This window comes from Pristis pectinata, chromosome 8 (assembly GCF_009764475.1).
Source record: "Pristis pectinata isolate sPriPec2 chromosome 8, sPriPec2.1.pri, whole genome shotgun sequence".
Taxonomy (NCBI): Eukaryota; Metazoa; Chordata; class Chondrichthyes; order Rhinopristiformes; family Pristidae; genus Pristis; species Pristis pectinata.
Window position 1 is genome coordinate 76,919,835 of NC_067412.1, and position 61,074 is coordinate 76,980,908.

Genomic DNA, 61,074 nt, shown 5'->3' on the forward strand with positions numbered 1-61,074 from the left:
AGATCCTCCTGTAAAACTGGCCGCAGTAGTTGATTTAGCAATGTTTACACAACAAATTCTCGGAACTTTACATGGACATGAATTTCTTACTATTATGAATGTTCTAGGAGAGAAATGAAACAGTAAAACTGGCCGCAGTAGTTGATTTAGCAATGTTTACACAACAAATTCTCAGAACTTTACATGGACATGAATTTCTTACTATTATGAATGTTCTAGGAGAGAAATGAAACAGGTAAAATAAGAATTCCCAGAAGCCAAGTACTTCAGGGTATGAGCACAGCTTTTGAGTTTCACAATATCAGAGGATGTCAAATAACACTTCATTTGCGTTTCCTTCTTTCTTGCTATGTCTTTCCTGCAGTTGCGGAACTGCAGGAAAAAAACATGCAGAAAAAAGGAACATTTTTTCTGTATGACTCACTGGATAAAGCAAGACAAAAAAAAAGTAGTGGATTAACAGGAAAGACAAATTTGGATGTTAAAACTCATTTAGGAGATGAGAAGATTGGGGTCAACTCAGAGGATGATAATAATAAAGGTCCTGTCTAATTTCAGACTTGTAGCAGAAACTTCTTCCATTTGTTATCCTGAAATCTATAGCCTTTTCTAACTGAGACATCACGGACACATAAAGTTCTAATTATAAGAGTCACAAATTCCAGTGGAATTTGTGCCAAAGGACTAGATCTGGCCTTTGATTAAGTGTTTATTGTGTTAGATGCAAATATTTAATTTTAAATGACAGAAATTTAGTGCAAGTAATCTCAAAGGCAAATAATTCATTAACACTAAGATACTTTGAAAAAATTGTCATTTTACTAGTTTCAGGAATATTGATGCACAAATACGGTATCAGAAAATCACGTTTGATACAAAGTACACTTCATACTTGATATTAAGTTTAGTATGGAACATTGTCATTCTCCTTATCATTTACCATATTATACATCTTATACTTGTATACTTGTAAAAACTCTCAGGTGATTTTTTTTCCCCATTGTTGGAAAGCATTGATCCTCATGATTCAGAGACTAGACACTATTTCACTGTCTCTGCACATGAAACTGTCAGAGCTCTTTTCCACTGATCTCTATTAGAAAATCTGCTGACACTGACTGCAAACAAGATTTAGTTTACTGGCAGCATAATTTGAGCACATGATGAAGCTCAACTGTTGACACTGTCTGAGAAGGAGATCAGGCTCAGTTGTATCCTTCCTACTGTTGATAAGCCCTACTGATTATCTATTCTCATAAATAAAGAATAGCTACTGGGAGGATGGCTGTACAATGTTAACACCAGGTGGTTTCTGCTCTTCTTACTACAATATTTAATTAGCTACGTGGAGTTACAAACCATGGCTCGGAATTTGAAGGCCACAAGTTAATCTCTGTAATTATTTTTATCAGCATGAGCTATTGAATGTGCAGTCTTGGCACGCAGTCTACCAAAATGGTGCTATAACCCCACTTTTGTACAGGCAAGTATATACTTGTGGCTACACATCCATTCTTGTGATACATAATGTCAAGGTGGATATAGGCATCAATGAACTCAGGAGAAAATATGTAGGTAGAGGGTGGGGTAAGAAGGCAAATATTCATGTGCATTTTTATTTCTCTGTAATTTGAAGTCACGTTGTGTTGCTATGCTTTCAGGAATGTAAACTAAATCAAGTCAGCACCACCTTAAACCTATAAAGCCAAAATAAAGCTGCAGACTGTTAATGATGTAGCTCAAACTCGAACCCGTGATAGCACAATCACAAGGTATTAATGGGTGTGGAGAACCAGCCAATCCACATTAGTCCCCCTATCCTGAAGCCGCCCTATGCCAAAATGAATTATATCTTAAATTCATCAAATCCACTCTATCCAAGAGATTTTGATCTCTTTCTATTAAAAGAAAAAGTAATCCTGAAGTTACATTTTGGGAGGTTAAATTTGTGTCTCCTTAACTAGCTTTCGCAGGTGGTTTACTGCTCCACGTAATTCACTGTTTTATACATCTTTCTAAGGTCACCTCTCAGATGTCCTCTTTCTAGGCTGGAGTTAGAAGTCAAATCAGTGCCAGGTAGGGTGGGGAGGGGGAAGCTGTGTTGAAGCCCACTTAGGGACTGGAGGAGTGTGTTGAGAGTCTGTATGTAGGCTGGTCAGAATTTCAATCAGGTCCGAGGCTCTCAGAAGTCCAATTGAGGCTGGCAGGGGTGTTGGGGGCTTGAATGCAAGAGCATCTCTCTAAGTGTGTATTTTCACAAATATATCCTTCCCTAGCCAAGGAGACCAGACTTATATACAATATTCTAAGCGTGGTTTCACGAGGGCTCTACATGCATTTAAACTCATGGCGCCTCTGTCTCCTGTGCTGTCCCTCAACCCACAGAAACTGTATGTCCCACACTGCCTTTAAATCCATGAGTTTTGGGACAGTGCCGGAAAGGGATGCTCCATGAGTTTAGGGTTATCGTATATACTGAATGATAGCACTGAGTGAGATGCTCCCACACGGTGCCCTGCCCCCACCCACCCCACACCACCACAGGATGAATCCACCTGCAGCAACTTTCCTGCAGACCAGCAGGAGACCATGTTCTGCCAACATAAGGAAGCACTGGACAAGTGGTTGAAAATTCTCCCAAGGTCTTCTGGCAGAGGTTAGGGGTCTCTGGGCTAACCCGTGGGCTCTGGTCACTGTGGCTGCTGGGACATGCCAGGAGGGACTCTGAAGAGGACAACAGCTTCAGTCTGGGAGAGTATCAGCAGCCAGCAGTTAGTGAGACCATGGTGGGAGTAGTGGGGTGGAGGGATGATAGAGAGCAGGATAATTGAAAGGGAAAGGAATGTGGAATGTGCCAGAGTGGGGGGAAGCTATGAGTAAGGGGACAGGGAGCTGAGAGGGAAGGATTGAGAATACAGTCAGTGGGAGGGGTATGCTTCAGAATTGGTGAGGGGTAGGGGCCAAGGAAGGGAATGTGGCAATATCGTGTGTGTGTGTGTGTGTGTGTGTGTGTGTGTTTCTGCATATAGATGTGCACTAACTCTGCAGCAGAGCCTGATCTCTGATTGTCTTGGACCTTCTTGCCAAAGGATCAAGACCTCACATTGTCAAGCCCATGAGATATAGCTGGTGTGCATATCACAAGTACTAGTGAAATACATGACTGGAAGTATCCAGCCTAATTTCCAGATTGAAGCATTAAAAGAATTAATGAACAGGCATCTTTTGCTCTTCAAAAATGGAAAGATTTTCTAAGTAGAGAACATATCATTGCAGTAAGTGATCTTTAACTCTTGTATTCAAATCCTCTTGCAATAAAGGCCGACACACTGTTGGCTTTCCTAATTATATTGTACCTTCACATTAACTTTAAAGTGATTGTGTAAACCACCAAGGTTGCTTTGAACACCAATATCTTTCAATTTCTCACCATTTAAAAATTCCTCTGCTTGTTTATTTAATCACTGTGGAGATGGAAGAGGGGCTGCATCAGGGGACGTTGTACGGTCAATGGCTGAATAGCGTGGAGTATGGAAGTCCCAAGGAGAGCCCGTAGGTAATTAAATTAAAAGGTTTAGATGAAAGATCTTCAAGCTGAAATCCTAATTTGTTTCTCTTTCCACAGATGCTACCTGACCTGCTGAGTGCTTCCAGCATTTTCTGTTTTTATTTCAGATTACCAGTATCTGCAGTTTATTGATTTTCAAGGATCTTTCCTTGTTGAGTTCCTAATATGGCTGGAGACTCTTCAACTCAGGATGTTGAAGAGGCAGCAGCCCTTTTACAGCACGATTGTTCCTGGGGTGATCAAACCTTGAAACAAAATTTACTTTATTCCTGGTCAACACTCTGAAGTTGCATTACATGGGAAAAGGTGTAGTTCTATTGCACATCTGACAAAGAAATCATATCATTGGTACAAATGAAATACAAGACTGGAATTTAACCCAGAAATACTTACAACCATGTTCTGCTCTGAAAATAACTGATTTTCATTTTCAAAGCACTGGAAGAACAGAATTTCTAGGCCATTGTTTTTTTCAAAGTTCCTGATATCTATCCTTTGACCATCCATACTGGAGTCCTACAATGTAAGTGGAAATGGGACTGTTACAATAAGGTTTTGGCAAACTCAGATGTGGACTTTGGAAAATGAACACAGATATTCAATCAAGGAAAAACTAACACTGAATCAGTACATAGAATTATTAGGAAATTCTTTGCAACTCCTCATCTTATTCATTTGATGGAAACATTAAATCAACAGAAAGAACAAATCACATATAAAAACAGTATTGGAAAACGAAGGATATTATAATTTGTCTCAAAATTTTTTCTTGTTCTGTGGTGGTTCATGCTGGAACAAAGCTGCTGATTGATTCCTGGAACCTCACACAAGTGGCAGTTTGCAACACTAGATACTCCTTTGACCCTGACAGAAAATCAAGTTTGACTTTGTCCTTAATCAGTGCTAAATAAGCACTAAATAGGCAACTCACAGTTTGAGGAGTGGACAGGAACAGATGAGTAAAGCTCCCAGAAACAATGGCTAGCTGGCTGAGTTTCATTTAGCTTTCTGGTATGGCATCAGTCCAGTACTGCTGAAAGTGTACAGCAGATCAGACCTGTAACATACCTGGCAGGAAGAATCAGAATCAGATTTATTATCACTGACTTATATGATGTGAAATGTGTTGTTTTGCGGTAGTACAGTGCAAAGACATAAAATTACTCTAAATTAACAAAAATAAATAAATAGTGCAGAAAAAAGGAATAATGAGATAAAGTTCATGGGTTCCTGGACCGTTTAGAGATCCGACAACTTTGATGCACTCCAGAAGGGGCAGCTCCAGAAGGCTTTTGGCAAAAGAGCTCACACATACGTGATGGAAGAGTTCTTGAAAATGGAGGTTGGGAAGGGAATCCTGAATGGACATCAGTTGTGCACTCAAAATGGAAAGCTGAGACAAAGTTCCCAGCTGTCTTGCTCGTGTGTTGTATCAAGCCTTCTAGTGAATCCATCAAGAAGGATGCAGGCATAAAAGGTCAAAACCTCCCATAACATTGCTATCATGTTTGGATCCACCATCAGTCAGCAGAATGATGAACATCTGTAACCAGTTTGAACTGGGCTCAGGAATCAGAATGAATAGCAGATATGCTCTGTTTTATCAGCTGGTCTCTAACCTATCCTTTGGTCTGATTACCTGAAAGTCCTGGGAATATGGTTTAGAGGAGCTGGAATATGTAGCAAGAACTGAATGGAAAATATAGTCATGATGAAACATGAACTGGGATTATGCAAGGTGTTCTTTGTGTTGCTGTATGTGGCACAGGTGTAGCCCACACCCAGCTCTTCTGCTGCAGAAGTCTGCTGAGCCACTTTCCACTTCATCTGGATATTAAAAATGAATCACGTCCACAGAGATGCAATGTATAAATTTCCACAGAGAAAGAAATGTACCCACAGGACCCTCAATCTTTGTGTGTAGCTGCAACAAACTGTACGTGGAATGTGGTGCCACTAGCTTCTGAGCTTCTATCTGTTGATGTCGCAATGGACAGGTCTGACTGTGCTGTCTTAGAACGTTTCATTCAGTTGGAATGTGTGGTACCACATGACCCTTTTGGAAACTTTTGTGTAGTAGAACACCTTTACCCATAAGTCAGTGGGGCATTGGTCTGCAGAGAATGCCCTCAGGGCCCTGTGAGAAAAGGAGGTGGTGGATCCTGTCAGATCATTCCCTGTCAAAATCATTTGAAAGAATGTCTCAGCACCAGAACTTTCAAACAAGCATCAACATTTTTCTTGCTTGGCTGATGGTGAGGAATGCCTTCTCCATCCAATCCTTCATGCACACTGAGTCTCAACATCACTGCCTCAAGGCAGCTGCAGTGGGATGAGACCATCATCTGTTTACTGCCAGGAAGATCTGGAAAGAGATGCAGTGGCCTTTATCAAGGTTCAAGACAGACAGCTGAAGGATACACTGAAGTTTGGTACAGCAGCTGCAAAGTTTCTATGGGGAAAGACCACATGTTAGGGCTCTCCTGCTATTGCACACTGAGTGACTGAATCCTGCACAAAATCCTCTTGGACCAATTGCTCAGGGAGCATATGTAAAAAGAACAACTGGAGCTGTGATATAATGTAAATCTTGCAAGCAAATGTAACACGATGTCTGCAGCTGAGAATGGCATTATATAAATGTACTGTATATTTGGAATTTTTAAAAATAAAGTAACATCTTTGGGTAAAAAAGATCAATGGAATTTTGAAGAATGGGAGGTGATCTCTATGAAGCTCAGCCTTATGAGAGGACCTGACAGTGACGTACTGAGAAGCTATTTCCCCTGACTGTAGAGAATGGAACCAGGGAGGACAGCGTCTGCAAAAAGGGCTGATGTGAAATCTTTGGAATACATTATCCTTTGAACTGTTCAGCCATTCAACATATTCTGGATAAAATGGATTGAATTTGGCTCTCTGAGGCATATAAGGTCAAGTGGAAAAATGAACAAGGCTGACATTGAATGGCAGAGCACACTTGAGGGACATTCTGGCCAAATCCTGCTTTCAATTCTTAAGTGATCCAGTAATAAAAACAAAAGGATTTATGTAGATACTAGCATAGACATGTCAGGGTGAGTACTAAATAATTTGTTTACCTCAATTACAATAATACAGACATGTTTGAACAAGGTAAGAAATTTAAAATTGAGCTGCACAGCTGCCAATAAGTCTGGATACTGGCCCAAAGATATTGAAAGAAATGCACATCCAGAGCACCTTTTTTATTCATTTCCACAATCTGTTTTTATTAAGCCTGCAGTGATGAATCATGTTGTCAACAGGCCAATTTATACCAGAAGCCAAAATGTTATTTCATTTCTTCCTAACATACAGTGAGTAATCACTGCAGACAATGGTAATTTCCTACTCTTGTTACATAGATACTTCCTGATTCCATTCATAATAAATGTCTGGAGCACCAAACAATCAGTTGGAGGAACTCAGCAGTTCGAGGAGCATCTGTGGGAAGAAAGGAATTGTCAACATTTCGGTTGAAACACTGAAACAGGGCTCCAGATTCCAGCCATCTGCAGTCTCTTGTGTCTCCATATTAAGTGCATGTGCAGTTCCTGCACACTTTGTTAACTATTGTGCTGAATGTTCCTCAATTGGATTAACATGGAATAATGAAAAAGAAATAAAAGAAACATTTGTATTCATGTAATGCCTTTCCATCCTCAGGATGTCTCAAAGTATCCTATAGCAATTAAGTATTTTTGAAGTGTCGTCAATGCTATAAGGTAATTAATGTGCAGCTTGTTCTATCAGAAGGCCATTTTACTGTTTTCAATTGTATCTGATGATCACAGACATTTGAAAATAACTGGAAAAATTAAATATAAAAATGTAGGTTATTGCAAAAAAATTCTTTGTAAATTATTTTAAACCACATTAAACTGTTAAAGCATAAAATACAACACAATAAAGAAAAATAAATTTAAAAATCAACGAATCTTTGAAATAAAACTTAGTAATCCCATTCAAGTAAATGTAAGTGAGCTGGATGTGGCAGTTATGGGTGGTGTGAAGCTGAGGGGTCAGATACATAACTTACAGAACACTCCTGGACTCAATGTCCATGACTGTAGCCAACCAACTGTTCTAAAAGGAACCATCAGCTAGTGCGTTCCAGCCCACTAATAATGTTGATTGAGGGAAAATTTTTGCCCCGGCCACTGTTGAGATCTTGCTGTTGTTCATTGAAAGTATGACATGGGATATTTTACTTCATCCTGAGATGATAGATAGTTTAACATCCCAAAGCACAAAATAACCAGGAACACCGTATGAAGAATTTGGTTGCCTTAACTCCAACAACAGAAATCCCTAGACACTGTGAATGCAGAATATTATATTCCCACCAACCACTCCATTCAGTGTTCCTTTTCTAGAGCCATACATGAGTGAGGCTTAAAACTATTGATGGTAATGTTTATTTGAGGCAACCTAAGGCATCCATGAAAGTAGCCAAAGACAGTCATATGATCATGTTAAACATTCTTCATAACATTGGCAATAATTCCTGTGACAGTATTTAATTTGGCCCCCAAGAGTTCATGTCAGTTTTGGATATTAGATGCAGTGTCAAGTTACTATAAGGTGCATTAAACCATGTTTATCTAATTATTGTCTGATTATTTGATGGGTTTACATTAGATAAAATGAAGCAGTTGTAAACTTCTTGAGATATAATATCAATAGTGATAACCATATTAGAGTATCTAATAGAACTAAACCTATTGGATACAAAATCAATATTGGATAATATTGGATAGTGATAACTCCAATAAGATATAATCAGTTTGTAATAAATCCTGTTCGATTGAGTGTGGCAATTATACCATATTCTACTGAATATTGGGAAAGTTTAAACAGTATAAACTGTGTTTCATTTTTACAAACTTAATTATGCATAGTGTCAGATAATGAGGAACTGATTAAATATATTAATTTCCAAACATTTCTTTTGATACAGTACAAAATAAAGATATTAACTAGATGTCGATCGAAGGTTTTACATTAAATTCATGTTAAGTTAATGTTAAGTCAATAACCAGGTTCTCCTTTTCTCCTTGTGAACTGGGCCTCTGCCAGGTAGTTCCCCCACTGCTAGATTTTCTTTAATATTAATTTTTTGGATTTTGGTCATCACTGGCAAGACCAGAGCTTATTGTCCATCCCTAATTGCCCTTGAGACACTGATAGTGAACCCCTTCTTGAAATGCAGCAGTCTGTCTGCTGAAGGTATTCTCATGGCACTCTTGGTCAGGGAGTTCCAGTATTTATATCCAGCGATGGTAAGGGACCAATGATTTATTTCCAAGTCAGATGCAGCATGATTTGGAGACAAGCATGTAGGTGGAGGTGTCCTCATGCACCTGCTTCCTTTGTCCTTCATGGTGGTAAAGGTCATACACTTGGAAGATGTCTAAGTAGGCAGGGTGAGTAACGCAGTACATTTTGTAATTGGTACTCCCTGTTACCAGTGGTGGAGGCAATAAATGTTTAGGGTAGTTGTTGGGATACCAGGCAAGTAGAGAGTTTTCCATCATGCTCCTGGTGTGCTTTGTAAATAATGGAAAGACCTTGGGATGTCAGGAATGAGTTGCTCACTGCAGGATAATCAACCTCTAACCAGCTCAGGTTACTGTATTTAAGTTGAGTTTTGGGTCAATGGACCTTTTGGATTATGGATACTGATAATGGTAATGCCTTTGAATGTCAAATGTTGGTAGTTAGACTCTCTTTGGTTGGAGATGGTCATTGCATGGCACTTTTGTGGTGTGAATGTTACATGCCACTTATCGAACACCTAGGTCTTGCTGCATGCAAACATAGGTTGCTTCATTTGCTGGGGAGCTGCAGGTAAAATTCAACATTATGCAATCATCAGTGAACATCTACACTTCTGTCTTATGTTGGAAGAGTGGTAATTGATCTATCACCAGAAGATGGTTAGTCCAAGCATCCTACAGTGACGTCCTGGGATGATTGACCTCTCATAAGCAACGTCCTTCTTGTGAGGTATGATTCTAACCACTGGAGTGTTTTCCCTTTGGTGCCTCAACATCAAGGCAACATTCACTCTCAACTCACTTCTGAAATATAGTTGTTTGGTCCATTTTTGGAACTCGGCTGCAATGAGGTCTGGAGCTGAGTGATCCTGGTGAAACCCAATCTGATTAATCAATGAGTAGGCTATTGGTGAGTAACTGCTACTTGATAGCACTGTCAGCAACAGCTTCCACTACTTTGTTGATGACTGAGGGTAGACTGATTGGGCAGTGGTTGTTAGCAGGATTGGATTTGTCTTGTGTGTTGTGAACAGGACACACCTGGGTAATTTTACAGAGTGTTAGTTGTTGTAACAGCTTGATTGGAGGTGCAGCCTGTTCTGGAGTACAGATCTTCAGTACTACAGCTGGGACGTTGTTGGATCCAACAGTCTTTGCTGTATCCTGTGCTCTCAGCCATTTCTTGCTCTCACATGGAATGAATCAAATAGGGTGGAGAATGGCTTTTGTGATGATGGAGATCTCAGGAGGAAGCCAAGATTGATCATCTATTTGGTGCTTCTGAATGAAAGTTGTTTCTTTAGCAGTCACATGTTGAGCACCACTTTTGTTGAGGATGGGGATGTTCTTGGAGCCTCCTACCCACCGATAGCTCCTTACCAATGCTCCTGCAATGAACTTTATCCACCCACAATTGTTGATCCCTCTTTGTGTACCCCATTTTTCCCATGTTAAGGAAATTCACTTGCTGCTGAAAAATGGAAGAAGTTGCTTGTGTCTGAAGGAAATAAATTATCTTAGCTCCAGAACATCTCTGCAAGGTTTCATCATAGTATCCTGGCACTAACATCATCTCTAAGGCATTCTATATATACATCAAGAGCAAGAGGATAACTAGGGAGAGGGTAGGACCACTCAAGGATAAAGGAGGGAACATATGCTTGGAAGCAGAGGATGTGGACGAGGTTCTAAACGAGTACTTTGCATCAGTATTTACCAAGGAGAAGGATGTGGAGGATAGTGAGATCAGTGTGGAGTGTGCTGATATGCTACGGCATTTTGAGATAAAATTTTGAGAAGGAGTTGTGTTCAGTCTCTTAAAGAACATTAAGGTGGATAAGTCCCCAGGTTATTGAGAGTCAAGCGATAAGATTGCTGGGGCCTTGACCAAGATCTTCATGTCCTGTCAAGCCACAGGCAAGGAGCTGGAGAACTGGCGAATAGCTAATGTTCCATTATTCAAGAAGGAAATTAGGGATAATCCTGGAAACTATAGTCTGGTGAGTCTCATATCTGTGGTAGGGAAGCTATTGTAGAGTATTCATAGGGATAGGATTTATGAGTATTTGGAAAACCATGGCCTAATTAGGGACAGTCAGCATGGCTTTTTGCAGTGCAAGTCATGTCTTACTAACTTGACAGAGTTTTTTTAGGGACGTGATGACGATCATTGATGAAGGAAGAGCTGTGCAGATTGTCTATGTGGATTTCAGTAAGGCGTTTGACAGCATCCCTCATGGGAGGCTCAGCATGAGATCCATGGTGACTTGGCCTTCTGGATTCAGAATTGGCTTGTCCATCAAAGACAGAGGGTGGTGGTTGATGAGAGTTATTCTGGCTGGAGGTCTGTGACGAGAGGTGTTTCGCAGAGATTCATACTGGGACCGCGGCTGTTTGTGATATATATATATATATATAAATTACCTGGATGAAAATGTAGTAAGTTCGCAGATGATACAAAGATTGATGGTGTTGTTGATAGTGTAGAAGATTGCCAAAGGACACAATGGGATATAAATCAATTGCAGCTATGGGCGGAGAAATGGCAGATGGAGTTTAATCTGGCTAAACGTGAGGTGTTGCACTTTGGGAGATCAAATGTAAATGGACAGGACACCATCCCTTAACAGTGTTGATGTACAGAAGGATCTAGGAGTCCAAATCCATAGCTTCCTTAAGGTGGCTGCACAGGTTGATAGGGTGGTAAAAAAAGGTGCAAGGCATGCTTGCCTTTATCGGTCAAGGTACTGAGTTCAAGAATCGAGAGCTATGTTGCAGCTTTATAAAACTCTAGTTCAGCCGCATCTGGAGTATTGCATTTATTTCTGGTCACCCCATTATAGGAAGGCCTTAGAGAGGGTGCAAAAGAGGTTTACCAGGATGCTGCCTGGATTAGAGGACATGTGCCATTAGGAGACGTTGGATAAACTTGAGTTGTTTTCTCTGGAGTGGCAGAGACTGGGGGAGACCTGATGGAGTTTTATAAGATTATGAGAGGCATAGATAGACAGCAGCTATCTTTTCCCCAGGTCGAAATGTCAAATACTCGAGAGTATGCATTTAAGGTAAGAGGGGTTAAGTTCAAAGGAGGTATACAGGGCAAGTTTTTTTTACGAAGAGAGTGATGGGTGAATGGAATGCGCTGCCAGGGGTGGTGGTGGAGGCAAATACGATAGAGGTGTTTCAGAGGATCTTAGATAGGCACATGAATATACAGAGAATGGCGGGATATGGACATTGTGTAGGCAGAAGGGATTAGTTTAGTTAGTAATTACTAGTTTGGTTTGGCACAACATCGTGGGCTGAAGGGCCCATCCTATGCTGTACTGTTCTATGTTCTTTCAACTACCATAGATCAGAAATGGGTAAGCTCAATGTTCAGTTCCATTTTAAACTCATCATATACTATGTTCAATTTTAAAAATTGTATCTTTGCTTAAAGATTCGCCCATCCTTCATTCATCCCCATCTCTGCCACCACAATGAACCTTTCGGCCTCTCCACTCCTCCAATTTTGGACCCTTGTGCTCCCCCCATTCCAATCCCAAGGACTGCCTGCGCCAAACCTGTGGAATTCTTTCCCCAAACCTCTCGGTCTCTATTGCCTTCTGGGCGTTCCTTAATACCTACTACTTTGAGCCGTTTTTGTTTGATCACCTGCCCGAATACATCTCCTTGTCTGACTTGCGACTAATTTTGTTTGATAGTGCCATCTCTACCCCACCACCAACCACAAGCATCTTGGGAAAATTTGCTCGCTGAAGATTCTGCATTAATGCTAGCAAACTGTGGGTGCTCGGCAGCCCAGTAAGTGTCAGATACAGAGAGAGAGAGAGAGAGAGAGAGAGAGAGACTCACAACCCATAGTTCTACCAGGCGGACCTCCCGTGGTATTCAGTGACGACTGTCTCCGTGACGTACAAGCCGGTGGTAATTGGCGGGCAGCCGCCGGCTTAGCTTCATTCAGGGGACACGCGGACGGGACTGTACTCCCTGGCTACTTCATCCGAGCAAAGCTAAACAGTGAGTTTATTCCTGTCTCAAGAAGTGGAATAATTGACTGGCGGGGTTGATTATTGTGCTCATTTTTATCCTAAAAATGTAGCGATAAAATGAGATTTCAAAGTGCATGGAGAGCAGAATTGAAACGCATTGAATCAATCGTTGTCCGGGCCGTGGCATGTACTAATGAATGGGTTTATTGTAATTAAATGTTTAAATCGGATATCGATTAAAATATTACGGATTCATCCGGTTATGAAAACACGTGAATGGTTCTGGATCAGATAATAGTGAGGTTTTCAGAGGTTATTGTGTGTTTGGCGCCTAAATGATACCAGGTGATTTATTCATACTTTATGATTATTTGCTGGTTTCGGATAAGTTAGCATTCAATTTGTACATACAAATGCATTGACTGTCCGGGAGAATTAGGAGTTTAAGCTAAAACGTGTTTTAATTAAAGTCGACGTCAGGATGTGAATGGAGCAAAAATTATTCCGGTCGTCTTCCAGTACTCGTACTTTACAGTGTAATTGAACCGTCGGGAAAAAAAAAGACACAACCTTATTTATTCACTGTTTCAAGGGAAAAACAAAGTAGTTTTACATTAAGGAGAAGCAGACTGACTGCTAGGCAGCTGTGTTGGCGGGATGTGTAGACACCGGCTGGTTGCATCAGCCTGTCTGTCGAAGTTGAAGACTCCTTTTCTGTTTTTGTCCATGCCCACGCTTACGATTTTCGGTTAGTATCAGCTACTTACAAGATCCAACTTAAAGCAAAAAGAGAAATCGAAGCGAGCCAGGATTTCCGTTTGCTTTGAGTTTCCATCTTCAGGGGAGGCAGCATCTGATGCAATAATTCAAACAAATGACCGCATTTAGGGCAGCGAATTCCGAGACATTTGCCCAGGCCAGCAAAAGGCGTGTTTCACTGAACGGAGCAACTAATGCTATATGTTTATCACAGCTTACACTGAAGCATAGGATCATTTTTTTAATCAAAATAAACTTTATTCATAATAAAAGACAAACTATATACAATTATAAAACAGGATCATTTCCTATACTAATTGAGCGCCTCACGAAGAGGAAGCAGTGCTTTTCTGACAGAGAGAACTCCCCCATGCGCTCTGAGATGAGGGGAAGGAAAAGGAAGCTGACGAGAAAGGGCAGGGGGTGCCCGGGTTTCTCGACTGTGCATCAAGACCCCGCCTAGGATTTGCTGACGCAGTAGGAAAATTACACAAATGTACATAAAAATGACAGCACGGAAACGAGTCAAAATCGCCTCACCTGGTCAGTGGTAGTCTTTGCAACAGGTTACACTGGAATTTCAGCATACTTCTGGAAGTACCAATTAGGAATTGGAGTAAAATCTCAGGCGTGTATCCCTCTTTATATCCCCTTTCACACATGAAAATTAAAGTTTGAAGCCCTCACATCCTTAAGTGTCCAAACTAAGCGCAAAAAGCCAATAAGTTATTTGATTTTTAATGCAAATCAATCGTGTTATAAAGAAGCATTCAAGAATACAGTATAGAAAAAAACATTTTAGTGAGAAATGGGGGGTAATAAGCTGATCATTCCATTGTTGCATGCATAGAGCAATAATAAGGAGTGGTAGAGTTTTGCTTCACATTTACTTCACAGGAATGCTCAAGCAAATTATAGTTGTAATGTAAAAGCAGGCATAAGGCACCAGTGTCTGATACTCCTCAAACTTTTGTATACAAACCTTACATTATAAGTATACAAGCAGTACGGATAGGGCATACAGAGGGGTTGAAGGAAAGATGGACATGGGGTGGGGGGCAGTGGGGTTCCTTAGCACAAGAACATCATTATTGAATGTTTGGTTTCTGATGCCGGAGAAGCGGGCAAACAGTAAACTAAAGTGGGTTGGGCTGGATTTAAGGTTAGCTATTTACTTATTGTTGATTGAGCATTTGCTGGATTTTTCAAAGATAAACATTTTACATTGTTATATGCTTATTTTACCCTGTATGGTGATTAGTGCATTCCTTATCGTTTTTCTTGTCTTCCTGAAAGAGGTAACTATTTTTTAATAAATAAAAAGCAAATGTTTAACCACCACCTCAAAATGATTGGGATAAAAACTTATTTTTTTTAATTCTCATGGAAGAAAAAGCTGAAACTATTCTGTCATATCAGTGTGGTGATATTGCTTGTTGTGGTGAGTGATCACCAGGAATGAGTGAGCAATGGTTTTCCAGGATGAAGTGTCCAAGTATTTGTTTTTATAGATTGCATCTTTGACATCCAATGTGTAACTTCACATTTGCATCAATACCAATGCAGATCCAGGTGTTGTGAGATGGGGCTTAACTATCAGCAGCTAAAGTATTCCCATTTCTAACCTCAAGAAACATGACATCATCCCAGACAAAACAGCCCATTGATCAACACCCCATCAACCACCTCAGCCTTCATTCCCTCCACCAGCAGCACACAGTGTTTCCATTATGTATCATCTATAAAAGGCACTGTAGTCACTCACCCAGGCTAATAGTAGAGCTGCTCCCAAACCCATGACCTCTACCACCAAGAAGTACAAGGGTGCCAGACGTATAGGAACGCTGCACCTGCAGGTTCCCTTCAAAGATGCACACCATCTTGACTTGCAAACATATCTCTGGTCCTTCATCATTACTGTGACTAAATCCTGGAACTCCCTCCCCAGCAGCACTATGGTTGTACCTTCACCAGAAGGACTGCAGCAGTTGAAGAAAGCTGTTCAACACCACCTCATGAAGGGCAATTAGGGATCAGCTATCCTGATGCAGGGTCTCAACCCAAAAAATCAACTGTCCTTTTGCCTCCATAGATGCTGCTTGACCCACTCCTCCAACAGTTTTTTTTTGCTCCAGATTCCAGCATCTGCAGTCTTTTTGTATTTCCAGTGCTGTCCTTGAATGGGTGCTGAGATATCAGAACTGAATATGAGAAAAAAATTCAATCATTAACATTCCAAAGCAACAAACCTATGATTAAGAAATATTAGCATAACAAGGACTCAATTGTGCGTGCTTGTTGAACTGCAGAGGTGTCCAGCTTCTTATAACCCATAAAATATTTTCCTTATCTTGAGAATATGCCTAGTTTTTGATTTAGTTTTTTTTAAATTGCATCAGTATGCTTACAATATTTAAGACAGGAATTAATTTTATCATTGATACCAGTGCCATTTGTACATCCACACTCAGTTCGTGTAAATATTTGATCAGTTTGTTATGTGAGAACTGTGGATTGTTGATACATTAGGCCTGCCAGGTTAGAACATATCCAGGACATTTCCAGTACCAAATCCAACTCTAGCTTTAGGCAAAAACCTTATTTATAAGTTATACCTTGGTGCAGATTTTTGGGAGCTGTTTCTGAAATTATAATGCATACAAAATACTTTCAAGGTGAAATTTCAGTTTGATCAACTTGAGGCCTGTTGGTGCAACAGGTGATGTTGGTGTTTTTGGATCAAGGAAGAGAAAATCTGCTGTGATTTCTGCAGCTCATTCAGTGACTCCAAGAAAAAATGTACCAGTTGATGTTGGCACAGGGAGGAATTAGGAGCAGGTGTGATGCTTTTCAGTTGAATAGCGTGCAGCACTTATGGGATAGGATAACTGAGAGTAACTGCTGGATGCTTTCATTGGTCCTGTCACTCCATGTAGCTGTAACACCCTTCTCAGTGATTACCTGATATGGAGATTTCCAAACTCAGCATCTCAGATGAGAATGTCGTACAAAGATGACATTGTAAGGTGACGTGCCTTATGTAAAATGAAACAAGTCAGATTTTATTTAGAGGGGAAAAAAATGAGAAAGTTGCAGGAAGCAATATATTTTCTTTACAGACAAGGAAAACTGTGCTTAGTTTTGGCCACCACACCCAAAGAAGAATTTGCCTCAGGGTCAGTGTTAGTAGATTGATACCTGTGATGAGGGAGTGACTGAGACATAAGAGACTGCAGATTGGTAATTAGTGTATTGTTGTCACATGTACTGAGGTACAGTGCAAAACTTTGTTTTTCATGCTATCCATACAGATCATTTCATCACATCAGTACACCGAGGTAGTACATGGGAAAAGCAATAACAGAATGCAGAATATCATGTTACAGTTACAGAGAAAGTGCAGTGCAGGGAGATAATATGATGAGGTAGATTGTGAGGTCAAGAGTTCATCTGATCCTACAAGGGGTCCATTCAGTAGTCTTGTAACAGTGGGATAAACGCTGTCCTTGGGCCTGGTGGTACATGCTTTCAGGCTCTTGTGATGTGTTTAGCTTTGTCCATAACTCTGCAGACCTGGAGCTGAAAGCAAGCTGTTGGAGGAACTTGGCAGGTCAGGCAGCATGGGCTCACTAGAGTTTAACAGAATGAGAGATGCTTTCATTAAGACATGCAAGATTCTTAGAGAATCTGGAACCAAGAGTCATTCTCACAGAGTAAGCGTTTGGCCACTTAGGAAAGATGTTTGCCTGGAGGGTTGTAAGCCTTTGGAATTCTCTACCTCAAAGGGCCTGGGTGCTTAGTTGTTGAACGTGGTCAGAGCTGAGGTCAATAGGTATTAGGGCGAATGAATCAAGAGGTATGAGAATGAGCTGAGAGTGATTTGAGGTACAGGATCAGCTGTGAACTCATTGAATAGCAGAGAAGGCAGTGTAACCTACTCATGATTTGTGTTCTTATGAAAGGGTAAGGACAATTTAACACGTTGGGTGGAGGCTACTTATTAAGGTATATTTGGTTCAAGAATTATCTTGGAATTGGAAAGTGTTTTGGTCCATCAGAATTCCAAATGGTCTCTGAATTATATTCTCCTCCAGTATTCTTTGCTGAAGGCAAAAGAGACTGCAGATGCTGAATCTGGAACAACAAACAGAACACTGAAAGAAAGCGGGTCAAGCAGCATTTGTGGAGGCAAAAGATACAAGTCGATGTTTTGGATCAAGACCTTGCATCAGGACTGACAGGAAAGAGGAAAGATTGCCAGCATATAGCAGTACAAAGTGGGGTGCGACATCTGCTCTGACACCCTCCCCCTCTCCCTCTCCCTAGGCAGAGCAGCAATAGAGTTCCCTTGGTCCTCACCTTTCACTCCACCAGTCTCCACATCCAACACAATGTCCTCTGCCATTTCCACCAGCTCCAACGCAATCCCACCACCAGTCACATCATCCCACCTCCCCTCCCATCACTTTCTACTTTCCACAGAGACCACTTTCTTTGGTCCTCTCATCCATCCCCACCCATCCCTCCCTGTTCCCCAGCAGTTTCCCCTGCAACTGTAGGAGGTTTAACACCTGTACCTCTTCCAACCTGGTCTACTCTATTTGGCGCTCGTGGTGTGGCCTCCTTTATACTGGTGAAACCAAGCATAGACTAGCTAATCATTTTGCAGAGCACTTGTACTCTGTCCACACCTGCCATCTCGAGCTTCCAGGTGCATATCATTTAATTCTCCTTCCCACTCCCACACTGACCTGCCTCTCCTCCGTGTTTTCCATTGCTATAGAAAGGTCAAACACAAATTGGAAGAACACCACCTCGTATTCCACTTGGGTAGCTTACAGCCCAATGGTAAGAACTTTGAACTTTCCAATTTGAGGTAACCCACATCCCTTGTGTTTTCCTCCCACACTCACTGGTTCATCTAGTTTTCTTCTCCCTTTGTTCATTTTTCACATCTCCTCTTCCCACATGGTTGCATCTACCCATCAGCCCCTCCCTATCTGGTTCCATCTATCACCTACCAGTCTCTATTCCACCCCTTTCATATTGCTATATACTGGCAAACTTTCTTGTTCCCTTATTTCTTGTCCTGATGCAGGGTCTCAACCAGAAACATCACCTTATATTTTTTGTCTTTGCTGCTTGACCCACTGAGTTCTTGCAGCAATGTGTGTGTTGTTCTTTGCTGAAGGCAATGACTCATGCTGAAACATCAATGATTAGTCTCCGGTACTTCAGCTAATTGGCCATTCCTTGTGGGAGCACTCAGTTGCTGCCAGTCACACAGTGTACATGTTCCTGCCTTCTAATAGGATATTAGTTGCATCAGGTAATAAACTACATTTTCTGGCACAGAACTGCGGTGGTTTAGGAGCTTATAAATACTTTTAAAAATAAAAAGATCACTTAGATTAAAAAAACGTATTCTGTTTCATGGACTGAGAATGGACAACACAGTTGACATTTAAATTAACTTCAGTACTATCTCTCGCTGGATTTAAACATTAGTCACACTGTTTCCTGTGTATCTATCCAGGGCTGGAGTTTAATCAGCATTGTAAGCATTGATTATGTTTTAAATCAAAATTATCCTGCCTATTTACATTACAAAAACATTATATCCAAGGTCTGTCTTTATTTCTCCTGCCAAAACCATAGCCTCAGCAGTCATGCATTGTGTTGAAATTAATTTGCGTTCCCTCTGCAGACACTCTTGGCTCAAATAATGGAGCATTCCTGTTCAGCTAAAATCAGGTTTGTCTGTGGCATTCAAAGTTGAATTGGCTGAAGACTCCTGGTATTAAGGCTCAGATGCAGAATGTCTTCTTGGTTGGAATATCTCAGGACTGTTTGTACTTGTATTGGGTTATGATGGCCATGCAGCAAGTAAATTACTAAACTAGTAATCTAGAGATCTAGATAACAATTCAGAAACTGGAGTTCAAATCCCACTTTGGCAGTTGTGATTTTAATTAATAATCAAGAAAACTGCATTAGTAATGATGACCACAAAACTATCAGATTATTGCAAAATCTACCAGATTGTCGATTTTAAGAAAACCACTTTGGTTCATTAATATTATTATTAATCTGTTCTTCCTGTCTTGGGTATTGTGTGACTCCTAACCCACCTGTGTGCTTTGACTCTAAAATGCCCCAAGTAATTACTCAGTTCAAGGGGAATTAAGGATAGGCATTAAATGCATGCCTTGCCGTGAGGTCCCCATCCTGAAAATGAGTAAATGGGGGGGGGAAAAAATAGCAAAAGTCACCATCTTAAGAAAATCACACACGTTCTTGGTTTAACGAGTGTTATTGCCTGTGTGCTGAAGTGGGCCATTGAAATCTAACATATTTTGTCAAGTCTCTACTCCCACTAATTGTGGCTGGGTTTTTCATTGTCTGACTCTAGAAGGGATTCAAATTAATTTGGATAATCAAAAACCTCAAATACATATTTCAGTTACATAAGTGGAGTTGAAATATACCATTTGAGGTGGTCATTTTGTTCAATTAAGACATATGGTTTAGTTCGGAAGAGATGCTGGCTATACTATTTTCAGCACTGGGTTCTCTAGCAGCCATACATACCTATTTTAACTCAGAAGGTTAAATCATTCTGGGTTGTGTAAACTGAAGCAATGTGCTTGGATCCTGTTGCATAATTAGCAAGCATTTTTTCATCCTTTACAATATACTTGTCATTTTGTGAAGAAAAATCAATTAGATCCAATCCTCCCATTCCTTACCCAGTAGCAGCATACAATACATATCAAAGTGCAGCTCATATTTCTGAGGGGAGGTGTCTGATGTTTCAACACTGCAAAGGGTGGTGTGGCTATTGATAAAACCATTCTCCTGATGTCAAAGCTTCTGCACAAACCAATTATTTTTAGGTACAGTATATTGATGCTTGGAATGCAACGTGACTGGCAGATGGAGCTGAAATGGCACAGAGCAGGACGAGCAGCTGGAAGGGGGATCGGAGGAAGAAGGAAGCTCAGCAAAAGGCTTGGTCTCATGAAGGTGTTCTGGGAGCAATTTCCCAACCTAAACCTCAGTGGGAAACAGTGTGAGAACCATCTGTACCTCAATAAAGAAATCTTTATTGAAATCTGCTGTTACTGCTTCAATCACAACTACAACCTTAGAGCAGTGGGAGAACTGCATAATTGCATAATATCTATCAAGGTTAAGGGTCAATAATCTCAGCCACTGGATATCACTGAACTAGGTCTTTAGCTAGTTCAACAATGACCTTACTTTCCTTACAAGGACAGAAGTGGGGATGTTTGCCAATGACTGCAAAATGTTCAATTCTATTTGCTTGTCTAGTAATGCTCAAAAAAAGCTCAACACCATCCTGATCAAACAGCCTGCTTGAATTGTATCCCCCTCTACCCACCCCAATCCAACCCAAACCAAGCCTTTGTTCCCTCCAGCACCAGGGCACAGTGGTTGCACTGCATTTGCTCATCTAGGCAACTCTGACAGCACCTCTCTAACCTGTGACCTCTACCACCAAGAAGGATGAGGATTTCAGGCTCATCAGAACACCTGCATATTCCACCATGCTCCCCCTCCCCTTCCCAAGTCACATGCCATCCTGATTTAGAAATGTATCACCATTCCTTGATAAAGCCTGAAACTCCTAACCCAACAGCATCGTGAGAGTACCTTCACCAGCAGGACTTGAGTTATTCAAGAAGACAACTGGCTGCCACCTTCTCAGTTAAGGATGGGCAATCCTAAAAACTTAATAATGCACCGTGAAACTCTTGTGACTGCAGTATCGTTGGTTGGAAATTGGTAGTGTAAATACATATATTCTCTCAGTTCAGCCTTAATCCCTCCAGGCAGAGTGAAACTAGTTAAGGGCTCACATACTGAGTAAACATTACAAATATAGTTATCAGTCCATAACCTGTTGATTTATGATATGCAAATTTAATGTTCAAGAATAGTATGAAGATTACAGCTGTATCCTGCTGTCCATAGAACAGTCCATTAGTGGCACACCAAGAATCATAAATGGACTCTGGTGCTCAGAGTTAAAGTCTGGCTACCTGACTCAAGCCCAAAGGAACCTGTGGCTTGGAGCTGGCTTGGGTATTGAAACAATTTTGTCCCCTTCAGTTATGGTCAGTTTGGATTAAGCATGTCTGGATCAGGTTTTAATATTGTACCCAAGCTGACCTTTACTCAGGGGTCATGACAACAAATCTAGAAATGGAAGTCAAAGTTGCAACCTAATTGATTTTTCGGTTCCCTGTTCTCTTGACATGAGAGGCTCCAATGTGATATTTCTTATTGGTGATTAATGGAGTAATGAAAACAAAATTCCACACTGTTCGTTTACTCATGAGACCTGTGTTTTTTATTGTCAGATGGTGGATTGCATTGTATCTTTTGAGAGTATAAAGCTAGATTGTGATGTAACTTCCTTTCTTTTTTTGATTTAGAATAATAGAAGTTTAGATCATTGAAGGAACTCATTTGGCCCAGTGTCTCCATGCTAGCCACAGAGGAGCCCATTTAGCCAAATACCACAGTCCTGCTCTCAACATGTACCCTTCTAGTTTACAACACATCAAGTGTTCACCTGAGTTCTTTTTAAATAGGATGAAAGTTTCATAAATAGTGGAGGGTTTCCTTAAGTAGGGAAGGAAACATGCCATAAATAAGGAAAGATTTCTCTGAATTCTTTGTCAATGAAGTGAAGTAAACAAACCAGTAATGGGCCTCTTTGGTCAGGGAATGGGGAAGTGGTAGCATGCCGGATAGAGGATCTTGCTCACAGAGAAGAGATATGATAAATATTACAAGGTAAGAATATGTGGTGCTCTCTCCAGTGTTCCTGAATCAGCTAGACTTTATTCTGGATTGCTGCTTTGTATGGTATCTAATTACCCCTACAACAAGCTGTTTATATGGGAATAGAAAATGAGAGCAGAATTGGCTTCAGCTATTATGTCTTTAAGGATTGAGAAATTAGCTATGCATTCTTGAGTGGAGTTCTAGAAGACCCCATGGCATTGTATCCTCAGCAGTCAACAGCTTGGGAGAAAATGGTTAAATACAGGTGACCCTGGTTTTTTGTGTGTGTGTGTTTGCATTCCTAGAAAAATGGTTTATATCACCATTTTCCGTAATGTGAGGCCATGTCATCTTCACGCGCATCAAGAAACACAAGTTGAAAACAATTGTCTTTTATTTTTTTAACATAAATTCTGTAAGAGCCAATTTTATTCCCTGCCTCTAATATTTGGGTAGTGATTTGTGAATTCTGTGAGGGCAACTTTATGTAGGCCTAATGGCTGTAATGCAGGGATTGCCTGTATTCAGAAAATAGCACTTGTCCTGTCCACCAAAGATTTCAGTCATTCTCCAAAACAATGTAATCATTTAGGTATTGAAAGAGGAAAGGATTACCTGGGAAATGGTGTACCCCACAGCTTAATTGTCTGTTTAGGTTTGCACATATATTTAGGATGGAAATGAGCCTCCAACCCACATTTGGAGTTGTACCTAGCCCGGTCTAAGTGATCTATTACTTAAGTGTGTATTTTCCCTCTCCCTTGGTTTCCATTTAAATAATTGTAGAGCTCAAAATATTTCTGTGATTTATTCTATGTTACACAATCTGAGCTATATCATCTGAAATTTTGGGCTCAATTTTAGCAGTTTTTAATTTGAAGAGGACTTATATTACAATTTTTATATTTAATTCTGTTGGAATAAAATCAAATTCTTGTAAGAAAGTTAAAAGTACCATCTCCACTTTTTAGGTGAATTTCCATCTAAAATTCTTTGGGAGTGTCTACTTAGCTCAGAAGGCCCTTATGATAAATCAGTACATTATTTGTTGTCATCAGACCTTGAAGAGGAAGTACAAAGGAAGGAAGAACACAAATATTAGTCTGGCAATCTTTCCTGTAATTGAATGAACATTATTGCACAAGCTTGTCATTAGTAGGCTTCCTTATGGCAGATAACCTCGTTTATCCTTGCAGCAACCTGTCATTGTTGTGCATCAATCTGTTACAAGAAGAAATTAGGTGCATGATTTGATCCTTGACTAATGAACTACAGAATTCTAAAATGAGAAATTGTCACAGTTCTAGTGAGAATTTGGGGCAGATTGTGCTACCTTCTTTTATTGTGTATGTATCCTGGGAACAATTCTACACCAAATTCCAGGAATGTGAGAATCCATCCATAGACTGCTGAGCACTCATCATTGGAAACCATATAGTCTGTAGATATTCCCAATGCACAAAGAGGTTTCGTACAAAAAATCCTATGAAAGCAGTTCTAGTGGAGATTGTTAATTCTTCTTCTTGCTAGTTATTGCTTTCTGCTACCAGTGCTTTTTCTTCATTCTCCAATACCTAACGTTGTTACTTTTAGTAAGTGACAGCTATAATATTGCACCTGATGAAAAGGTAAAGAGAGGGAATTCTTTGGGAATTCCAGATGAGCTTAGACAGAGCCGGGGAGTTTGTGATAGGCTAATGAATATTTTTTAATGTGCGCAGGGTATTATCTTAGGCCTAGGTATTGCAATGTGAAATGTACAATTGCAGCAATATTTAAATGCTGTCCTGCAGCCTATCCTGCTAAAGTGTATGTCTGTGTGAGCATAATTCAGCTTGGTTATAGTGGCTTCTATATCTTCAATGACCCATTTGAAACATTAGCAAATGAAACCTCTGCTTAATGTTGCAGAAGCCCACAGAACTGAAATAGCCAGTGGTTTCAGTGGCGAAGGACAGGCATATCAGAGAGGAAATTGTAAAGTTGTTCTTCTTATTGTGCTTTGTGAGCCTCATTCTGAGTTTGTGACTGGTCACTGGAACTCAGGAATAATGTTGACTCCAGCATGTGTTTCAGATCATATTGAGAGCTTCATCAGAACTGGGAAATACTTCTGATGGAATGTCATCAGAGTGAAACATTAACTCTGTTACTCTCTCCACAGAAGCTGCTTCTATTTCCAGCATTTTCTGTTCTTATTTCAAATCTCCCAGCATCTGTGGTTTGTTTTTGGTTTATGATTCTTGGACTTTACGACCTTGGTACCGAGGAGGATAGATTAGGGAAAAACAATCATAAAAGCAGGTATGTGCAGGGACAAAGCATACCCTCCCTTCAGCTCAAAACTGTACTTTTTGCTAGGCTTTTGGTTTTCACCTCCAGTAACAACTTGTGTGGCTTGCTGTCAGATATTGTTTGATTTGGCTCCTGTGGAGCACCTTAGGATGTTTTACAAAATTAGAAGAGATGTATGTATACAAGCTGTCGTTATGAGATTAAAAGTTACAAAATTGCATGTTGCTTGAGCATTCATTTCATATGGGATTCACTGGCTCATTTCTCTGAAATCATTTTCTATAAGAAATAGCCATTGCATTAAAAGAAAGGATGTGTGTGGAGGGGGAAGGGGAATTTTCTTTGAGTTACAATTTTCTTGCAAAATCACGATGTGATTCTTGGCTAAACCTCTCTGATGTTCTTTTTATGTGGAAGAAAATGACTCGTGCTTGAACGATTTCTTGCAATAAATGGGGAAAGTTACAGCTTGCCCAAGCTATTGCTTTGGAATTAATGAAGGAGAGATCATGCGATTAAAAATGAGGTAGCCATTTCCTGTGTGGGTGTTAAATGTGCTAGAGAGATGCGTCACCAAGATGGAGACTGTTAATAGTAAACAAATAGTGAAGGTAATTCACCATGGTGCATTGTTGAGAGTCGAGGTCAAACAGGCTCTTCAGCCCACTGAATGTACACTGATCATCAGCAACTATTCACACTAATCCCATTTCATTCTCCCCACATTTCCCATCAGCGATCCCAGATTTTACAATTACTCATTATCTACACCTTGGAGGCAATTTACGGTGACGAATTAAACCTGCCATTCCCAATGTCTTTGAGATGTAGGAGGAAACCAGAGCACCCAGAGAACATTCAAGCTCCACATAGACCAGCACTGGAGGTCAGGAATGAACCCAGGTAGTAGCCTGTGCCACAGGTGACACCCTAAATGAATGTTGTCCTGTCTGGCCCTAAATAAAATAATACTAAGATTTCTTATTAGTCAACATGTACATCGAAACACACAGCTGAAATGTATCTTTTGCATAGAGTGTTTTGGGGGCAGCCCGCAAGTGTCGCCATGCTTCCGGCGCCAACATAGCATGCCCACAACTTCCTAAACCCATACGTCTTTGGGATGTGGGAGGAAACCGGAGCACCCGGAGGAAACCCACACAGACACACGGGGAGAGCATACGTACTCTATGAAGTGCCGTCTGCGTGCAAGTTACATTTCCTACTAAAGGAACCTTTTCCTGTTTGCAGATGGGGCTTGAGGTGCATGTAATGTCTGCCTCCTGTGTGTGGATCCTGTGTCCCCATTTATTTTTAGCCAACCCTGCATGTCAGGGATCAGTATTATAAACAGCTGTTTGATGGCCCAGTTAAAACATCTTTAATAATATAGTAATCTAATGCAACCAAGGGAAGCTCCTGCTTTTCAATTTGTTCCTGACTGCAATCAGCTGACTTTGCTGGAAGCACAGGCATATCTATGCTTTGAGGGATGAATCGGGCTTAGCTTTGACTTTCCTTTTGTCTCCTGTTCCAATCAACCCTCCGATCTTGGGCAGATTTGTACTGACTAGGCTCACTGTTGAAATTACATTGGGCTGGCAGCCCTGGTGCCATAAACTGAAGGGTGTTTCTGTATCTAACTGTATCAGGCATTGATTGTCTAGGAAAATACCTAATCATATAGCAATGACTTCAATCCAGTTAAGGCTCATTCAGAGGTACGCATTAACTTGTTTCTTGTTTTAAGTTTTGTTTTAACTTCTGCTCCAAAAGTGAGGCAATATGAATTACAGCAAAAAAAAACACTTCCTTTATAAAAGTTTATTTCTGCAATACCTAACTGGAAAATCACATGCCCAATTGGCATTTAAAGATTTCCTAGTTTTACTTTTTCTAACTTCCTCAGAGTTTTCACTGATCCATGGTGTTGGTTCTTTGGTAAAGTTATTCTGCCAAAAAATATGGTGGTTTTCTGATGCACAAATCTTCAGAAAAATACATTACTGTTTATTTTGTTTTTTTTCTAAGTTTCTGTATAGACTTGAATGTTTTCTGTTTCAAAATTACTGTTACTGAAGAACATCATAGATATGTTCTTCTAGAATAATGCATTATTTTTCTAGAATTGGTCAATATTGGAAACTACCATGTTAATAATATATGCTAATTCACAATGACTATGGGATTTTTTTTCCCCCTCAGTCCCATTAAGAAAGGTCTGTCACAGAATGGCATTGACTGCAACTCTGGATTCCAGTCTCGTAAACCTGTCTCGTCAACCAGGAAGCAATTGCCTACCTGTTGAAGATTCTACAGTCACAGGCCAAGAAATATTTAACTAATAAGACCTTTGTGGAGATATCCAAGGTGGATATTTTTTCACATTTGGGCTAATAGTGGCAAGTCTCTGAGGGAATTAAAAATAAACAACTGCCTGTACCCCATTTACAATCTAACATCCTCCCATTTTTAATAATTTGTTGGATTAAGCCAGTGTCAATAATAGAACTTAAAATACAATGTCTGGCACACCAATAAAGGAGTTAAATGAATATGGAGCTGCCAATCATGCTTTGTTGTCATACAATCAGAAACACTGTCTTCTTTGTTGAAAAGACTGGTGGAAAAGCAGCTTCAATGTAATCGGATCTAACTAACTGAAATGTACTGGTAAGAATTAAGGAAGCTTTGAAATATTTCTCAGTGAATCATGTGTATTGCTAAAGCAGCCCTCCCTATGATCACAGTGAGGTGGATTTAGCCACTCAATACTTCCTTTTACTTGGAAATATAAACTGAAATAACCGTAACTTCACAATCAATTGGTAACGTCACAGTAAGGGCAAGGCAGCTGTGGAATCCAGGGACATTATAAGATGCTAGAGGAGTGAAGGTAATAACAGCAATTTGAATACTGTAAGAGAACTGTGCAACATTGGACATGCAAGAGCTGGTCAGGATGTGCTCCACAAGTTTATTGTGAATCTAAATCTTATGGGGAGTTATAGATTTGCTGGCCGAATCAAACTAACAGTGAAGGGTGTTTATTGACATCCTGAATACTGTGAGGAGACCAAGATACCCAATGGTCAGGACACATTTTTAGATGTGACTAAGGATCAACCAGAAAAGGAGCTCCTAAATCGGTATTTGTAGCCAGGGCCGGTGCCATTGAAGTATATCAGAAAGCAGCTTTTCACCTGCTCAAACATTGGTGGTAACGTCAAATTGAAAGAAATTGTATGAGGAAATTGAAAACTCATTGAGCAAACAAACAGTCTAACTTGGCTAATCTGTGTATTTAATAAGTGTCTGTGTATGTGTCACTTTATTTCTTAGAGTAGTAGTCAAACAATGTGTAGAAGTTGCTGTTGTACAAAGATGTATCCTTAAGATGGATTACTGAAAATGCATCATATAGATGCTCTTGGACAATAGAGCTATTCCAAGGTATTGCTGGCCTAATAGGTATAATTACTGATCTTTTACTCATTTGCAGTGAAGATATTTTGCGTATTTGGTGCCGGAGGACTTTGTGTACAAATATTGCTTGGTTCTAGTCTCTTCTCAAAAAATATGTTCAGAAAGAAGGTTTATTTTTATAGTTACTTGCATTGGTTTGACTTAGAAAAGTTATACTCCTGCACTTATGACCTTCATATTTAGAAAGAAAGATGAAACTTTGCGTAATGGTTTAGATGCAAATCTGAAGCCCTAACTGGTTTTATTGGAAAGGTGCCTTGAGGACTGCTCATATAGAAGTTCCTCGAGCTTACTAATTGTACAGGTGGAAGCCTGTCTGGATACCTAGTTTATCTTTTTGGCAGACAGGGAAACAGGTAAATATCAAATTAATTTGTTATTTGAGCATTTTTATTTTGAAAATAAATTAACCATGCGCATTGGTTTTTCTGCTTGCATTTCTGTATCTGGTTACTTATTCCAGTATCCACTACTCTTCTGCAGGTGTTAATGATTAAACAGAACTCTTCTAATTCCAGCAGTTGCCTGGTAACATGGAGATGTGGGTGCTTCCTATTTGTAGTTAAAACATTGCATATCCTGTGTTAATAGTAAACAGATTAACAACTGCATTAAAACAGCATGGATTTTAATTTATATGAACTTTTTAGCACAGGCCAGGACTAAACAATGAGAGTTAATTAAAATAGTGAACACTGTCAGAGAGGAAAGATCTTATTTACTGTATTAAACTGTGGTGTTGCTTGTCTCTCCTCACTTCCTCCTACCATCTCTTCCAACTTCAGACTTTGGTAGCACCGAATTTCTAGTTGCTCACTCTTTCATTTTTGAACTTTGGTTGTAGTGATCATCCTGAGTGCAGATTCCTCAATGCAAAAAAAAGACTGATCAATAATCTGATGTTTTTATATTAGCTCCTTCCTAAGTACATTGTTTTGAATCCAGCTGTAATGCTTCTGCTCTGCCTCTGTCTTTATATCTCACGTCTTCTTATTTTAGAATCCTTGCCCTTACCCTGGTGCTTTGGGTGTTCCACACACAAGAAGAACATCAATTGATATCAATTGCCACCTTTTGGATAAAGTCATATAATATTTCTCTCAATCCTGCTCAGTCCATGACCAGAACCTTTTTGAAGTGCTTTGAGAAATTTTGTGTTGTTGAAGCTGTGAAAGTTTTAAACATTTTATAGCAGATGTTTTGTTTTTAAATACAGCACGTCCATCAATATGTCAAACAAGATCTTGGAAAATTTTGGAAAGAAGTTGATTCGTAGAAGAATTGTTGACTGCAGCACAGATGAAACTCGTTTTGTTAGGTGCCTGACGACGTTGGACCTAATTGCTCTGGGGGTTGGCAGTACTCTTGGGGCAGGTGTGTACGTTTTGGCAGGTGAAGTAGCCAGGGACAAGGCAGGTCCTGCTATTGTCCTGTGTTTCTTGATCTCTGCTCTTGCCTCAGTACTTGCTGGCCTCTGCTACGCTGAATTTGGAGCCAGAGTCCCGAAGACTGGATCTGCATACCTCTACAGCTATGTCACTGTGGGTGAAATATGGGCTTTTATAACTGGATGGAATTTAATCCTATCGTATGTACTAGGTAAGTTTGAGTTTATTTCTGACTTCCTCTTCAAACTGATTGATTATAGGGCATAAAGCTGAGTTTTAGTGTTTAGCTAATGTTTTATTTTGTGCTCCTACATCCTAACAAACACACGAAGGATAGAAGTTCTGTGAGGATTTTCCCTGTCATCCATTGTAAATTGAACTGAAGCGGCATAAATAACCACCTCTTTGGCCCATTAAATGTTAAAGGTGATCAGGCAAACTTGCACTGAGAGCCTATACTGTTAGGTAAGTTGATAATAAAGTCCAGTAATTAAGGATTACGGTATTGCTACAGATGCATTCTTTCCAAAAAAAAGACTTAAAGTTGAGATTTGTTTGCCTTCTTAGATGAATCTTAAAAATCCCAAGATGTTCCTGTAAGAGCAGAAAGTTCTCCCAGGATTCTTACCAACATTGTTCAGTTAATAAACCTAACCAAATCAGATTAATTTGTGTGTGAATTTTGCAGCGTGCTCATTTGCTGCAGTGTTTGTCTTTGAAGTGATCACAGTTGCATAAAAAATGTGCATAATTGGTTGGAAACTGTTTGAGACATCCAGAAGATTTGAAGTGGGTTTTATAACTGAAGTTGTTCATATTCTTTCATGGAAGTGGTGAACAATGCATTGGAGTAGATGCTTAGAGTGTCTGAGCATTACAAGGGGTAATAATGAACTTGCACCAAACACTGAGTTGTTTTTTTTTGATGCACTATCTATAATTCTGATCACTGAAGTTGGAAGATAAGCTGATGGAAGATGGTAATGTTCGTACTATAGAAAAACAGGTCTGGAAAGATTTATTGCATTTATCACATTTCGTGTGGTTTACTAAACACACCCCCTAAGGACAGATATTCAAGGTTAGGAGAGGAAAAGTGCATAGTTTAGATTTAACTATTTCATATAGAGGCAGTGGACGTATAACCAACTGACCATAAGACAGTTGAAACAGTCAGAAGTGAAGTATGCTAGAGGAAGCTGGGTGGTTTGTTTTTTTTTGGTGAACAAAATGGTTGAAGCATATATAAGAGACAATTTTTGACTAAGTCTTGGGAATTGCATGTCACCTTAGAAAACCGAATACAATATTTTGGTACACCTCCAACTTTGTACAATTTATGATATCAAGTGTGCATTGGATATGATTTTTGTGCCATTCATGCAGAGGAATATCACTGCTGTAGAATGGAACACTTCTCCATTTCTGCCATCCACCCAAGCCCCCGGTTTAGTGAGATATTGCTAAGGGGAAAAAAAAAGAAAGTGTTCTTTACTCTGTACCAACCAGAATCTGTCTGAACTGACATTGTTTCTGACTTCTCAGGTACAGCAAGTGTTGCTCGAGCCTGGAGTTCCACGTTTGACAGCCTCATTGATCATAAAATTTCTTCTTTCTTTGGAAACTACCTGAACATGAACTATCCTGGTGTGCTTGCAAAATATCCAGATATATTTGCAGTCATCTTAATCTTGCTTCTTACAGGTAAGACACCAATCAAAATAAAAAGTAGTTGTGGTAGTCAATAAATGCTCAGTGGGGTCTGTGCTTAATATCAATGTACCCATCTTGTGAGCTGAAAGGGAGGTAACAATAACTGACTTAGCAATGCAGAGGCCTGTACCCAAACCACAGAGACTATGAAATTTGCTTTAATCTTATTTTAGCTGCCAATGCAAGATTCATTTCAATATTAAAGTAGGACCAGTGCTTGCATCAGACACAGATCTTTAAATTTGCTTTCTCCACTATGAGCTACACCTGTTATTTACATTTCTTTGGTTACCTAAACTGTAGTATTCCAGGGCGCGGCAGGAGGTGACTCAGAGAGAGGTTCTCTCTGAGTTTGCTAGCCCCACCCACTGCAGAAAACAGATGCTGTTATTGACTAATCCCTTTTTGCCTTGCTCCTCTCCCATTTGCTCTCCCCGATCATATCTCTGGGTTTGGGGACAGAATGAATTTCTTAAACCCTTTGAAATAACAAAACAAGTCAATAATGTTAAAATAATTGTTGATTATTTTAAATAATTGTGTTGTTAAATAATATTCAGTGGATGGAAAAATGAAATGCCTCTATTTTGTGCCTGTTTTTTTTTAAAAAAGGTCTTTTGGCATTTGGAGTGAGTGAATCAGCACTAGTGAATAAAATCTTTACTGCCATAAACTTAATGGTCCTGAGCTTTGTTATTATAACTGGATTTGTGAAAGGAGACATCAAAAATTGGCAGTTAACAGAATCTGACTACAACAAAACCTCCATCAACAGGTGTGTACGTGGGGTCCTTCTCTGTCAACGCTCAATTTTGGTTTTCTCTCTCCTTTTCCTTCTCTAGAAAATGGTGATTTATTTTGGGAAAGAGTGACAAGGGCACTGGGATTCCCTCAAAAATATTCAATTGATAATTTAATTCTGTCCTTTTTGTTTGTTTATTTTGTTTGTTTATTTTAAATGTGCTAAAAGCCCAGTGTAAACCTAGTATCAGTGGTGTGTTGAGGGACATCACAGTTCTAGAGATCCATTCTTCAGATGTTGTATTCTCTCCAGCAGGACTCATATGAGCCAGCCCTCAGAATTTTCCCCCTCCATTATGCAGGTACTCAGGTTTCCTACATTCCATACACCAGATATGCATTAGGAATGTGTAGTAGCCAAATTAAAAGAAAATAAACATGCTTCTGTACCATTTTGTAGGGTTTGACAGTATTGCAGCTACAGGTACAAACTGAAATTTTCTGCAACTGAGTTTCAATTTTCTAAATGTAATGATAAAAATATTTAACTTGAATTAAAATATAGTGTTATATGTTTTTTTTCAATCACCGGTGCCTATGTGCATTATAATAATATGCGTGCATTGTATTTCATTCCTAAAGTCATTGAAATTTATCTGGATGCCTGTTAACATTTTCCACTTGCTTCCCTGTCTGACTTTGGGAGAAATAGTAATGAGGAGAGAGATTGCAGAAACTTTTGGTCCATTGCAAAGAGAAGCAAAGTTGGCATGTAGACCTGGAGAATATATTCTTGATTCTCCTTGAATGCAAGAGTGCTATGAAGGCAGTAATCAGATAGATCCTGGGAAACATAGCTGACATTAATTAAAAATCATGTTAATACAATGTATGCAACTCCCTTTAATAATATCAATGACCAGCTTCCCACCTGAGAGCTCATTAGTCATCCATCCTTGGAGCATCTCCATCGGGACAAAAATGCGATTGAGTTTGACTCTTTTTATATCTTCCTACCCAATCCAAACTAACGTCTTTCTTGGGGTTCAAATAAATTTTTGTGTGGAATGGGTGACATAAAACTTCTGGATTTTGTATTTGTTTAGTTATCTAGTATTTCTTACAACTTTGTGGACATTATTAACAGAAATATTTTGTTTGTATTTCTTAGTACTGAAGGTGAACTAGGAAAGTTTGGTTCTGGAGGATTCACTCCTTTTGGATTTTTTGGAGTTCTTACAGGAGCTGCAACATGCTTCTATGCCTTCGTAGGGTTTGACTGTATTGCAGCTACAGGTACAGACCAAAGTTTTCTGAAACTAAGATTCAATCTTCAAAAGGTGATAATGATAAAGTTTTTAATGCCTGTTATTCAGAGCTTTGAGTGCCTTCATGTAGCCAAAGTAATGTCCATGTGCTCACATTTCTAGCCCAAAGCATGTCAGGTGCCATCTCAATAAAGAAATTGGAGCTTGTGAAAATCAGCCTGCCCAAGTGTGCAGAGCAGCCTAATTGTTATGACAGTCAACATCCATTGTGGTATCAGCACCTCAATTGTGCTTTCTCTTTAAATTTTATTTGTACACCACGGTAACAGGCCCTTCCAGCCCAACAAGTCCGCACCGCCCATTTTAAAACCATGCTAATCTATCCTTAGGCCTTTAAAGTGTAGGAGGAAACCAGAGCACCTGGAGGAAACCCACGCAGACATGGGGAGAACGTACAAATTCCTTACAGACAGCGGCCGGAATCGAACCCCGATCACTGGCGCTGCAGTAGCGTCATGCTAACTGCCATGCCAACCCCTCTCCTTGATTTATTTTAGCTGTGCTACTATCCTCAAATTTCAAGCACCAACGTTGAGTTGTGTGACAACTATTTTTGTTTTTTTTTGCTAGCCAACACCATAGAAAATAGTGGATCTGCTTGTTCTACAGTGGAATTGGAAATATTGCTGCATTATGATTAGGTCTATCAGTGCGTTGAAGGAGTTATGATGGACTTCCTAAAGTTCTAAGGATTTCCATTTCCCCTGCCCCGGCTGCTTTATATGCATGCCTCTCTGTGCCAGTTTCTGAGTAGGTGGTGTTGATTGTTTTATTTTGTCTGCCTCCAGCGTCTGTTAAGGTTGAATCTACTGAGCATTTAAGATAGCAAGAGAATAGGCTTGTGGAGAGGATAGAGAGGAAAGTTGGCAGTGTATATTTCCCCCATCTGCACTTTCAGAAGTGAGTGGCAAGGAGATAGGAGTGAAATATTCGGAAAAGGAATAGGACTGAATAAGGACTCTCTGGATCATCCCCAAAGCAAGGCCACAACCTTAGCAAATGCCTTCCTCACCATTTCCCCATTGTGGCTAGACCATGTTGACACACTTCCCCCTCCCCTTAATTTCTGCTGCATTCAATTGTGTGCCACCTTCTGCAAGACAGATCACAATGTATGAGTGATCATTACTGGTCTGTCAGGACTGAGAGCTGAATTTACCAGCCTATCAAGCCCACAGGAAGGTTAGGAGGAGCGTTAGTCATTAAGGATGAAATTACTCCTATAATGAGATAATACAACAAGAGATAAGCAAACAATGAAGACTTTTCAAGTAGAATTAAGAAATGGAGTAGGAATTAAGACTAATGTGGGAATTGAACATGAACTCCCTGAGTAGCAACTATAAAATGCTAGAATGTATTAATGCCAAGATTAGGAAAGCATGTTGTAGTGGCAGACTGCTTTTATAGCAGGGTTTTAACTTCCATATAGATGGTATAAGCAAGTAAACTTGTGTCTGAAAGGTGGTAACACTGGCCCAGCTATGTATTTTCATCACTTCTTGGTTTCATGCCAGATTTTCATTATTGCCCTTTATTGTTCTGCTGCTTTATATCTCACGTTTGTTTATTTGTTGTTCTTTTCAGGAGAAGAAGCAAAAAATCCTCAGAAGTCAATTCCTATTGGGATTGTGGTTTCCTTATTGATCTGCTTTGTGGCATACTTTGGAGTGTCTGCTGCTCTCACACTCCTGATGCCATACTACATCCTGAACAAGAAAAGCCCATTACCTGAGGCCTTCCTGTATGTTGGCTGGGAACCTATACGGTACATTGTGGCTGTTGGCTCTCTCTGTGCTCTCTCCACCAGGTATACAGAACTTTTATTCAGGGGAACTGCTCAGTGAATCATTTCAAACATTTTCCACTGTGCTTCAGATAAGGTCTCCTTAATAGTTCAGTGAGTCTAATCAGCTACAGATTGGGAAGATTAGCGCTAAAAACTGCGTAAACTGGAAAACAGAAAATGCAAGAAGAACTCATCAGGGCTGTGATGATAGGTCATCAACCTGAATCATTATTTCTATTTCCACAAATGCTGCCTGACCTGATGAGTTTTTCCAGCAATTTCAATTCTGATTTAAGTGTTCAGACCCTAGAATGTGCCAGTTAGGGCTTCTGAAGTGTTACATTAGGTATGACAATGCCTTTGGACTGTGGAGGAATCTGTGGGAGTTTCTGCTGTGGGGGTTGGTTAGCACTTCTTTATACTGCAACAAAGATTTACATTTTTAGGAGGTGGTGGGAGAGAAGAATGACTAAAATAATATATCAGTAATATCTAACTAAAGCCAGTCCCTCTGATTCCAAAACCTCTTAGACATATACTGTAGCACAAAATAATCCAACCAAAAGAAACAAAGGTAAGGCGTAAATTTCTGTGTAACAGGAGCATATGTATAGAAGTGCAGTAATCTGAGTGGTTCCTAATCTCTTTAACATTGCCCTTCTCTCTAGTCTGCTGGGCTCCATGTTCCCTATGCCACGTGTTATATACGCAATGGCTGAGGATGGACTGCTCTTCCGCTTCCTGGGGAATATTCACAAAAAAACCAAGACACCGGTGCATGCAACACTTGTTTCTGGCATTGTGGCTGGTGAGTAGAGTTTATAGCAGGTGACGGAACTAGTCATTTTGGAGTGAAATACTACTATCCTGGCCATTTGTCAATTTGAATTCATTCCTTGTTCAGTGAATAAAGATACATTTTGAGGAGGTGGTGGGAGAAAAAAATGATTAAAATAATATATCAATAATCTCTAAATAACTACCAAATTTGTGGTAGTCAAGTGCAGAAAGCTTTGTGTTATGCTTGTGATGCCATCCCACTGAGTGGCCTGCTTAATATCAAAGCTCCTGTCATTCTTCTTGAGTGAACAATTAGATGATTTAAAAAAACACATTAACCTCTCTCTGGATATTAATCTTGGCATAGATAAAGAACTTGCAGAATACTTATAATGACTTGATCCCCTTTAGGAAAGATAAATTCAGATGCTCTGTGTTTTTTGTTTTATATGGAGGAAGGAATGGCCAAATAAATGAACAGTGTGTCCAAGAATGACAGTGTATGACTACATTATGAGTGTACTCACATTTGTTTTTGTTTTGTTCCAGCTATCATGGCATTGCTCTTTGACTTGGAGGTTCTAGTTGATCTCATGTCTATTGGTACATTACTTGCCTACTCCTTGGTGGCAGTTTGTGTTCTTATCCTCAGGTGAGTGGGGTTGTTGCCATTCTTCTCCAGCCAAAGGCTAGCAACTTATTGCAATGTTTCAGCAATGGTGATATGTGGTTGATATGCAGAGAGTCCTTTAGAAACAAGTAACATATTATTATTCATTTATGTGATGAAGATCAGCATTTATTCCATCCTTAATTGCCTTTGAGAAGCTGGCAATGCCATCTTGAACTGCTGCAATACATATTGCAAAGCTACTCCTGCAGATAGTTGGATTGTGGGCTCCATTGTTAGACCCAGCAACGATGAAGAAACAATAATATATTTGCAGATCAAGTAGTGTGCAACTCGAGTACCTTCCAGGTGATGACACAAAGGGTTAATCTTAGCTTTATTCTGTTTGCAGATATCAGCCGCCTTGGCTTACTGAACGTGATTCGTGTGAAATGACACCATTTGGAGAAAACAAAAGCAGCCTGGAAACCCAAATGAACAGTGAAGGTTACCAGGCTGAAGATAAAACTTCATTGACCTTAAAGCTGCTATTTAACCCAAAAGAAAACGCCCCCACTAAAAGTTCTGGATTAATTATTTACATCAGTGTTGGAATTCTGTGTAAGTATCTTTGGACTGAAAGACCATGATATTTTTGTGGAATATTCTGTGCAAATGATTATTTGATTAGCATGACTTCACTGAGTGTGCTTATGAAGAATGTACTCTCATCATACCTTTGCACATAATAGAAATTGAAATTTGTGATCCATATGTGGATACAGTGGATTTAGGATCCAATAAAAAAAGGAATATGGTGTAGCGACTCACCGTCCGAGCAAGCGAACCAGCTCGGCGGTCGGGTCGTGCGTTGTCGGAGTGGCGAGGCCCAAGATGGCGTTGGGCCTTTGTCTTCCCCGAGTGACGGGGAGAATCCGCGTGTGGGAAAAGTTTGATGACGTAGCACATACCTCATTTCCATTTTCGGTGGGTGGGAACCGTTCCTCTTAAAAGGCCCGCGCAAGGCGGGAAAATAAATCAGTTTTTGTTCTGCAGCCCACTGACTAGTGTCTTGCTTTCACATCGCAGTAGCAGCTGCTACAATGGTTATGTTACTTCACATGGGGTTTGGAGAGCAGCCAGGGCTCAACACTGAAGTTTTATTCCAATGTTATTACTACTGTGGAAGAAAGAACAATCTTATGTGGTTAGGGTAAAATATTGGTTGAAAATAAATAGAGCTCTTCTCTGTGTCTAACATGTGTGCCACAAAAAGAGATTTTTTTATTTAGTCAGCCCTGGTTAATTAAACACAATCCCAATTTTTTTTTCATTGATTAACTGAATGTAGTGTCTTGCATCTTTTAAATTTCCTATCTTATTATTTCATTCCAGCATTTGTCTTGACTTGCATTTCCATTATTATTGCCAAATATTATTTGGAAATACTGAACGTACATATCTTCTGGGTAACACTGCTTGGGGCGCTCTGCCTGGTGGTTGCAGTTATTACATTCGTGATATGGAAACAGCCACAGAGTAAAGTGCCACTTACTTTTAAGGTAAATCTTTCAATCTCCTTTATCAATAGGAACAGTAGAAGAGATTCCCATCTCCCTTTCCCATAAAAAGAACTAACTCTTGCTTGGTTACATTTCCACACTTGCTTATTTCCACTAGTTCAGTTAAGGTACACTGCAGTGGTTAACAATAATATCTAAGTTACTTGTTTCTTATCCTATCACTGCCAAAGTTTGGAATGCATGTGTATCACCCCCATAAGTTCTCTAGGGCTTGAGAATACACAACTTGGGTGATTTTTTGCACCATGTTTTCAATGTTCCAATTTAAATTGACCATCAGATCAGTAAGGAAGCAAAATTACTTTCCTCTTGAATGATAAAACAAAAACTCCTGTAATAGAAAATTACACAAATATTCAGCAAGGCAGCTAGTATCTCTGGAGGGAAGAACAGAGTTGTTGCTCCACAGATGCTATCTGACCTAAGTGTTTCCAGCATGCACAGTATTTTGATTTCGTGAAACATAATGCTATTTTTATGGTTTAACAAACGATAGCTTCCCTTTGTCTTTTCAGGTACCATTCCTCCCCTTCCTACCTATTGTCAGTGTCTTTGTAAATGTTTACTTGATGATGATGTTGGATTTGGGCACCTGGGCCTTGTTTGGAATTTGGATGCTTATAGGTAAGTATAAACAAACTTGAGCTTGCTATATACTCGCTGTTTGATAAGTAAACTATTAATACCCCTGTTAAAATACTACAGAAATTCATCATGACCAGCTTTCACTTTTGAAATTAAATAAAAACTGCAGATGCTGGAAATGTGAAATAAAAACAGAAATTGCTAGAAACACTCAGCACGTCAGACGGCATCTGCGGAAAGAGAAACAAAGCTAATGTTTTATCAAGACTCTTGGACAGAACTGGGAAGGAGAAAAAACCAGTTGGTTTTAAGTTGCAGAGTAAGTGGGTGGGGGGGGGGGGGAAAGGGGTGGCAGCAGGGAAAGGATGGGTTTGACAGAGGGAATATCTCTGATAAGGTGAGGCCAGGATTGCCATGGGATACATTGTAGAGGTCATGCAGTCAACTGGTTAATGGAGGATGTTTGAGAGAGAGGGAAAAAGGGACAAAAAATAAGGAGATGGAGGCAGTTAAAGAATGAGGATGCAGACAAAAGGAATGTGAAAAATAATATAATGCAGGCGAAGTTGTGATCATGGAGAAGAATTCTGAACCAAACTTTTTTTTTGCTGTAAATCATCCATCAGTGATAATTCATAATAAGCTCAGACCAAAAAAAATGATGCTGTTTATTCTGCCAAGAGTACACAGAGTCGGGTCAATCATCTGCCTTTTTAAGATATAGGAAAACCTAGAATATCCACTGCACAGAAACAGGCTATTCATCCCAATCAGTCCATTTCAGCATGTATGATTCAGTCAAGACTTTGCCCGTCTTTCTTCATCTGTCACTAATCCTCTATTCCTCTCTCCCTCACATGCTTGTCCAGCCTCCACTTAACTGCATCTATGCTCACCTCACCTCCCTGTGGTAGCAAGTTCCATGCTCTCATCACTCTTTGGGTGAAGAAATTTCTTCTGAATTCCCATTTTGTTTATTTTTGGTGACATACTTACAATAACAGCCTTCAACTATGTTCATACCCACAGTGAAAACATTCTCTGCATCGTCTATCAAAACTGTTAATAATTTCCTCCTTTTTTCAAGATATCAGGAGCTCAGTCTAAATACATAATTTGGATTATATCTTGGGTTATTGTAAGGTGTTTGATGTTGTTTGTATACTTGTCTAGATTGAAAAGGATTTTTTTGCTCACATTTGAGATATCTATTTGCATGTAAATTCTTTAATACAATAACTATGTCTCAGCTTTTGTTTTCTATTTCATAAAATATTTGTTATTTCCTGATGAGGATAATACATTTTGCAGCATCTTTCTCTGAATGCTATAAAATATATGTTGCTCTAAGCTTGCATTTATCTTTCATTTTTCTAGGCTTTTTGATCTACTTTGGTTATGGAATACGGAACAGCTCTGAGGGTCGTAGTCCCTATCGTACACCTGTAGACTCGGGAAGCCAAGAGAAAATGGACACAATGCTAGAATCCAACACTTTAATTGGTGTTGAAAAATCTAAGGAAGTAGAAACTGCATAAGTGCAAAAAGACCTATGAGAGGAAAGTTCCCTGAAATGTAAACTTCATTCCTAGTTACATTCAATGATGTGTAGTTTTTTTTATATGTGGGAGTATTTGGCTGCTGTCCATTCAGGCTATCACTAATTAACTGGCTATGAGTAGTACACGTATCAAGTATACTAGGGAATAGCCTTGCAAGGCCCTTTGTCAAGGGTTCAAGTGCACTCTTCAATGTTTATAATCTGTTTAAAAGGAATTTTAGCTTGTTCTACAATTCTAATAATCAGTGTACTGTATAGAATGCATAACATACATTTTGCACAGTGTTACAGTGGTAACAAGATGCATTGAAATTACATTTTAGTTTCTACATCTGATACTGTCTCCTGAAATGGGTCATATTAAATGAGTTGACATACAGACCACTAAGTGGGGAATCGCTGAATGGTTTAGATCCAGAGACACAACATCGGTGGTGAAAATGCTAATTGACTGTCTTAGGCAATGTTTGTCATTAAGATTATGTTCTCCTATGACAAAACCCTCATTTTTCAACACAGGTGGAACTTCATCATTACAAACCATCTTGGATCTTCCCCATATTTGTGGGGCGGTGGGGGGGGGGGGGGGTGTGGAAGAGTCAATGGCCAGGTCATGAAATTCAATAAACACGCACATTATTAATATGTCCTGTGCCAGTGCAATGGATGTGGTCTTACTACATTAACTTAGCATCATCTGTTATCTTCTCAGTCCCTTAAGGTGATGCTTCTTTGAATCCACTGCTAGTCTGTACTTCTTTACAGAGAGGATTTATTAGCTCATGTTTTTTGTGTTTCAACTGGCACAGATATTACATCATAGTTAAACAATTAATATTGAGGAATAGCACAGCTATTTTCCGATGTGAATGTCTTTGTGATACAAAGTTTCTGTTTAATAAGTTTTAACTGCTAGAGCTTAGATATGGTTATTGCAGATGTATGTACCTTCTGCCATTACTGTGCTTTAATTTTACAAGAATAGAGTGGGGGAAGGTCACTGAAAATGTTTGTCACTCTTTGGTTGTAAATTAGATCCTCTGCTTGCTCCAGGGGGCTGGTCTTCTTTCTCAGTGGATTTTTTGAATACAGATGGCAATTTGCTTGTATATATTTCATGTAAATGTTACAATATTTTGTAGATATTATATTTTGCATTACAATCAAAAGTCATGATTTCGAGAGAGATCTTGGGGAGGTGACTGATATGAGTGGAGCGGTTGGGTCTCCAAGCCCCTCGCTTTGGAAGTTAAGATTAAGAATGGGACAGATTTTTGAACTTGCCAAAAGGAAGTGTAACGGCTCTTGTGGATTGACTCTTATTAATTATCCATTTTTAACTTTCATTGAAATAATGACAATTAGGGATTTCTAGTGGACACCTAATCTGCAATGCCTGTTTTATCTCCTTCCCACCAAGGCACCAAAACAAAAAACTACTTGAATGTTTCCATAACACTGAAGAGAAATAGCCCTTTTTAACACCTGTAAAGAGTGTTTTACTTTGAAACAGTTGAACTGATTACACGGGGGTGATGGAATCCACAGTGAGAAGCTGTATTTAATTTAGCATTGACTAGCTAGGACTTTACAATGATGAACAATGCTCCTCACTTGTCTCACTCCAACTGACTTCATCTGCCAGAGAAATTTTACTCTGAACAAATTACACTTGACGAGTTGTTTTCATTTTGAAATGCCTAGTTATTTAAATATTTTTGTATTTTTAAAAGATGTCAGGTAGATTTAAAAGTTAAATGTGCTAACTATTTCTGTTAAATTAGCTAATTGTGCTAATTAAATAGGACAATGCTTTCAATGTTGTATGTAAATCTAGATCATGACCAAAGAAAATATTATCAAAACATGACTTTAGTTGTAATATCCACAATCTTATGTTCACCTAACATAATTTTTCAGTGATTGTTTTCAAATGCAGTATTTAAAAAAAATGCTTGTAACCTTGAGGCAATTGGTCAAACATAGCAAATAATTTTTAAAATCTGTTTAAGACAGAAGGCTTACTAGAGCATGTAATATTTATATACAATGTATGTATATTTGTTTCCCCAAGTATATAAACATGTATATACTGATTGTTGTTCGGTTCAATTTGTACATATTTTTTGTAGTGGATTGGCTTGTATCAGTCAAATATAATGGATTCTTCTACTGTCAGGATCTATTTATTAAACTTACTTTTTTAAACTCTGCTTAATTTGCTAATATGCCTGATTTATTTTACTATTCAGTCTATGGATGCAGAGCACTACCTCAAAAAATGTAGTTCCACAACACCAGGAGAAAAGTAGGGCTGGTCACACAAGAAGTGTTTGTTTATTCTGTCAATTTTTTGCCACTTTGTTTAGTGTTGGTATGGAACACGTACAGAAACAATAAATTAAAAAACATGGCATTTGAGCTATGACAGAATTGTTTTGATGTGGATGGTGAATCTGCCAGTAGCACTAACAAGAAAGAAATGTGCATCATGTTAAATTTTATGCTATACAGGATGTCACCTAGAAGAATCAAAGACGAGTACTATTGACCTGCTGCAGGGGACTGCAAGCTCATCTGCTGTTGTATTTTATTCTCCAAGTGTGATTTGGGTTATTCTTTTTGGATCAATTGGTAGAGTTTCTTTTGTCAAGAAGACCATAAACACTAGATCAACTGATGTTAAATATGAAAGTCCTTGTCGAATTTTTTATTTTAAAGTGGGCTGCTTTCCAAGTTACCTACTCAGCTTTTTCTTTTGTCAAACAACAAACTCCCTGCTGCTTACGGAATCTTGCACATTTTTGCCTTCATTTCTATTTTGATAACACCCCAGTTAAGGCACCTTGGTATGTTTTGCCACATAAAAGAAATATAAGTTGTATACAAATTTTTTGCTGAATTATGTGACTATATTTCAGAAATACTAGTACTAGTTTGCCTGTGGTACAGTGCACCATTATGAAAAGGTACTTCATAAATGCAAGTTTTTCTTTTTTTGATAACAAAAGTAAATAGGTGAATCTGTTGGGTCTCTACCATTGTTCTGGTATCAAGTACTGTCCCTTTTTCCTCAATCTAGCATTAGAACACTTAGTTCCCAGTGTTCCACATCTGAAAACAGTTGAACACAAAGATTAATTAGTTAATTTCCCATGGCACTGCTGCAGTATCAGATTTTATCTGTCTAGTGGTAATCATAAACCCTATTGCAATACCTCCAATCAAGGACATTTCTACCTCATCACTAGATTACCCTCATCAAACAGGTGCTCTCCATATGAAAATGCACATGTTGACGTCTCTGAAGGAGATGATGAAAAAGTTTTTCTTATTGATTGGAGTTGATTCTAAGTCTTTACCTAATTAGATAAACTAAGCCACAGCATTACTTGAGCCCTTCCATTAGGCATTAACACACCAAAAAAAAATCAGGGAACCTTTGTTTGCTCTCTCATTAAAAGACGATGCCCATGCAGACACCTTGATGCTGCAAATTAGTCTTGGTTTAGCTGATTTGCAGGCAGAACAGTCTTTCAACACACAACTTTGTGGCACTTTTGTGAAGTGGAGATAGCAACCGACAATCGTAGAATCGTATCTCACTCACAGTAGGCAAAGTTTACAAATTAAAATTGAAGGAAAGGGAAATTGCTGGAATACCAATGAATGTGGCTTCTAGCCAGTACACTGGTCAGTAATAAAATATCATCGATATTTCCAAAAGATATTACAAGATAGAAAAACTTACTTAAACATTTCAAAATTTGAACCACGCCACTATTAGTCAATGTAAACAAAAGTAGAATTTTTTATTAAATTGTGCATCTAAGTACTAAACTGGTAGGTCTGAGTGAAATAAAATCAGCAAATCACCGTCTAAATTAAGCATAGAAGCTATTAATGTTTCATTGAAAACTGAAAGATGAAAACCAACTATGTTGTAGAAAAATACCAATTTATGCAATCTAAATTAAATACTAAATAATATATTCCTTAAAAAAAAAGCCATATAAATGAAACAAGACCAGAAAATGCTAGAAAAACTGAATAGGTACAGCAGTATCTATGGAAAGTGAAACAGAGTTAACTTTTTAGCTAGATTGTTTTGATTCTGACAAGAAGAAATTGGTTATGACAACCTGCTTCTGATCTGAAATGTTAATAGTTTCTCTTTCTACAGATGCAATTTTCCAGCATGTCAGTGTTTCCAACATTTTCTGCTTTTATTTCAGATTTCCAATAGCTGCAGTTCTTTGATTTGCACATAAGTAAAGCTTGATCTGAATTCTTTTAACAGTTATTTGTTCAACTGGAGCAATAATGGCGGAACTACATTGCATCAGTGAAGTTTGAGATGGACAGAGTTCCTTTTTATGACACCATCCAGTAATGCACACATAGTTGCCAGGATCATCAGCCCATTTGTTATAATCCAATTAAAATGGAAACTAAGCAAAATGCAAGAAGATCAACTGTATCCAAATACTATGTAGAGAACTTGAGGGAAATAAGTAATATTTTATGTATTTAAAAGAAACAAATAATAGCACTGAGAAACCCCTCTCTCCAGTAACATGCCATCCTACAAACAGTATTAAATACTTTATGCCACCACAATGTACATTTATGTTAAGCAATAAAAAGGTTAGGCAGACTGTGGTAGAATATTTGTTAAAGAGTTTTAATCTTTCCCTTGGGGGATAAAATGCAGTAATAGCTTCTACCGTCGTATTTTATGCCTCTCCCTGCGTTGGTGTCTGTCTTCATCTTTATATCGATCGTCATCTCTTTGGCGTTTATGGTCCCTTTCCCTGTTTTTGTACCGCTCTCTATCTCCATCATGCTTTTCTCTTTCCTCGGCCCTCTCCTCTCTTCGTCTTTCCCGATCTCGACCTCTCTCCCATTTCCAGTTATCCCTTGTTCTATCCAGTTTGTCAACTGGTCCCTCCGTGTACAGTTCTGCTTTCAGTGCTGGCAGACTGAAAGGCTTCCTAAACGGACGATCCCTCCCACCAAACCGTAGCTGGCCAGATTCTTTTTTACCTCCTAATCCTCCACCAAATCTCCGTGGGACCCATCCTTTTAAAGTCCGTTCCAATTCAAAATCAACAAATATTTCATTTTGGTCCACCACTAATTTATTGCTATCCCGATGTGCCTTTAATAAAGAGCGCTCGTCCTTGTATTCGATGAAACCGTAGCATTTGGAAAACCCAGTAACAATGTCCCGCACAAGCCTCAGTCTACGAATGTCTCCAAATCTGGAGAAAGTGTCTTTTAACTTTTCCTCAGAAGTCTGAGGATTCAACCTGGCAACAAAGAGGGTCAGGTGAGGATCTCCTATGACACCCTTATTTGGTCTGTACTTGGCTGCAATTGCCCTCGAGACAGCTCGGTCGTGGGGCTCCTCATCCGTCCCATCGATGCTTCCGGCTTTTAGAGGGTTGTATTGTTTTGCAATTGGAGTCCAAAGCTCACTCATCATGCTGAAACACAAACAAGTATTGAATTAAACCAATGGAAGACAACTAAAAATCAGTGTCACACTCAACTACAGCTGCTGCACCTGTGCCTTGATCGCAGAAACCTAGTACAAATAGATACAATAGACACCAATGTGGAATGGACACCAATACAGCATTGACCCAGTGCGGAACCAGCTATCATATAAATGGATGATAAACCTGGATCAATGCATGGGTTTAACACCACAGCTCAAGACGACCTTTCTCCCACATAATATTGACATATGGTCACAATAAACAATAAGCAAAAATCAATGAGCACTTTCCACTTCCGAGTCCAAACAAAATCATCAAATGCAACTTTTAATTATTTCCCTTCCTGACAGAGGACTCCAAAATTGCCCAGGTTAGCCCTGCCTTAAGTTCACTCCTGGGATGTTCTTTCCCTCAAAAACTTAGCTCAGCCCATTGCCCTGAGTTTGAAAATGGTGTTTTTCATTGGCTGCTGTGCCTTGAACTGTTTTTCCGGGTCATTTCAAATTTACGCTTTACTGAATCTATTAGTCACTAAGGTTATCATACAAATGTGAGAAAGGGAGCACATACATTACTTGCACAGCAATATATGAAAACAAATGTACTGGAAAACATGTCTAATGACATGTTACAAATTCAACTTTCTATTTTTTATCTTGCCATATATTTGTTCACCAATTTTATTCTTTGGTCTTGCATTTGTAGTTTCAAGCTTTCAATCAAACTGAATTTGGCCTGTATTAATAACTCACATTAGGTGGCAATGCAGCTCAGATGACAGCAAAAAGCACACATATACATGTCCACTCCCAGATCATTTCTTGCTTATGCTTTGCTTATACTTCGCTTATACTTCTAATTTTCTCCACTTTGAAGCTGCAGAAGTGGGAAGTATATTTCCATAAAACAACTCAGTCTGGTCAAGTGAAATCCACAATCATGCACTCTGCAGCAGAAACCGGTGAATAATTGTCAGGGAGCTTGGCTCCCATTGAGGAGACGTGTAAATGATCGCGAAAGCGCTGGCAGGAGCTGCACTGGCCGACTGGGAACTCGACACAAAGACTAAATCCCGGGGTACTCTGCCTTCCGCATTTACCCGCTGAGTTTTGGGGAAGTCTATTCACAAATAAACCTTAGCCCTGTGTCTGTAACGACTGCGACAATAATCTTAAATTAAAAGCGAAATTAAATTAAACGCGAAACAGGATTTTGCGCGGAGTGGCCGCCCACGTGACGCTGGGCCCCGGGGAACACAGCGGCTGGGGGTGGGAGACAAACCCTGCAGACCAATCCCTTCAAAAGCAACGAGACGACCAGAGAGAGAGAGAGAGAGAAAGAGAGACCGACCGACCGACCTACCGAGAGCCCGTGTTAATGAATGAATGTTATCAGTTCAGGAGCTAGCGTCGGCGAAAGTCCAGCGCCATTTCCCGTCCGGCCCTTCCGCGCTCCGACTCGTTAGTTTGCGCCTGGTGACGGAAGATGGTTCCGGCTGGGTGCTGGGACTTGGAAGAGAAGGCAGAATTAATTCGTTTCTCGGGAGGAGAAAACCTTTATTGCTTTCTAAGGTTTTTTTAGTATCAATTTCTAAATATAACTTAAACTTGTCCAGGATAATTTCCTGTTTAAACTGTTGCCGTTGTACCTCCAGGTTCCAGTATCTGCAGTCTCTTGTGTCACTCTGTGACACAGGGGACTGCAGATGTTGGAAATCTGGAGCAAAAAAAAACTGCTGGAGGAATTCAGCGGGTCGAGTAGCATCTGTGGAGGGAAAGGAATTGTTGACGTTTCGGGTCAAAACGTGCATCAGGACTTGATGGATCTTCAGGTGCCTCCAGCTGTTTGTTTTTTTTTTGCCTTTGTATTGTGTTGCAGAAGCTAGGCCATCCGCAAATCCAATAGAAATACATTACAGGTTCTTCAGCAAAGGGATACCATGAGCCAAATACTCAGGTGGAGGACCAAATGCCTCAGAGGATTTTAAGAGGATTTTAAAAAAAAGCTGGAGAAGTTATTCCAGGATTTAGGCAATTGAAGAGATGGTTGCTAGGGTGGTGGGTATCTTGTTCCCTTCCTGAGGCAATGCAAGAAGATAAAATTGAAGTAGTGAATGACCTTGAGAGTGTTCAAGGGCTAGAGAAGGTTACAGTGATAGGACAATAGAGAAGTCATGTAGGGATTCAGAAATGAGGATAAGAATTTTAAAATTCATGTATTGCCGGACTCGAAGCAATTGTAGTCCAGAAACAGGTGACTGGGATGTCATTTAGAATGTGAATACGGTTATTCCAAGTTTACATCAGGTAGGAGGATTCCAGGAAACAAATATTGTTAAAATTTCTGCTACAGTACTTACTATATAAAACTGAACTGCATTATCAGCATTTACTAAAATTGATTATTCTCTCACTTCCCACTCTACGTCACCCTCCCCTTGTGGAATCAACCAGCAGAAGTTGACCATGACTCTTGCTGAGCTGAAAGTAAGAGCTTGTGCAGTAGCAGTGATTGTGAATATCAAGCTGTCAGCATAATGGTTCAGATAACAAATCGGCAACATAATGTAAATCATGCAGTCTAGACTAATTGTCTTCTAAATTTAACTGCTTGAAACCTAAATAATTATCATGGGATGGCTGTGGGTTCAATGGAACTTAAATACTCATCAACTTTATAGAGCCGCCTCCCACAGCCGAAGTGCCATTGTAGTCAAACCCGAACTACAAATAATCAATGCTTGTGCTTTTGATAGCATTATATGGAATGGAATCTTCTCGGGAAGCAGGGTGGGAGCAGCTGTAGTCAAGATAGCTGTTGCAATCTATGAGCTTTGAATGTATCTTAGTCACTAACCTACCCTCCAAGATGGAGACGGGGAAATCCAGAAAGGGAAGGGAAGAGTCAGATTAGCCATGTGAAAATGAGAGCAGAAGGAAAGTGAGGGCAGAAGGAAGTTGGCAGCAAAAGTGATGAAATTTTGAGTTCTGTTTGGATGTAGGAAGCATCATCAATGTAGTCATCAACGTACTGAGAAAAAAGTTGAGGGACAGGGCCTGAGTGGAACTGAAACAAAGACTGTTCCATTTACTCACAAAGATTAAGTTGGACCCATGCAAGTTCCCCTAAATATACCTTTGATCTGAGAAAGTGAGTGGAGTGGAAGTTGTTTGATGTAAGAATGAGTTTAGCCAGGCTAATGAATCTTCCCGATGCAGGGTTTCAACTGGAATCATTGACAATTCCTTTCCTCCCACAGAAGCTGCTTGACCCGCTGAGTTCTTCCAGTAGATTGTTTGTTGCTGAGGCTAATGAATGTGTTGGTGGAAGGAAATTGGTTGGGCTGTTCTTCTGTTTAAGGAAGAAAGAGAACCTTTAAACCATCCTGGCACAGGAGTGAGCTGTAGAGGCATTGTACATTTTCAACACAATTGACAACTTGATGCACAACCCATGAACATGTGCATAACATATATGGAATGAAACCCATCCTGCCAGATGAAATATGATAGAACAGACCATTGACATGCTGAAATAACCCACGCTGGACTGCTCTGGGGAAGGCTGTAAGTATTCTGCAGAGATCTGCATGTAGAAGACCACTACAAGATCTGTAGTGGTCTTCTACATGCCACCCAGGCTTAACATCATGAGGGGGTAATCCATGCCACCAATTTTATAGTGAAGAGCAGGAGTCTGAAAGGAGGAGGAGGAGTAGATGGAGATGGAGGAAAGAAGGTGGTAATGTCAACCAGCCTTTTCTGCCCTGGCTCTCCTGAAGAAATTCTGCATCACCGACAGTCCCTCACCTTGATGTCACTGACCATCAGAGAACCTGCTTTGCCGTATGGCAAAATAAAAGCCACCACATAATAAATGTTCCCATTAAAATTATAAATAAAATAATATATTGCTTATAACCCTCTATTAGTCATCCTGTGCAATCTGCTAGGGCCTGTTTTATGTTTACCTATCCTTAGCTAAGTACTCCTGTGCAATACTATTGCAGTGCTTCGAGCAAAGCTGATGGATGCCTGCTGACATTCAGTGGAGGAGACTGCAAATGGTCTTAGAGGATGACCTTAAATAACTCAGGGTCTAGACACTGTACCATTTAGGCCGAGGAGGGCAACAGTCCAGAGCTACCTGCTAGATGCCAAGCAACGACAAGCAACTGGCAGAGTGACAGGAGAAAGAGGACAAAAACTTCCTTCCTGAAAGGAAGACCAGATTTGTGCTTCATTAAGTGATTGCCATTTTCTCAGGGTAGAACCTTGGCAATTGTAGTAACCTATATTAAAGTACAGATTGCAGGACTGCTGCAAAATGCTACAACCTCTGTGCATCTATAATCCATAGAAATTATGCCAGTAGTCTGAACCTTTACTGCAACCTTGGACACTGGGTGACTGCTGCTTATGCTTTATGGAAGCTGCATCTTTGTTAGACTCCAAAGTGTGCAAAATGAGTTGGCCAATAATTCCAGGCTAGAATGGTTGGGCTGTAAGTTCTACACAAAACTCTGAGCTCTAAATTGCTATTATGCAATTCCATGTCCCTTAACAATGACACCAACTTTCTAGCAGGATTCTCAATGCACTTAATTCTTAATGCTATCTAGCCGCCTTTGTGATCAGCCCCATCATCTGAATCCCTTGCAGCAGAACTCAAAGTGAACTCACCCTCCAACATTGTCTTGGTTTATACCTATAAAAGTGAATGTTTTGAGGTACTGAAACCCCTAATATTAACACCCCCAATATCAATATCTTCATTACAAGGCAGGAGCCAAACTGGGAGACAGGGAAATCTTTAAAAAAAAAGCTGCAAGTAGCTATACAGATAAAGGCATTTCTATTGAATGTATGATTAATTTTGTTTAACAAGACATCTTTATTACCTCTGCGTAGAAAGCCAGTATTTAATAGATAATGGGCATTGTATTAAGTGTTTAATGGGTTTCCTGGCTCCTTTCCTGCTATCAATAATCATTCCAGAGGAAATAGGACACAGTGCAGAAAGCTCTCAGCAAGTGAGTAGAGTGACCTTTAGAGACACACAGTCACATAAAAATGATCTTTCTCAAAGTATTAACATTAAAAACACACAAAGCAAATAATTTGATCATGTCTTATCATATTTGATATGATAAGAATGAAAATTTATAGCTGGTCTTGTTCTCATTATTATTCACAATGTTAAAGTTATTGCATTTTTGGAATTTCACTTTAACAGAGTAATAAAATCAGTATTAATAGTTGCCAGAACTAATGTACACTGCATATGATCTGTGTATAAATGTTTGTACTGTAATAATTTGATTCAGATTTAGTATTTCAACAGATGTTAGTCACTCCAGGCGTACAAGCTTATTCAGATACTTATTGTTCACAAGGCTGGACAAGGGGTATCAGTAGGCATTCTACTGTGGGGAGCATCTCATACAACACTCCTTCTGATGCATCCTGCCCCTTTGCAGCTGATGAGTGCATTATGAATGCTAAAGCAATGGAAAGAAAGCTGAAAAAATATTTGGAAAGCAAAAAGCAGAAATAACAAGGGCATGGTAAAGGTGATTTTACTTTTTATGGATAAAAATAAGGAAAAAAATAACATTAATGGCAAAGAAGAGGAATGGCATCCATAATGTATCCAGGACTGGCTTCTAAATCTGTACCAATAGAATAAGGAGAAGGTTTAGGAATACGTTGTTTACAAAAAGGGCTGTTGAAACTTGTAATAACCTAGCAGAAACAATAGCGGCAGTAGAATTCCATTAAGCATTTAATGGCAAAATGGCTGAAAGGGACATTTAAATGGGTTGTGAAGAAAGGCATCGTTCTATGCATAGTGCTTTTGAACATGAAGGCTTAAATGTTCTGCCACCTCCCCCCATGTGACCATCTCTGCCCTCCCCAGCTCGCTTATGGTGCTGCAGCCTCAGGAGGCCACACTATGCTGCATTGCAGCTCCTCTTCAAATACAATGGCTGCATTTTTCTATGAAAATTCCCAATTTGTCCCAACTAATTTCTTTACCCTAAGCAAGGTAGGGCTGCCTGAGTACACAGACGAATCTCAGATGCAGATAAGTACTGAAAACTGGATGTCTGGGAACAAGACATGCTTCCAAAGTTCAGACTGTGGTAGTGAGTTACAAGGACTCTTTTCCTCATTCTCATGAGGTTAATGAACTCCCAGCTGTGTATGAGTGGAGGTGTTAGGCCTCTGGCAAATGACAGGACGGTGCAAAAGTCACAGTATAATCTCTCGTAGCTTTTCATTTTGCTTGCCCCAATTTAAAACAAAAATCAGTGGATGGTGATGGGAGGAGGGGCGAAGGGGCTGGGTGGTGGAAGAGAACTGAAGCCTAGGCTTGAATGTTCTGCCAGAAACTGTGATGGAAGCAGGATTCACTATTGTTATGACAACACGTGCATAAATAATTGATGGTATGGAGTTTATAAATGATGCAAAATTCTTTGAGCCCGAGTCATCTATACATTAAAAATCAAGAATGCTGTCTTGAACCATACAAGAAGAATATCCTCCTGAGTGACTTCCTCATGACTTGCTGGTGCCCCGAAACCATAACCCAAAAACATTCAGCAGCTTCAGGAAAAGGGGAAAGAAAGTGAGAGGAAAAAGAATTTTTGCAAATGTCATGAAATAACATGAGAATCAAAGTTCTACCACATGGAAACTTGTGTCATCAAAAGATTAATATGATGTATTATGCATGCATAATGAATGAGCATTGCTTATGAAATGAAAGATTTACTTATCTGTGTTGAATCAATGACACCTCTGTCCAAGATGTGATGAATGAACAATACTTTTGCACACATCATCTTTGTTCAATCACTTTTACTGTTCAAATCATATATTACTTATATAAATGAAGTATACTGAAAATCCTTTTGTGATATTTTTGTAAGCTGCTATTGTTTTAAAACCATGTTGTTCAGCTCATTACTTGAATCTCCTAAAATGGTTCATATTCAGGATAAAAATATTATAAAATGATAACATATAATGAATAATGCTATGCACAATAATTGAATGAGGTGAGAAATTGCCTTGTCAAACAGTGGAAATATAATCCAGATACTTTTGAAGATATGTTTTGAATGCCTTAAATTGAATAGTAATGTAATGTTCATTGGTTGGGTAACAATAAAAAACAAATAAATGAATTATCCTGCCTCAAGATGTCTGATGGTAATGATGGTGGGCATGTCATGCTAATGAATACTGCATTTTTCAGCAAGAAGGATTGCAAAGCTGCATCTTTCCTCCACCTCAACTGAAAGTGGCTGCTGAGTGAGTTAACCTAAGTACTCATTTTGGGATTACTGCTTGTTTTCTTATATCACATTCAAGAAGCCATTCTTCATCTGTTAACCTGGACAGGTCTTTTCATTGTGCGTGATGCACAGCCAAACCCAAAGCTGGGAAGAAAACAGAATAGTGAAAGGAATGTGGCCAGGGTGATCATTGCTTGAGTTGTAAGATGTGTTTGCTGTAAATGAAAATTTATTAATGCTTAATATGCAAAAGGCAAAGCTGAAATATAATGTTGAACAAAAAAAAACTGTGTTAATAAATTAGATACCTAAAGAAAACAATTACTGTTTTTCAGTTTCTATCTTTGAAATTTCTAGGCAGTTAATAATTAAGGCTTTTTTTTAGCTATTTCTCCACTGACCCTTGCTCTCAGCCACAGAGCACACTTTCTGTTCTCTGTTGCTGACTACTAATGGGGAAGATATCCTCCAGTACAAGTGGCCATTTATAAAGCATGAAAACAGTTCCCTCCATGTTAGAAAGCAATTTTTACACATCTTGTAGCAAGGATCACAATTAGTGAAGTGAATCCCAACCAATTATATTCTGTCAGTGGTCAGCTGAAGTGTTCTTATGCCAGATCAAAAACTGAGAATCTAAACTGGATCTTCTTGTTCTGTCTATTCATTGCACTCATTGTATATTCACTGCAAATGATGCATTTTGAAAGTTAAACCAGGGTAGGAGATACACAGTGAATGGTAGGGCCATGGGAGTGTTGTGGAACAAAGAGACCTAGGGGGTACAAGTGAATAGTTCCCTTAAAGTGGCGACACAATTAGAGAGTGTGGTGGAGAAGCCTTCATCGGTCGAGACATTGAGTACAAGAGTTGGGACATCATGTTACAGCCGTACAAGACGTTGGTGAGAACACATTTGGAGTATTGTGTGCAGTTCTGGTCACCATGCTATAGGAAGGATGTGATTAAGTTAGATGGTGCAGGAAAGATTCACAAGGATGTTGCTGGGACTGGAGGGCCTGAGTTATAGGGAGAAACTGGATAGGCTGGGTCTGTTTTCTGTGGAGTGAAGGAGGCTGAAGGGTGACCTTACAGAGGTTTATAAAATCATGAGGGGCATAGATAAGGTGGATAGTCAGTCTTTTCCCAGGTCATGGAAGTCTAAAACTAGAAGGCACAGGTTTAAGGCGAGAGGGAAAAGATTTAAAGAGGACCTGAAGGACAGGTTTTTCACACAGAGGGTGGTGAGTATATGGAATGAGCTGCCAGACAAAGTAGTACAGGTGGGTCAATTATAACATTTAAAAGAAAATTGGATAGGTACATGGAACAGAAAGGTTTAGAAGGTGATGGGTCAAATGCAGACAATGGGACTAGCTCAGATAGACACCTTCATCAGCATGGATGAGTTGGGCTGAAGGGTCTGTTTCCATGCTGTATGTAGGAGCATGGAGTCATTCCCTGACTCTATGTAGGAGAACTTGTATACATCAATTTCACCTCCCTTCCTGTGTTTTGCGATATTCAGAAGGTTACAGATGAGAAAAAGACCATGATATTGCTGATTTTGAGAGAATCAAACTCAGAAAAATCAAAATGGGCAGTTAGCCCTTCAAGCATTGTACCTCCTGAATAAAGGTATAATTGTAATCTTATAGATTATTCTACACTCAGAATGTGGGAAATGAATAATCATGGATTAAGTTTTGAATTGTGCTGTATTGCACTTCCTTCTATAGCGTATGCTGTTGCCATTGCTGTCAGATCTGTTTCCTCTCGATTTCAAAATCTGAATGCTGATTAAGAAACTGCTTTTAAAGCTGTCTGTTCTGTTAGGAAATAATGCCAATAATGCTCTTCCCCGTGGCTTCTGCTTCAATTTTGTCTATGATTGTGATGCCCCTGTGTTTTTTCTTGCAAGTTCAATGTAACTTGCATTTGCAGTCATCTGGTTTAAACACTCTTTAGCAAATTTCAGGCCAGATTTGTTTTTTTCTCATTTTACTGGCAGTTCCTCCTACTAACTCCATTTAAATCCTTTACATTTTGAGCTGTTTTACTTTCTTCTTGTCTTTTAATGCTTTTTAACTGGTGGCTTCAGAGAATCTCTATATATCAAATCACTTTGTCTTGAAGAGTAATTGTCCTTTTTTTTAAAACAAGACTTAGGTTTTATGTATTCTTCCGCACCTCTGAGAAAGCATAATTCCACTGGGTGGGTTAAAACCACCTATACCATGATGCATTGATCATTATAGCTATATGGGACAGACTAGGTGGTCATTTCCTGTCTATTGCATTCATATCTTTATTTTTTTTAGAAACTGGTTAATGTACTATTGATCCTATTATACGCATATCTAGCCTCTTTATCTGGTAATACATCACTCTTGATCCTGGCAGTCCCACAGGATCAAGGGTGACTTATTTCCACTCTGGTTCTGAAGTGACTAATGAGGCCAATGTGTAAACCATTGACTCTTCCACAGATGGGGCAGGAGATTCCTGATGGTATTGGCATTGGTATTGATTTATTATTGTCACTTTTACTGAGGTACAGTGAAAAGCTTGTCTTACAAACTGATCGTACAGGTCAATTCATTACAGTGCAGTTACATCGAGTTAGTACAAAGTGCATTGATGTAGTACAGGTAAAAACAATAACAGTACAGACTAAAGTGTCACAGCTACGGAGAAAGTGCAATGCAATAAGGTGCAAGGTCACAACAAGGTAGATCGTGAGGTCATAGTCCATCTCATAGTATAAAGGAACCGTTCAATAGTCTTATCACAATGGGGTAGAAGCTGTCCTTAAGTCTGGTGGTACGTGCCCTCAGGCTCCTGTATCTTCTACCTGATGGAAGAGGAGAGAAGAGAGAATGTCCCAGGTGGGTGGGGTCTTTGATTATGCTGGCTGCTTTACCAAGACAACGAGAGGTAAAGACAGAGTCCAAGGAGGGGAGGCTGGTGTCTGTGATGCGCTGGGCTGTGTCCACAACTCTCTGCAGTTTCTTGCACTCCCGGCAGAGCAGTTGCCGTACCAAGCTGTGTACATCCAGATAGGATGCTTTGTATGGTGCATCGGTAAAAGTCGGTGAGAGTCAAAGGGGACAAACCAAATTTCTTTAGCCTCCTGAGGAAGTAGAGGTGCTGGTGAGCTTTCTTGGCTGTGGCATCTACGTGATTTGACCAGGACAGGCTGTTGGTGATGTTCACACCCAGGAACTTGAAGCTCTCAACCCTCTCGACCTCAGTACCATTGATGTAGACAGGTGCATGTACACCGTCCCCTTTCCTGAAGTCAATGACCAGCTCTTTTGTTGACATTGAAGGAAAGGTTATTGTCATGACACCATTCCACTAAGTTCTCTATCCCCTTCCTGTACTCTGACACATCGCCGTTTGAGATACGGTCTACAACAGTGGTATCATCTGCAAACTTGTAGATGGAGTTAGAGCAGAATCTGGCCACACAGTCATGAGTGTATAGGGAGTAGAGTAGAGGGCTGAGGACGCAATCTTGTGGGGCACCAATGTTGAGAATAATCATGCCGGAGGTATTGCTGCCTATCCTCACTGATTGCGGTCTGTTTGTTAGAAAGTCAAGGATCCAGTTACAGAGAGAGGTGTTGAGTCCTAGGTCTCAGAGTTTGGTGACAAGCTTGCTTGGGATTATTGTATTGAAGGCAGAGCTATAGTCAATAAACAATAGTCTAACATAGGCGTCTTTACTGTCCAGATGCTCCGGAGCTGAGTGTAGGGCCAGGGAGATGGCATCTGCTGTAGACCTGTTTCGGCGATAGGCGAATTGTAATGGGTCCAGGTTGTCTGCACAGAGCTCAGAACAGAGAATCTGTTTTAGGAGTCTGAAGTTGGGTATGTGAATTAAACGTTCTTCCTAACTTCCTAACAATGTTGGACTGCGAGAGTTTATTGACGTTGGTGCAATGCATATGAAGGCGTTTTTTTAGAGATAGCGTTGGTAATATCTTTCCAGTGCTTGTGGTGCTGCTGTTGGTATACCACGTCTTGGAAGAATATGAGAGGGCAGAGATCACTGTGGCCTGGTAGATCAAATATATGAGGTTATAGTTGATGTATATATAAATATCACTATGGAGCTACATATTTATTATTAGCTATTAATGTCCCTTTCCCCTTTGTTTTGATTTTTTTTTGCTTTGACCAGGAATTTTCCCCAAAATAACAAATCTTTTTTTGATGCCGATCTTTATATTTCTGAATATTTTGTTTTACTGTGTTTTGATCTTTCCATGTTGCAAGGAAATGTTAAAACAAGGACTCACAGTGCTCTTTTTATTTTAAAAAAAGTCACATTTGTGAAACACACAGAAAGCATTACCTTATCTATAAATTTGTTGTGACATCTGCATCAGCAAAGTGGATTGGCCTGATAAAGGTGTGCATATTCTTTCACAACTGGTAGACAGTCCAAGGAAAAGAGGGATCTTGTATCAGGTTCAAAAGCTTTAGTGATTTCCAAGTACCCATGTAATCTTTTTGAAGTTGTTAAGATTTTTGTTAAATAAGGGTATGAAAATGGAGCAAACGTAGGTAATTAAAGTTGAGGTATAAATCAGTCATGCACCAACAGAATGGCAGAACAGGTTCAAATGACTAAACAGCCTCTTGTTGCTACATTCCACAATACAGAGATATTATCTGTTAATATCTATCACACTTTGTCTTACATGGCTTTGTGAAGCTAAAATTTCAATTCAATCTGTGCCTTAGATCCCCCAATGATTCAGACATAAAGTAAACTGGCAAATACAAGCATATCTAGTCTATTTTATCAGAATACCAAAACAATCTTACCTGCACCTCGCTTAACATAAAAATGCAACACCCGCCCCTCCATTCAGGGACCCCTCAGTAACAAGTTTTCTGCCTTGGAAGCTGTTGAGGGGGATGACCTGCAGGGCCCTAGCTGCAGTTACCAGGTCTCTGGCACTGGGACTGGTATTGCTGCTCAGAAGGGAAGGGTGGGAAAGAGACATGCAGCAGTGATAGGGGATTCGATAGGGAAACAGACAGGACGTTCTGTGGCAGTGAGCATGAATCCCGGATGGTATGTTGCCTCCCAGGTGCCAGGGTCCGGGATGTCACTGATCGGGTCCACAGAATTCTTGAGTGGGAGGGAGAGCAGCCAGAAGTTGTGGTCCATATTGGCACCAACGACATAGGTAGGAAGGGGGATGAGGTCCTGAAGAGTGAGTTCAGGGAGCTAGGCAGAAAATTGAGGAACAGGACCTCAAGGGTAGCAATCTCGGGATTGCTGCCAGTGCCACGTGATAGTGAAGGTAGGAATAGGAGGAGGTGGCAGATAAATGCGTGGCTGAGAAGCTGGTGCAGGAGGGAGGGTTTTAGATTTCTGGATCATTGGGATCTCTTCTCGGGAAGGTGGGACCTGTACAGAGAGGACGGGTTACACCCGAACCAGAAGGGGGCCAATATCGTTGCGGCGAGATTTGCTAGGGTGGTTCGGGAGGGTTTAAACTAGTTTGTGAGGGGGAAGGGAACCGGAGGAGTAGGTCAGAGGAAGAAGGGAATGGGGAAAAGTTAGATCAAACAGGTAGAGAGGCTTTGGGGAAGGAGAAGCAGAATACAGGCTATAAAAGTAGTAAGGTAGATGGACTGAAGTGTGTTTACTTAAATGCAAGAAGTGTCAGGAATAAGGGGGATGAACTGAGGGCTTGGATAAGTATGGGGGACTATGATATCGTGGCTATTACTGAGACGTGGCTGACGTCAGGAAAGGAATGGATATTGAATATTCCTGGTTTTCGGTGTTTTAAGAGGGATAGGGAAGGGGGGAGAAGAGGAGGAGGGGTGGCGATACTGGTCAGGGACACTGTTACGGCTGTGGAAAAGATGGATGTTGTAGAAGGATCATCTCTAGAGTCTGTATGGGTGGAGTTAAGGAACAAGAAAGGAGCAGTTACTCTACTAGGAGTATTCTATAGGCCCCCCGGTAGCAGTAGAGATATAGAGGAGCAGATTGGCAGGCAGTGTTTGGAGAGAAGCAGAAATAACAGGGTTGTTATAATGGGAGATTTCAACTTCCCAAATATAGACTGGAACCTGCTTAGCGCCAAAGGTTTAGATGGGACGGAATTTGTTAAATGTGTCCAGGAGGGATTCCTGACGCAGTATGTTGACAGGCCGACTAGAGGGAATGCCATGTTAGATCTAGTTTTAGGAAATGAACCGAGACAGGTGAAGGATCTATTGGTGGGTGAGCATTTGGGGGACAGTGACCATTGCTCCATAACCTTTAAAATTGTCATGGACAGGGACAGGTGCAGAGAGGACAAGAGGTTTTTCAATTGGGGAAGGGCGAACTACGAGGCTATAAGGACAGAACTTGGGAGTGTAAAGTGGGATGTCCTTTTTGAAGGAAAATGTACCATGGAGATGTGGTCAATGTTCAGGGATCTTATGCAGGATGTTAGGGATAAATATGTCCCGGTGAGGCAGAGAAGGAATGGCAGGGTGAAGGAACCGTGGGTGACGAGAGAGGTGGAACGACTTGTTAGGGAGAAGAAGGTAGCATACGTGAGGTATAAGCAGCAAGGTTCAGACAGGGCCCGTGAGGAATATAGGGTAGCAAGGAAGGAACTTAAGAAAGGGCTGAGGAGAGCTAGAAGGGGACATGAAAAGGCTTTGGCTAGTAGGGTTAAGGAAAATCCCAAGGCCTTCTTCAAGTACGTGAAGGGTAGGAGGATGGCTCGGGTAAAGGTAGGTCTGATTAAGGACAAAGGTGGGAGAATTTGCCTGGAGGCGGTGGAAGTGGGAGAAGTTCTCAATGAGTACTTCCCTTCGGTATTCACCAGGGAGAGGGGTCTTGATGACGCAGAAGGGAGTGCTGGTAGGGGTAATGTTCTCGAGGTTGTAGATATCAAGAGAGAGGATGTGTTGAAGTTGTTAAATAATATGAAGACAGATAAATCTCGGGGGCCTGACAGGATTTTCCCCAGGCTGCTTCGAGAGGCTAGGGAGGAGATTGTTGAACCGCTGGTAAGGATCTTTGAGTCCTCGTTGTCCACGGGGATGGTGCCGGAGGATTGGAGGGTTGCGAATGTTGTCCCCTTGTTCAAAAAAGGTAATAGGGATAGGCCAGGGAATTATAGACCGGTGAGTCTCACGTCTGTGGTGGGTAAGCTGTTAGAAAGGATTCTAAGGGATAGGATGTATGAACACCTTGAGAATCATGGAGTGATTAGGGACAGCCAGCATGGCTTTGTGAGGGGAAGATCTTGCCTCACAAGCCTGATAGAGTTCTTTGAGGAGGTGACCAGGAAGATTGATGAGGGCAGTGCAGTGGATGTGGTTTACATGGATTTTAGTAAGGCATTTGATAAGGTTCCTCATGGTAGGCTTCTTCAGAAGGTCAGAGGCCAAGGGATCCAAGGAAGCTTGGCTGTGTGGATTAGGAATTGGCTTGCATGTAGAAAGCAGAGGGTTGTGGTGGAAGGAGTGCCCTCGGATTGGAAGGCAGTGACTAGTGGTGTCCCACAGGGATCGGTTCTGGGACCTCTACTTTTTGTGATATTTATAGATGACTTAGATGAGGGGGTGGAGGGCTGGGTTAGTAAGTTTGCAGATGACACTAAGATAGGCGGTGTTGTGGATAGTGTGGAGGGCTGTTGGAGCTTACAGAGGGATATTGATAGGATGCAGAGCTGGGCTGACAAGTGGCAGATGGAGTTCAATCCGGAGAAGTGTGAGGTGGTACACTTTGGAAGGACAAACTCCAGGGCAGAGTACTGGGTGAATGGCAAGGTACTTGGCAGTGTAGAGGAGCAGAGGGATCTGGGGGTTCATATTCACAGTTCATTGAAAGTTGCCTCACAGGTGGAAAGAGCAGTTAAGAAGGCCAATGGGATGTTGGCTTTCATAAATCGCGGGATTGAGTTTAAGAGCCGCGAGGTGATGATGCAGC

General features: G+C 40.1%; 2 protein-coding genes across 4 annotated transcripts; one reads left to right on the top strand and one right to left on the bottom strand.

The window, feature by feature from the left end:
- Window positions 1–12,748: 12,748 nt before the first annotated feature.
- LOC127573519 (cationic amino acid transporter 3-like) lies at window positions 12,749–42,511 on the top strand. 3 transcript variants are annotated; one of them, XM_052021809.1, is made up of 12 exons: window positions 12,749–12,891; window positions 29,437–29,819; window positions 31,154–31,312; window positions 31,934–32,096; window positions 33,234–33,358; window positions 34,978–35,200; window positions 35,848–35,987; window positions 36,509–36,611; window positions 36,982–37,190; window positions 37,965–38,131; window positions 38,668–38,776; window positions 40,115–42,511. In XM_052021809.1, exons 2-12 carry the CDS (start codon window positions 29,450–29,452, stop codon window positions 40,273–40,275), a joined length of 1,929 nt encoding a protein of 642 aa, XP_051877769.1. In that variant the 5' UTR covers window positions 12,749–12,891; window positions 29,437–29,449; the 3' UTR covers window positions 40,276–42,511. The 3 variants fall into 3 exon arrangements, with proteins under 3 accessions (XP_051877769.1, XP_051877771.1, XP_051877770.1); XM_052021811.1 differs by lacking the exon at window positions 12,749–12,891 and adding an exon at window positions 27,574–27,630; XM_052021810.1 differs by lacking the exon at window positions 12,749–12,891 and adding an exon at window positions 27,681–28,576.
- Window positions 42,512–43,729: 1,218 nt separating this feature from the next.
- snrnp35 (small nuclear ribonucleoprotein 35 (U11/U12)) lies at window positions 43,730–47,603 on the bottom strand. The gene is made up of 2 exons (XM_052022443.1): window positions 47,165–47,603; window positions 43,730–45,787 (listed from the first exon to the last, which is right to left on the bottom strand). The coding sequence occupies exon 2, from the start codon at window positions 45,784–45,786 to the stop codon at window positions 45,022–45,024; it is 765 nt and encodes a 254-aa protein (XP_051878403.1). The 5' UTR covers window position 45,787; window positions 47,165–47,603; the 3' UTR covers window positions 43,730–45,021.
- Window positions 47,604–61,074: the final 13,471 nt, after the last annotated feature.

What these genes read in the sequence shown, in the direction of transcription:
- snrnp35 (XM_052022443.1), bottom strand. Translation starts at nt 45,786, where the DNA reads ATGATGAGTGAGCTTTGGACTCCAATTGCAAAACAATACAACCCTCTA.
- LOC127573519 (XM_052021809.1), top strand. Translation starts at nt 29,450, where the DNA reads ATGTCAAACAAGATCTTGGAAAATTTTGGAAAGAAGTTGATTCGTAGA. An exon ending in AACAAAACCTCCATCAACAG is followed by an intron (nt 32,097 to 33,233) that starts GTGTGTACGTGG and finishes TGTATTTCTTAG; the next exon opens with TACTGAAGGTGAACTAGGAA. An exon ending in TGGAATTTGGATGCTTATAG is followed by an intron (nt 38,777 to 40,114) that starts GTAAGTATAAAC and finishes TCATTTTTCTAG; the next exon opens with GCTTTTTGATCTACTTTGGT.